The sequence below is a fragment of the Oncorhynchus mykiss genome, chromosome 24, assembly GCF_057628025.1.
Source record: "Oncorhynchus mykiss isolate SJ-2025 chromosome 24, ASM5762802v1, whole genome shotgun sequence".
Taxonomy (NCBI): Eukaryota; Metazoa; Chordata; class Actinopteri; order Salmoniformes; family Salmonidae; genus Oncorhynchus; species Oncorhynchus mykiss.
Window position 1 is genome coordinate 4201913 of NC_143045.1, and position 72089 is coordinate 4274001.

General features: G+C 43.3%; 1 protein-coding gene across 3 annotated transcripts; it reads right to left on the minus strand.

The window, feature by feature from the left end:
• Positions 1-2861: 2861 nt before the first annotated feature.
• Positions 2862-59485, minus strand: LOC110503507 (protein phosphatase 1 regulatory subunit 37). Of its 3 annotated transcripts, XM_021581847.3 has the most exons (14): positions 58701-58884; positions 56828-57669; positions 30086-30183; positions 17835-17880; positions 17649-17749; positions 16766-16885; positions 14813-14963; positions 14541-14696; positions 14145-14257; positions 8285-8426; positions 7918-8084; positions 5478-7677; positions 5238-5336; positions 2862-5112 (listed from the first exon to the last, which is right to left on the minus strand). In XM_021581847.3, exons 2-13 carry the CDS (start codon positions 57540-57542, stop codon positions 5248-5250), a joined length of 4098 nt encoding a protein of 1365 aa, XP_021437522.3. In that variant the 5' UTR covers positions 57543-57669; positions 58701-58884; the 3' UTR covers positions 2862-5112; positions 5238-5247. The 3 variants fall into 3 exon arrangements, with proteins under 3 accessions (XP_021437522.3, XP_021437521.3, XP_021437523.3); XM_021581846.3 differs by having other exon boundaries at positions 56828-59485; XM_021581848.3 differs by having other exon boundaries at positions 5204-5336; positions 56828-59485.
• Between the last annotated feature and the right edge of the window lie 12604 nt (positions 59486-72089).

Sequence of the window (72089 nt, forward strand, 5' to 3'; positions counted from 1 at the left end):
AGTTCAGTGTGTCAAATCGGAGGGCCTGTTGTCCGGACTTCTGGCTGTCTCTGGGGGTGCCACAGGGTTCAATTCTCAGGGCGACTCTCTTCTCTGTATACATCAATGATGTCGCTCTTGCTGCTGGTGATTCTTTGATCCACCTCTACATAGACGGCACCATTCTGTATACTTTTGGCCCTTCTTTGGACACTGTTAACTAACCTCCAAACGAGCTTCAATGCCAAACAACTCTCCTTCTGTGGCCTCCAACTGCTCTGAAATGCAAGTAAAACTAAATGCATGCTCTTCAACCGATCGCTGCCCACACCTGCCCGCCCGTCCAGCATCACTACTCTGGACGGTTCTGACTTAGAATATGTGGACAACTACAAATACCTAGGTGTCTGGTTAGACTGTAAACTCTCCTTCCAGACTCACATTAAACATCTCCAATCCAAAATTAAATCTGGAATTGGCTTCCTATTTCGCAACAAAGCATCCTTCACCGTTGCTGCCAAACATACCCTCGTAAAACTGACCATCCTACCGATCCTAGACTTCTGCGATGTCATTTACAAATAGCCACCAACACTCTACTCAACAAATTGAATGCAGTCTATCACAGTGCCATCTGTTTTGTCACCAAAGCCCCATATACTACCCACCACGGTGACCTGTATGCTCGTTGGCTGGCACTTGCTTCATATTTGTCGCCACACCCACTGGCTCCAGGTCATCTACAAGTCTCTGCTAGGTAAAGCCCCGCCTTATCTCAGCTCACTGGTCACCATAGCAGCACCCACCCGTAGTACGCGCCCCAGCAGATATATCTCACTGGTCACACCCAAAGCCAATTCTTCCTTTGGCCGCCTCTCCTTCCAGTTCTCTGCTGCCAGTGACTGGAACGAACTGCAAAAATCACTAAAGCTGGAGACTCTTACCTCGCTCACCATCTTTAAGTACCAGCTGACAGAGCAGCTCACAGACCACTGCACCTGTACATAGCTCATCTGTAAATAGCCCATCCAATCTACCTCATTCCCATACTGTATTTATTTATTTATCTTGCTCCTTTGCACCCCAGTATCTCTACTTGCACATTCATCTTCTGCACATTCTACCATTCTAGTGTTTAATTGCTATATTGTAATTACTTCGCCACCATGGCCTATTTATTGCCTTACCTCTCTTATCCTACCTCATATGCACATGTTGTATCTAGATTTTTCTACTGTATTATTGATTGTATCTTTGTTTATTCCATGTGTAACTGTTGTTGTACGTGTCAAACTGCTTTGCTTTATCTTGGCCAGGTCGCAGTTGCAAATGAGAACTTTCTCAACTAGCCTACCGGGTTAAATAAAGGTTAGGGGGAAAAAAAGGGCAATGACAACACATTTTCCCCCTCATGAGACTGAAAAGATCCCCAGATCCTCAAAACGTTATACAGCTGCACCAGAGAGCATCCTGACCGGTTGCATCGTCGCCTGGTATGGTAACTGCTCGGCATCTGACCGTAAGGCACTAGAGGGTAGTGCGAACGGCCCAGTATATCACTGGTGCCAAGCTTCCTGACATCCAGGACCTTTATACTAGGTGTGTCAGAGGAAGGCCCCAAAAATGGTCAGACTCCAGTCACCCAAGTCAGACTGTTCTCTCTGCTACTGCATGGCAAGCCGTACCGCAGCGCCAAGTCTAGTACCTAAAGGCTCCTTAACAGCTTCTAGCCCCAAGCAATAAGACTGCTGAACAAATGGCCACCTGTACTATTTACATTGACACCCCCCCCGCCCCGCTCTCTTTTTTTACACTGCTGCAACTGTTTATCCTCTATGCATAGTCACTTTACAAATGACCTCCACTAACCTGTACCCCCGCACATTGACTCAGTACCGGTACCCCCTGTATACAGCTTTGTTATTGTTAAGTAATTTGTGTGTTACTTTCTGATTTTTTTTATTTCTTTTTTACTATAGTTTATTTAGTAAATATTTTCCTAAGTAAGTAAGCATTTCACGGTCAAGTCCACACCTGTTGTATTCTGCGCATGCGACAAATACAATTTGATTTGATTGTGTCCGTGGTTCTAAGTGAAGTGGATTACTACATGTAACCCTCGTACATTAACCGTCTTAATTCCTTCCACACAAAGCACTATCACCTTAACCTCATACAACTCAGAACAGGTTCACATCCCCTACCTCAGAACATAAGACAGCAAAACACTCATTGAGATACACAGTATTCTTATTCTATATCGTCACCAGAGAACATCAAACCAACCTGAAACCAACAAAGGTGATTGTCATTTTGCATAGGCATCTCACTCACTCCATCCTCTCGTCTGGTTCTAATGTCTCAAAGCTCCAGAATTTGTACAATGTAGGTTAGAAACGTCTTGTAACAGGCCTATGAAACACTAACAATGGCCTCCTACAAATACCTATTTTATTAACTTGAGAGTCTCTATAAAACTGTTGTGCTGTGACATTGTCAGATAAAGCCATGCCATTTCCTTCCTCTTATAGAAAACCTTTTTAGGACCATGCCACGTTGACCAATAAATTCCTCTTCTCTACATCGGAATAAATGAAATATGGCCATTGGCTAATTTGCTTAAACATACAAAAAAAAGTATTACTGTAGAGCAATATCATGGAAACACTAGCAGCATTTACTTTGCTTGGTGATTGGATAGTACTTACCAGCGGAATAGCATTGTAGAACAGACTTTCAGACCTACAGTACTTTGTACTAAATATGATGGTCCGTCAAATGAAGTATTTTCAGAAAACTCCCAATCACTTCCATTCAGAATATCCAATAAATCAATGCCGTTCCCAAAGAGTATTTTAAGTGAAACACTCCCAGTCACTTCATTAGTCATTACATGCATTTATTTGAGAGAGGAACAAAAAAAGTTGCCATACATATCTTTGTGATTACCAGCACATTTCAATTAATTTAACAAATAATTAAAAATGACACAAAAAAAAAATGTAAGCATTACAAATAGTGAGGGCAGCACAGCAATGAGGATTTGGGTTGAAAAACAACCTGGTTGACCAGGGGTGAAAGAACAGAGGGATTGAAACAAGGGGCTCTACTCAACCAAAACCTATATCCAGAGGATCCCGCGGTTGAGTCAAACTTGTATTCTTCTTGCACTGTAAGAAAGCAAGTTTTTACCTTACCCTGGAATCTTTTGGATACAAGTTGAATAGGGCCCTTGGTAGCTGGCCCATAGGTTCACAGTGTTGGGCATTCAGGGCTCACATGTCCTCAGTGTTGTTGGGAAGTCCACTCAAACTTTCACCCACCTGTTTGTGTTCAAATCAATGTCCTCCTGGCCTACAAAAGTCTTAAGCAGTAACTGCTGTTGGGTAATACAGTATATCTACATCTAGAAAGGATAAAACCAGCAGCCCCAGCGCCCCCAGGTGGCCATAGCTTAACCTAGCACAGTAGTGTTTAAGATGTGATGTCTCAAAACAGGGAGTCTCTCAGTCAGTGTGTTGTCAGTGATGTCAACCACCACTCACACTGCCCCTCCTTAAGAAAACGTCCTTTTCGTTTATTTTCATAACTACACTCTCCCTCACTATTGCCATAACCGTTGATCCCTCCACCCAGCAGTCTCATTTATCCCCCCCCCCCCTCAAAAAAAACTCAACGTAATAATTTCTCTAATTTGAATCTGAAATATACACCAAAGAGGGGAAATCTTTAAAAGCTAACCCCATGGAAAATAACTAATAAAAAGAGGGAGAGAAGGGGAGAACAATAAATCACACAAAGTAAAAGGCTCATATAAAATAAATACAAACGACTGATTTCTCCAAGCAGCAAAACAAAAGGAGATGAAATTTAAACCTAGCCGAGTCGAAGGCAACATTAATCCTGCGTAGAGCTGGGAAAAGAGATGGCACAGTGTTGTACCAGCAGAAGACTGAAAGAAAGAGGGGAGGACACGAAAGACAAAGTCAGAACTACTTTTTCTTTATACTCCTATCGAGTGTCGCACTACATTTAATCACTCTGGTCGGACAAACATGAACATCTGTCTGGAAAAGAATGTCTGAGATAACTGTCCGGTGGAGGAAAAAAAAGAAGAGAAGACTTACTCTAATGAATGGCATTACTCCATCAAGGCAGACATTTTGTTATCCAACATTTACAGAGGTTTCCAGAAGGCTTTAGATTAGAGTAATTCTGCTATCTGATCCCAAAATAAGTTTTGATTGAGACACTGTGTTTTTGGCAGATGACAGATGGTTTGGATGTTCCAGAGCGTTGCTGGAGAGAGACTGGAGGGGACGATTCCTGAGGGGGACAAAGCCAACGGAAGGAACAGAAAAGAAAGCGGTCACTTTGGCAGAGATCCCTTACGAGGTGGGGTGGGGGAGGGTGGGGGGGGGGCAAATAAAACTAACAAGACAAATACGCACAAAACAAATGCCTTCTCCTGTCACACCTTCCTTGGTTATAAAACCCTCTGTGCCCAACTGTCATTGTCAGAGAATGACACACTAAAAAGCCAGCAGGTCCTCTTGGCTGGGTCCCACACTGTCACACACAGCTGTGCACATTCTCTTTCCTCCAGCAGAGGGCAATAGTAAGGTTGTGTGTCAGTGTGCACGCTCACGACACTATCAAGAACACAGGTCGGGGTGGAGCAGGGGGTGAGCAGTGTGTCCTGTGTCTTGGGGTAGAGCAGTGATTAAGCCCCTCCTTCCCTCTCTACCTCTTTCTCACCCCCCCCCCCCCCCAGCTCCCTGTTACCTGCATGAGTGTGGTTTCCTGATTGACGGAATGTAGTGATAGGCAAAAGGTTAGTGTGACTTTCTTCTTGTTTTTTTATTACTTTCTTTAAAATGTGTGTGTGCGCACTTCGGTTGAAGACGTAGTTAATTCATTACGTGCTGTGATGAAGCTCAATGATTATTGTTGTGTCTTTTTTGATTTTTTTTTAGGTGTATTACTTAGATGACAACTGGTCCTCCGTTGTCATGGCGGTGGTGAGTTGTGGGATTATGACAACGGGAGAAGAAAAAAAAAATTGTAGGAGCAACAAGAGTCACCGAGACACAGACGATACGAGTTCCCGTGTTCCTCTCTCCTACAGAACCACTGCAGAAGAAACAGAAAGGACCAACATTAGAGAACACATTGGCCGACCGACACTATATCAAATAACGACGTCTCATTTTGTGTGCGTTACCGCAAATGTGTCGTTGTAGTTAGTGTAGGTGTACCATGACAGGACTATGGTGCGTCTCTCCCAGTCTCCAGGCTGGCCTCCAGCAACAGCTCCTCCAGATCCTGACCACAGCTCAGCTCTGCCGTCACACTCACTGGAGAATGCACATACACACACTTCGTCAGACTTTGTGTGTGTCCGCAGGTCTATTGTGTGTGTGTACTGTATGCATGTGTCGGTTACAACCCTGTTGTCCCACTACAGACAGGGTGTTCCCTCAGAGCCTGTGACTCACCGTGCTCCATCACACAGCTGCCAGGCCCAGGCTTGGGGCCCTCGGTATCCAGCAGGTGAAGGGCGAACTCTGGCTTCAGGCCGTTGGGCAGGGCCGAGCCCATCATCTCCTCCATGCTCTCCCCCTCGTCTGTGGAGCTCTCGTCTGGGGACTCCTCTGCCTTGGGAGGGGAGCTACGGCCCTCCACCTTCAGAGAAGTGTCTGTCTCGGCTGGAACAGGTGAGGGCTCGGCGGGAAGGGTGGTCTGTGATTGCCCCTCTGGTTGGGGAGGCTGCTGCTGTAGTTGCTCTAGAACAGGACGTTGTTGTTGCTGCTGCTCCACCTGCACAGGAAGTGCCTGTTGTGCTAGTTGCTGCTGCTCCTCCACTGACAGATATAGTTCCTGTTCTGCTTCACTCTCTGTGGCTCCCTGCTCAGAGGGACTCTCTGGCACCACCTGTCGGTGTGCCTGTGGAAGTGTCTCTGCCGGTTCCTGTTCTGGGGGCAGAAGCTCAGAGTCTGGCTGCACTGTTTCAGGCTGTGACTTGAGTGGTGCTGTTAGAAGCAGACCCCCCAGGGGCTTAGTGTTAGTCTGCATCGCTAGCTGAGGCGCTAACGGTTGCTGAACTGTGTCGCTAGCCTGTTCCTGCTGTGGAAGCCGTTCTGACTGCATCTCAACTTCCTCTGTGTTGGTTTGAGACTCTGCCTGTTTACAAATTGTCTCTTCTACTGGGTCCTGACTCGCCTCCTTTTCTACCACCGCCTCCTCTCCTTCCAGCACAGCTTCAGTGGACTGCTGCTCAACAGCAGACTGTTCTAGCCGGGGCTCTGTAGTTGTCTCTACCATCTGCTCTGTCTGTTGGGGTGATGCTAGTGATTGAGTGGCTACATCTTCTGTAGGAAGGGACGGTGTGTGTGACGGCTGGGCTGCTGTTCTTGGTTGCGAACGGTCTAGAACGCCCTCAACTTCCTCCTCTGTGGGTTGGGTTAGGAGGTTGGATGGTAGTTCTAGCGTCTCAGATGGGTCATTAGGAGTCTCTACTACGGCCTCCTCTGAAGAAGGTTCCTCTGGCGCAACAGGACTCTGCTCCGTCTGTTTAGGATCTATTGTCTGTGATTCATCTAAACTCTGGACCAGCTCCTGTGTCGTGGGCATGGTCTGGGGTTGTGTCTGTTCTGTCAGGCTCTGTCTCACCTGTGTCAGTGGCGTGGGCTGGGGTTGTGTCTGTTCTGTCAAGCTCTGTGTCACTTCCTGTGTCAGTGGCGTGGGCGTGGTCTGGGGTTGTGTCTGTTCTGTCAGGCTCTGTCTCACCTGTGTCAGTGGCGTGGGCTGGGGTTGTGTCTGTTCTGTCAAGCTCTGTGTCACTTCCTGTGTCAGTGGCGTGGGCGTGGTCTGGGGTTGTGTCTGTTCTGTCAGGCTCTGTGTCACCTCCTGTGTCAGTGGTGTGGTCTGGGGTTGTGTCTGTTCTGTTCTCACCTCCTCCTGTGAGGGTTGTGAAGGGGGCTGTGGTCGATGTGTGGTTTGCTTCACTAGTGACACCACTGGCTCCTTTGAGGCCTGGGGGTTGGACAGGCCAATCTTCCCCAGAACCTGCTGCTGGTCAGAGGGGCTCTCTACTCTGGTCACCATGAAGATCTTGTGGCCCCTCCCGGGGCTCGACACAGAGATACAGCGGCCCGGCGAAGGGGGTGTACCGGGGGGGCCCGTGGACTCCGTGACGGTGATCCCTGAAATGAAAGCCCCCGTAGCTGGTGGTGTAGAGGGAGCGGTTGGCATCTGTGAGGCACTGAGGGGGTGCTGGTTTGTCGCTGCCCGGAGTGAAGGGCCAGTGTGTTTGGGGACAGGGGAGACGGTGGGCGCTTTAGAGAGAACCACCTCTTCCTCATCATCGTCGTCTGTGTCCGAGTCTGACTCCAACAGCAAAGGCAACACTATTCCCTCAGAGCACACTGCCGATTGGCTGTCAGTCAGGCTCTCAGTGTCTTTTACTCCTTCCTCTCCTCCCTCACACTCACCGTCTTTCCCATCTTTTTCAACATGCTCGCCGGAATCAGCTCCATCCTCCTCTTCGGTTCTGTCCTCGGTTGCTATCTCGGCCATTGAGGCTGAATGCATCTGCTGCTCGGTCTCCTCCTTCTCCTTGGCTAGGATGAAGTTCCGCTTGCAGCCGTTCTGGATCTCAGCCAGCAGGGAACGCTGTGTATCGATGAAGCTCTTCACCTGGGAGACAGAAGGAAAAAACAGAGGGATGAGAACTAGGAGATATCGGGGGTTCATACATTGATGTTCCCCCATCTACGTCAACCTTACTCCCCCCATTCCTGCAAATTAATTTTCCCATTTATTTTCCCTGGACAACACAATTCATCTTGACAATGTATTACAAAAGGGCAATTTGCATACAGTTCCCCCTCCTTTCTGTACTTCTCCCCATCACCTCCCCCTTCCCCCCTCTCTCACAGTCTCTTTCTTGGGCTCTCGGTCCAGGTCGAGGCGTAGGAGGGAGGTGTTGACTTTGAGGGCCAGGGAGAGGGCCATGAGGCCCCCCGTCTTGATCTCATTCTCCCTCAGGTCCAGACGCAGCAGCCGGGGGCTCTCGGCGATGAACTCAGCCACCGCCACGGCACCTGACATACAGTACAGGGGGAGAGGTGGTGGTACAGGGGGAGAGGTGGTGGTACAGGGCTCAGCTCAATGCCTTTTCACACACTAACAGCTCTGTTTACATGCACAATGAGTTGTTTTCAATCAAAATGATTGTAATAGCTGTAAATAGCAAAACAAGGACACACACACACACACCACATGCGTGCACACACACACACACCCTCGCAGGACAGCTTGGTGGACGCCAGGCCCAGCCTGAGCACCGAGCGGTTGGAGATCAGCCCGTCCTTCAGCTTGTGGACCCCCTCGTTCCCCACAGAGTTATGGCCCAGATTTAGGGTCTCCAAACTCTGGGTACAGGGCTAGAGCGAGAGAGAGAGGAACAGGGTTTACACATAGCATAGGACAGTGGGCAGAAAATATACTGTTTTTCAGTGGGTCAGAAGTTCACATACACTAAATTGACTGTGCCTTTAAACAGCTTGGAAAATTCCAGAAAATGATGCCATGGCTTTAGAAGCTTCTGATAGGCTAATTGACATTATTTGAGGCAATTGGAGGTATACCTGTGGATGTATTTCAAGGCCTACCTTCAAACTCAGGGCCTCTTTGCTTGACATCATGGGAAAATCAAAAGAAATCAGCAAAGACCTCAGATTAAAAATTGTAGACCTCCACAAGTCTGGTTCATCCTTGGGAGAAATTTACAAATGCCTGAAGGTACCACGTTTATCTGTACAAACAATAGTACGCAAGTATAAACACCATTGGACCACACATCCGTCATAGCGGTCAATAAGGACACGCGTTCTGTCTCCTAGAGCTTAACGTACTTTGGTGCAAAAAGTGCAAATCAATCCCAGAACAGCAGCAAAGGACCTTGTGAAGATGCTGGAGGAAACGGGTACAAAAGTGTCAATATCTACAGTAAAACAAGTCCTATATCGACATAACCTGAAAGGTCACTCAGCAAGGAAGAAGCCACTGCTCCAAAACCGCCATAAAAAAAGCCAGACTACGGTTTACGACTGCACATGGGGACAAAGATTGTACTTTTTGGAGAAATGTCCTCTGGTCTGATGAAACAAAAATAGAACTGTTTGGCCAAAATGACCATAGTTATGTTTGGAGGAAAAAAGGGGGAGGCTTGCAAGCCGAAGAACACCATCCCAACCGTGAAGCACGGGGGTGGCAGCATTATGTTGTGGGGGTGCTTTGCTGCAGGAGGGCCTGGTGCACTTCACAAAATAGATGACATCATGAGGGAGAAAAATCATGTGGATATATTGAAGCAACATCAGTCAGGAAGTTGAAGCTTGTTTGTAAATCACAAAGCCCTGACCTCAATCCTATAGAACATTTGTGGTCAGAACTGAAAAAGCGTGTACGAGCAAAGGAGGCCTACAAACCTGACTCAGTTACACCAGCTCTGCCAGGAGGAATGGGCCAAAATTCACCCAACTTATTGTGGGAAGCTTGTGGAAGGCTACCCAAAATTTTGACCCAAGTTAAACAATTTAAAAGGGAATGCTACAAAATACTAATTGAGTGTATGTAAACTTCTGACCCACTTTGAATGTGATGAAAGAAATAAAAGCTGAAATAAATCACTACTATTATTCTGACATTTCACATTTTTAAAATAAAGTGGTTATCCTAACTGACGTAATAAGGGCATTTTTACTAGGATTAAATGTCAGGAATTGTGAAAAACTGAATTTAAATGTATTTGGCTAAAGGTGTATGTGTATGTAAACTAGAGTCAGAGTTCAAGTAACAGACATCTCAACATCAACTGTTCAGAAGTGAATCAGGCCTTCATGGCCAAATTGCTGCAAAGAAACCACTACTAAAGGACAACAACAATAAGAGACTTGCTTGGGCCTAGAAACATGAGCAATGGACATTAGACCGGTGAAATTCTGTCCTTGGCCAGATGAGTCCAAATTTGAGATTTTTCATTCCAACCGGTGTGTCTTTGTGAGAAGAGTTGAAGAACGGATGATCTCCGCATGTGTGGTTCCCACCGTGAAGCATGGAAGAGGTGTGATTGTGTGGGGGTGCTTTGCTGGTGACACTGTCAGTGATTTGTTTAGAATTCAAGGCACCCTTCACCAGCATGGCTACCACAGCATTCTGCAGCGATACGTCATCCCATCTGGTTTGCGCTTAGTGGGACTATCATTTGTTTTTCAACAGGACAATGACCCAACACACCTCCAGGCTGTGTAACGGCTATTTGAGCAAGAAGGAGAGTGATGGAGTGCTGCATCAGATGACCAGCCTTGCACAAATCACCCGACCTCAAACAAATTGAGATGGTTTGGGATGAGTTGGACTGCAGGGTGAAAGAAAAGCAGCCAACAAGTGCTCCGCATATGTGGGAACTCATCCAAGACGGTTGGAAAAGCATTCCAGGTGAAGCTGGTTGAGAGAATGCCAATAGTGTGCAAAGCTGTCATCAAGGGGGGCTACTTTGAAGCTAAAATATAAAATATTTTAAACAAATCAACACTTTTTTGGTTACTACATGATTCCATGTGTGTTATTTCATAAATTTGATGTCTTCACTATTATTCTACAATGTAGAAAATAGTAAAATAAAGAAAAACCCTTGAATGAGTAGGTGTTCTAAACCTACATGCACATGTCTCTCTCCCATTATGAGAGTGCAGTGGAGGCAGTCACAGACCTGCCAACTCTGTCCAACTTTTTAGAGTACCACATGCGCGAGCCAAATTGGAGATTCAACTCGCAAATCTAGTGCAAAGGCATTTTAGAAGCATTGCCTCTATAGCTAATAGCGGACACTCATTCATCGGGCAGTCTTCTAAACTCCCGACTTAATGCCAAGATGTTCATATTTATTTTTGATTATACTTTTGTAATGCGGATCATAATTACAGTACAGTCTATCAGGTTGCGTGATCCTCGTAACGTTACGTGGAAAATACAACTAATGAGACGCAGAATTATGTATCATAACCGCACAAATGCGTCAAGTTATTTTTCATATTTGCATTGAATTTCTCTCACTAGCAAATGTGAGTTAACTGCTGGCACTTTAGAGCCCACTGAATGTCCATCTTATGTTCGAAAAGGGATTTGTCCATGTGTTTACGTACAGCTGACAGTCGGCAAACTCAGCATCACAACAAACAGGAGGGGCAGACACGAGGTAGCTACGTCAAATAATGATGTATTAATCTCCATGTCCATTGACACAAACTCCGTACATGTCTGTGTTGCAGCTCAAGAATCGGGATGTTAGATTTACTCAGTGGATTTATTAATTATTAAAATGTTTTAAAAAACTACAAATAAATCAAGCCCTATTAATTTCTGCGTACTTTTAACTTGGATCTCATACCTGCGTACATGGACAGAGAATTGCGTAGTTGCTACGCAAAATGCGTGCATGCTGGCAGGTCTGCAGTCATGGGATTTCTTGCATGAGTGTTAGAGGAATGTCCAGAGCGTGTCTTCTGCACCACTGGACCCAGTCCCTGATGGGAATGCTAGCTGACAGGCCTCTCTGAAGACCCGGAATCTTGTGTCTACGTGCCAACATTCCCAGAAGGCCTCAGTATTCCCAACACTCCCCCACACTCCTCAATCTAAAAAGGACATCATTCTAGTAGCTGCTGCCTTAAATTTCTATATTTTGATATGGTGAGGTAGGAAGTATCAGTCGTACCAAACCTGTCCATCTGGAGGTCCAACTAACCTTCATGCCAACTGGATAATATACAGTATAAACACAAGTACTGATGCACCGATATGACATTTTTGGCCGATACCGATATCCAATATTTTCCTTTTAAGCATTCTAGTACAGTTAAATAGTTAACACACACACGCCACTACAATCCCTGGTTCAAATCCAGGCTATCACATCCGGCCGTGATTGGGAGTCCCATAGGGCGGCGCACAATTGGCCCATAGTCATCTGTAAATGGTAAATAATTTAGTCTTAACGGATTTGCCTAGTTAAATAAATGTTACACACACACACACACACACCGACCAAAAATTTATTTTGTTGGCATTTACCTATGTCCCCATTACCAGTAAAACATAATCAAAACCTATTTCTTTCACTTACTTGCTGTGCTGTTTCGTCATTTCATTCTTAACCAGGATTTCTATGGAACGCCATTTGGGTCTTTGCGTGTCAAATAACACTATTTGACGTGTCAAATAACACAACAATCTGTTTCAGTAACTATATAGCTAGGTGTAATCTAAAATAACCATCATTTATAAGACCGTTCTTATTTGGGGGTCGGACCCATCTATGTGAAGCTAGCCATAATAAGGATTAGCCGCAAGTCGACTTTGCAGTTAGCCTTCAAAATAAAAGTATGGCATAATTATACCATCTGTATTCATTTGCATCACTGTAAATTACATACTTTTATTTTGAAGGCAAAATTGCACTATTGTGCCTAATCCTTATTGTGGCTAGCTTCACAACACATAACCCGGTCTGGTTGAGCCTCACTAGCCAGATGGCTGTTTACAACGTTAGCTTTGGACAACAGGGTTAAGTAGCTGGCTAACTATTTATTTATTTTCATGAACTGCAGTTCAATTTCAATAGGCGAACAACAAGTGGTAACCTATCTAATACTTACTAGGATTCCTAAATCATTGCTAAGAATAATTAAAATGACTGTAGTTTCTACTGGTCATTGTTTTCAGGCTGGTTGTATGTGTGCTAGCAAGGTACCAAGCTAAAGCTAGCTACCCCAGAAGTTGCGGTCGAACAAATTATGCTTCATTACCAACGCGGTATTGTAAACACATCGTTCGTGACCGGTGTTTGCAGACTTTGTGTATAGCCTTGACAGTGCTACTGTATCTTTTTTTGACATGCAAAGACCCAAACGGCGTTCCATAGTATGTATGTCGTGAAGCTAATGGCAGTGACGCTATTACTGTGCAACTCCGGTAGAGCAACATCTGAAAACATAGCGTACTTGGTAGTGTGTACCGGTGCTCGACCAGTCGGCGAAAGCCATCACCCACGACAGAACGGTCAACTGTCAAGGGCAATGAATTCCATTATCTTGGCTTTAATGGATTTCGCCTTTGAGTTGTCTCGCTGAAATGTTCTTACTCTTTGAAATGACTGCTCCAGCCACACAGCAGATATTGTGTGGGCTAGGTCAGGAATGCTGTGTTGCACTTGTAGCGCAACATTTTACGTGGCGTTATTACGTCATGCACCTAGGTTATATAGGTATGCACCGTAGCTTTGACATCGGGATTTAACGTCAGCGTTAAACTCGACACCAGGCCGATACCGATGTTGGCATTTTTAGCTAATGTCGGCCGATATATCGTGTATCCCTAATCACAATATCATCCACCCAGTCTGAAAAACACGCTCCCTCAGGCCTGCTAGTCCTCCACAAGTTCAAAACATGACCTTTCTCTATGATAAAAGGACTGTTGGGAGCAGCACTAGTACGTGCATGAGCCACCATCCCACTGACTGACAGGCCTAGATATAGACATCACTACCATGCCTAATTCAAGGCCCAGCTTTTAAAGCTGAGCCCAGCTTCTCTGTCTTGACAGGACAAGCCAAGAGACAGGCTGGGCGGGGGAGATAGCAGTGGGAGGGAAAGGGCACACCAAAGAGTTACATTGCACTGCTATTGACATCACTGAAAGCAAAACCTGCCTGACTGACCGTCAGTCACATTAGCCATATGGGTGGGATTCTTTACAGTTCATTTAACTGTATAGCTTGCCTCGGCCGTGTTATGAACTTCATGCACAGAATGGTGTCCAATGTAACTGCAAACGCATGTCTATGGTTCTGCAGGGAACCCATAGAGATTCATAGTCTGTTTTATATGGGGGACATGTGAGGCAGGCTCCAGACACACACAGAACTGTTTAATCAGCAGAGTCCAGGGAGCACATGCAAACCACAGTTTCCTCAACCCTAATGACTGTATTACATTTGTATGTGTGTGCACGCACATGAGCAAGATGCTTCGCATTTCACTGTACTTGTGTATGTGACATTAAAACGTCTTATATTTTTGTTGTGTGTGTGTGTTTACCAGTGCAGCTGCGAGGTAGCCCATGCCATTGTGCGTTAGCTGGTTGTTCCAGAGCACCAGAGTGACCAGGCCTTTCCTCTGTTCCTTCAGGCCTTCACAGACATAGGCCAGACCTGTACACCACACAGAGGGAGAGGTAGAGAGAGGTTAGGGCTAGACCTGTAGACCTGACCTTTTGGACTACGAGACGGAAAACTCAACACTGGGTTACAAGGTTGTCATGATGTGGCAGAAAAGGTGTGTGAGAGATCGACAGACAAGAAACAGAGAAAATGAGAGCGAGAGAGAAAGAGTGAGAAATGTTCAGACAGGGTGAGAAAGGGAGCGAGAGAGAGGACTGGACGAGAAACAGAGTGAAGAGGTTGGTGAGATGATAGCAGTGAGCTATATCCCTACCAGAGTCCAGTATGTGGTTGTTGCGGAGGTCCAGTATCTGGATGTTGCAGTTGAACTTGAGCAGGTTGCCCAGCTGTGCAGAGTCCTGCAGGCCGTTCAGCTTGTTATCAGCCAAGTACAGCTCCCGTAGGTTCATGTTCATCTTCAGAGCCGTGGCTGAAGAGAGGGAGGGAGGGAGACACAAATGAGTGAAGGATGAGGAAATGGAGGCAAAAAAACTTCTCAGTTAACACAGTGATGATTTCCTGTCTCCCCTCTTTCCGTCCTGTTACCCAGCAGCATGAGTGGTCGTCCAGAGAGCCCAGCGTTCTCCAGGTGCAGCACAGCAAGACTGCCGCTGATGCGGAGAGCCCGTGCCACAAACGGGGCAGAGTGGTCCAGTAGGGGCGTGTTGCGGGCGTCAAGGTACTGCAGAGAGCTCGTCTGGTGACAGACAAAAACACAAACCAACATTTCAAAAATCATATTTATTTTAGCCCTTTTTACATACGCAGTTGTACAAAGGATACCCATTTTCTAGATATCATACAGACATCCTCATGAGTCACTGACACATTCTTACAATCAGAGGTAAAAACATTTTCTCCTCCGTGTAGATGTAACAGTATAGACTTTACGTCCGTCCCCTCGCCCGACCTGGGCGCGAACCAGGGACGCTCTGCACACGTCAACAGTCACCCTCGAAGCATCGTTACCCATCGCTCCACAAAAGCCGCAGCCACTACTTCAAGGTCTCAGAGCAAGTGACGTCACCGATTGAAACGCCACTAGCGCGCACCACCGCTAACTAGCTAGCCATTTCACATCGGCTACATAGACATGCTAACCCATGACAGCAGACAGTTTTGCTTGTGTCTTCGGTAAGCCGGCGATCTACAGCCCACGTACTGTACGCTGGGGCTAATATGGGCGGCCGGTAGCCTAGCGGTTAGAGCATTGTGTCAGTAACCGAAAAGTCGCTAGGGGAAAAATGTTGATGTGCCCTGAACCACGTGTGCACAAACACGCTCGTATAGAGGACGTCCTTGAAATGTATATTGGATAATCCTCCCAGCATCCCTGGGTGTGGGAACAACGTGCGCAGGCAGGCAGGCAGGCACACACACACCCCTTCGGGTTTTACTGTGACCTGACCTCTCTTCCATAATCCAGCAACCTCCCGTAATCTGTAATCAGAGCTCTGATAGTGATGACTCACGTCACAGTGCCAGTTAAGAGCATTATCCCCTGGCTGGTACTGGAAGCCAATACCATTATTCTCTAACAAATACATACGACTCCCATGCAGCGATGATGACATATTCATAGCCATGTCCAGACACGCACAGCACCTCTGCTAATGTAAAGGACGTCGCTCTGCTTGCTCAGAGTATTTCTTTGCCTGCGATTTGGCTCAGAGGCTCAATCCCAGGACCTCTGCCTTGCAAACACGTGACCTCCCTCCTGAAGCGTCTCTATACATCACGCTATTGAAAGAGGCCTTCAAATTGAGCACGGGGCGGCGCTTCACGCCGAGGAGTGAGTTTCACAGATCCCTGTCTGCTACACTAACACTTACGCCAAAAAAGCGCATGCGTGTATGTGCACTGAACATATGAATAGAAAAAACCTTCGGCATGCCCGAGCATCCGATCGCTGCCCCAGGGGGTGCTTAAGGTGGAGACCGCAGGCAAGTCTCATCATCATACATGCCCAGGGGAGATGTCTTTCTAAACAGACATGGACTAAGTGTTAATGACTCACTGTGTTTCATCAACTCAGGGGATAGGATACGTTGCAAACCCCGTTGGTTTCAATGCATTCAACACATGCTGCTGGATTCTACCCATTGTGTCATTGAAGAGCCCATCACTTGCTTATTATGATTACTAAATACTGCAAGATTTAAAAACACTTGACCCCAATCCCTAAAAGTCAAAACATTGGACTATAAATCGCAACTTCCTGTACTATACTTATGCTACAATGTTTATTCTATTCTACTGAGCCATTTCCTTCATGCCCGTATTCTTATCTTTTCTTATTGGTTGTTGCTTTGTCGAGGATGAACCTGCAAGTAAACATTTCGTTGGACAGTATATACCATGTGTATCCCGTACATAAGACTAATAAAACATTCAGAAAATCATTTAGAAAATCCATAAAAGATAGTTGGTGATAATATCATGCATCACATCCTCTGTTCTACCATTAATTTCACACCCCTCGAGGTCAAGACCTCTCACCTTCCTCATCATGTGGGCTGCGGCCTGCCAGCCGCGGGTGCCGATGTGCTTGTTGAAGGAAATGTTGAGGTGTGTGGCCGACTCATAGTACTCAATCATGTCAAAGAGAGCTGACGCACCCTGGGAGGAAGAGAGGAGAGAGATGTTTAGAGAGGATCAAATGTTATGCCACACTTTACACTGGCCTTATGTCCTAACTACTAAGATAAGATCAGAAAAATATTCCCTAAACATATTCCCTACAAGTGTTGCTGTATGTTATAAAAAAAAAAAAGAAAAATAAACTCATTATTTATATTTTTAAAAAAAGCATTTATACCGTGACGTATCTCTTCAGTACTGTCGGTGCATCTATGCATGCACACATGAATGTATAAAAGTGTAGGTCTACAGTATAGTCTGTGCAAGCATGGACAACACGTGTGTGCATTTACTGTACATGAGCGAGTAGCTCATGGAGCCAAGTCTACAAAAGGAAATAACTGGTCAGACTCAGCTGCGTCGGTTTGTGTCCCTCTGCTCTACAGTAGAGCTGTCTGTCTGTGTCTGACCGTGTGTGTGTGTATGTGTGTGTCTCTCATCTGCTCATCGAGCCAAGCCTACAAATATCAGACTCAATAGAGCTCTGTCTGACCGTCTGTCTCAACCCAACCCCTCTCGAATAGTGTTTACACTCAGAGCTCTAGAGTAATCACACGACCCTGGGAAACACTAGACATCCTGTCAAAGGGAGGGAGGGAGAGGAAAACAGAGGGGGAATGACAGGACAGGGACAAAGGAGGGGAAAAAATAATGAGAAAGAGTTGAAGAGACATGGTAAATGGAAGATGGTAGGGGAAAACCGGGAAGGGAGAAGAGGGGGAAAGAGTGTGGACAAACATACATCTTCATCCAGGCTGGTCTGCTCCAGGTCCACCACTTTAAACTGGACCCTCTTGAACACCTCCTCCAGGGACTCACACGCCTTATAGTCCAGCTTCTCACCTGGAGGGACACACAGTTCCACCTAAAGTAAGACCGGTAGTGTACGTGCGTGTTTTTGTATGCGTGTGTCTTAGTATAGGCTTACCTTTAAGGTCCAGGCATTCGTTTCGATGAGTTAGGTCTTTCAGCTCCTAAGAAACACAGTGGAACAGAACAACCCTCAGTCAAATACACAAACCCAATCATTCAGACAGACGACACAGCAGGAAAATGTCACCACACAGACAGACTTGACTTTGATCACATAAAAAGGTTACACATTTGAACTAGGAGGTCTACCGATTAATCGGAATGGCCGATTTCAAGTTTTCATAACAATCGGAAATCGGTATTTTTGGACACAGATTTATTTTATTTTTTTACACCTTTAATCTTTATTTAACTAGGCAAGTCAGTTAAGAACACATTCTTATTTTCAATGATGACCTAGGAATGGTGGGTTAACTGCCTATTTCAGGGGCAGAATGATAGATTTTCACCTTGACAGCTCGGGGATCCAATCTTGCAACCTTACAGTTAACTAGTCCAACGCAATGACCTGGCTCTCTCTCGTTGCACTCCACAAGGAGACTTGCCTGTTACGCGAATGCAGTAAGCCAAGGTAAGTTGCTAGCTAGCATTAAACTTATCTTATAAAAAACAATCAATCATAACCACTGGTTAACTACACATGGTTGATGATATTACCAGATATTATCTAGTGTGTCCTGCGTTGCATATAATCTGACTGAGCATACAAGCATACAAGAATCTAAGTATCTGACTGAGCGGTGGTAGGCAGAAGCAGGCGCGTAAACATTCATTCAAACAGCATTTTTGTGCGTTTTGCCAGCAGCTCTTCGTTGTGCGTCAAGCATTGCACTGTTTATGACTTCAAGCCTATCAACTCCCGAGATTAGGCTGGTGTAACCGAAGTGAAATGGCTGGCTAGTTAGCGCGCGCTAATAGCGTTTCAAATGTCACTCGCTCTGAGCCTTGGAGTGGTTGTTTCCATTGCTCTGCATGGGTAACGCTGCTTCGAGGGTGGCTGTTGTCGTTGTGTTCCTGGTTCGAGCGAGGAGAGGGACGGAAGCTATACTGTTACACTGGCAATACTAAAGTACCTATAAGTACATCCAATAGTCAAAGGTTAATTGAAATACAAACGGTATAGAGGGAAATAGTCCTTTAATTCCTATAATAACTACAAGCTAAAACTTCTTACCTGAGAATATTGAAGACTCATTAAAAAGGAACGACCAGCTTTCATATGTTCTAATGTTCTGAGCAAGGAACTGAAACGTTAGCTTTCTTACATAGCACATATTGCACTTTTACTTTCTTCTCCAACACTTTGTTTTTGTATTATTTAAACCAAATTGAACATGTCATTATTTATTTGAGGCTAAATTGATTTTATTGATGTATTATATTAAGTTAAAATACGTGTTCATTCAGTAGTTGTAATTGTCATTATTACAAATAAAATCGGCATCTGCTTTTTTGGTCCTCCAATAATCGCTATTGAAAAATCATAATCGGTCAACCTCTAATTTGAACCCATGTAAATGAAAAACTGCTCCTGTGTACATAGACCTAAACCGTTGACACGAAGAACAGATCGGTAAAATACGATTGCTCAATGGGATTAAAGTGCGTGTGTGCACTCTTACATCAGCAGGATACAACATCAAGCCAAGACCTGCCTGAACAGACAGGAAAACGGCAGACAAAGCATTTCTTCTGTTATCTGGACTAGTGTCATATAGTATTATAGAGTGCCAATAATAATATCCAGTGTCTTTATCTGTTACATGTCTCAGATCTTCACATTGGTACAGGGTGATTCTTCCCGTTCACACACTGTGTGTGTGTGTGTGTGTGTGTGTGTGTGTGTGTTGTAACCAATGTTCCCTCATTTTTTCCAGCGCTGAGCAAATTTGTCTGCTGAGCGCAAACTTGAACGTTGTGAAAATTCTGTGCAACTTCCAGCGAGTGTTTACTGTGAACACGGACGCTGTACTTGCCTTAAGTTACAGCTTAAAACAGTGGCAATGTAGGCTATGTAGGTGGCAATGTAGGCGGCAATGTAGGCTACTGCGGCTATTTGATCATAATGTAGGCCTACCATAGTGGCCTCCCATCAAAAACAATGGAAAAAGCTGATATATTATTCAGCCTACGGTAGCAGCCAATGTTTGGTCTTCAACGTAGGCCTTCATTCCATGAGACAAAAAAAATATATATATATATATATATATATATGCAGGGCTTGAAATGAACCTGTTTATCCACTTGTCCTTCAGACAAGGTAATAAACTGACTGATGCAATAAACCACTTAAAATAAAATGCATTATTCACATACCATTATTACAAACTCAAACAAATGCTACATTCTGCCTCTTGGCTACTTAGCTTATTCAAGCCTGTGTCTTGAAATACAACATTGCCCCTTTAAGACAAAAAAAAGAAAGAAGCTCTTTACCTGACTCGCTTTTCAAAGATGTCTAGAAATGTATACGGTTTGTGCTTATTGCTGACTACAAATGATCTATAACTGGGCTAATAACTTACTAACTAGCAAAGGATGTGAACATGTGCACACGTGGCAACATGCGCTTGTTTTTGAGATCAAAGCGAGAGCTGCATCTACTCACGACTGCTCATGCTGTAAACACAGTCCAGTTCAAATGAAATGGTACAGACCCATATGTGATCAGTTTCAGGAAACTAGGTGTATGTCGCGGGTCACTACTTCACAGGAGTGCCGTTTGAATGTAAACTTGATTTTTTTTATCAAAATGCCTTCTTGAACATGTGAACTTTCATGTATGCCATCTGTAAATATGAGTCAAGTTGTTAAAATTACGAGCCTAGTTGGTTTTAACCACAGAAAAAGACCACAAACTTCCTGCTGGCCATGATTGGCTGAGATAATGAGTGGGCTGGACATGCTGACAGATGAGTTTGGATTGGTCTGCCATATACTGTAGCACGCTTCTGTCTAGTTGAGCTAGTCATTGTGTCTAGGTAATCCTGCATAAGTGTTGCTCTCCACTTTCTGGAGGACAGAGTTTTGAAATCAATGGAAATTGAGTATGATAGCTAAGAAGATTGAGAAAACACCTGTCTCCAGATTACATCTTCAAACTAAAAGGGCAACAATGGCATCCGAAAGGAGACGTGTCCATCAATGAATGATGTATATGGGTAAGATAGTCTAGCTAGCTACATTTTCAGATATTGGTTAGCTACCTGCAGATTCATGCAGGGTAATAACATCATGAGTTGTGGTCATGGTTCATTGTTTAGCTAGCTAGCTACATGTCTTAACAAAAAGACAATGCAAGTAACCATTTCGGGTGCGTTCGGGAATTCAGTCTGGCCATCTACTCTGATTTCAGAGCACTCTCGACTGAGTGTGACAGAGCGCAGAATAACTGATGAATTTAAGAACGCTCAACACTCGTTGAATATGGCCGGTGTCAGTAAACGTTGGCAAAAAAAACGTAATTAAAATTGTTGCCAGCAGCAGTTACAGTCACCAACACTCTGGATAACATGAAAAACAGCCTAAACAGCTATGCTAGGGCGAGTAAACTGGTCAGTTTGTGCGGGGGCTAAAGCTTAAGAGGGTGCGACTGATGCTGAAGGGTGTAGACAAAGAAGAGCTCTCCAGTAGGTACCAAAACATTCAAAGGCCATTTTCTCAAAAGTGAGCTTACATGTTTATCAACTTTCAAAGCAAAATTACTTTCCTATTGCTCCTCAAATGCAGTGTATAATATACAATTTTGTAACTCTGTGTCTCTGCTTTTATCCAATGTAAAAGACAAATTAAAATTGTGATATATAAGACCGAGTCAAGGTGGTCGGTCACATATATGTCAATTGTCTATTTTGCATATAGGCTTACTGCAGCTCTGATTGTTTATGCCGCAGCGGTCTGTGTAGAGTACGGGCTGAAAAGCGCGTGTCAATACAATAGAATCCTACTCCGATGCCTACAACAAAATCTCTTCCGTTGTTTTTTCTTCCTTCCGGTATGTTGCATTGAAAGTGGCTACTATTGTGTTGAGTCGATCAAAACTGCCATAGTAGAGGGAAACGTTGACAGTGTTAACAGGGAAAACTCTAGAACAGTGGTCACCAACCTTTTCTGAGTCAAGATCACGGAGTCAAAAAGCAATCCGAGATCTACCACTCATATTATTATTATTTTTGAACATGACTTAAACGTAAGCCTATGCAACATTAAACATGAACTCACTCATAAAAACAGCAAGTCTTTGCTGCATTTGTTGACAGTCTCTAGTCATGGTTTTAAACGTTTTGAAATCTCAAAGTATCAACTTTTGCTGTAGCTTTTTTTGCACCTGCTACATTACTGTAGACACAGTCATCTGATTGGCCAGCGGTAGGCCTGGGAAGGCAGAGTTTAGATCTTCAGACACATGCAATGGTTCAAAAAGGCAACTGTTCCCCTCCCGGGCACAGGGTAACTGCATCGGGTGCTCCTACCGCCAACAGCCCAAGATAAAAAATAAATAAGGAGTTATCGTTTAAAAATATACATTTTTTTACAGAAATGTTTGGCAATCGACAAGGAATGCGATCAACCAGTTGGTGACCACTGCTCTAGAAATTTGAGTGAAGTTCAATCTCGTGCTTCTCTGTGGGCTGATATTTCTGTGCGGCAGTCTCGGAGCTACTGCCCAAACACGCAGTTTTAGAGAGAACATTGGTTGAAACATGCACCTGACTGACGCACGGCAGCCATTTTGTGCCAATAAAATGCACGCGTTCAAAGGACAAGGGAAATATTGCCATCTGAAATGTAGCAGGTCCATGAAACCTGAGCTGGACACATTGTGATTACAGTGTATTATTGAGGCCTTTGGCAGATATTGCCCTCAGTCACTTCTCTATACACCCCACAAGACTGTTTACGTGACGTGTGTGTGTCCTCACTCCACAGCAACCAATTCTATTCTGCACGTTTAGTGTCAATGCTGCTGCATTCAAAGAATTGTATTCCCACTCTAGGGATGAAAACGACACCACCGGGGGGGGGGGTGTATTCCAATCCACCCTCCCCCAGCCCACCGACAAAACCTGCGGCTTCCCTACTAACCCCCCACCCCCCCCAGCAAATCCCACTGCGCTGCACTACACGGCACAGTGAACATGCACTCGATAACCTCACCTCCCCCGCCACCGTTCGCTGGCTGCTCATCAGTTAGCCAACGCTGAGTACATTAGCTAAAACAGACCCGTGTCCTCGTATCAAAAGCAAAGTTCACCGGAGTGCTATTGGACCAGGTCTCTGCTATTGGAACTTTACATTTTTAAAATTTGACCTACACAACCAAGACCAAGATTAGAGCCATCTGCTTGTATGTTAATGTCAATACTTAAAAATGCAGAGAATAAAATAAAACCAAGTCTGTTCAAGTTCGACAGTGATAGATAGCTGAGAATGGATCATGGCCCCAAAGCACTGCTAGGATGCGACTTTGAGTTGAACATAACCCAGCCAGACAGCCATTAGAGTGAGAAACTACAGACAGCAGAAAAACAATGACCTTTCTATTTGCTTCCTGTTTGTTTTGGAAAACAGTCCAAGGCAAACTGTCCTTTTCTCAGCACATATCGAAGCTGCAGGCTAAAGTTAAATCTAGACTAGGTTTCCTCTATCGTAATCGCTCCTCTTTCACCCCAGCTGCCAAACTAACCCTGATTCAGATAACCATCCAACCAATGCTAGATTACGGAGACAATTTATAGATCAGCAGGTAAGGGTGCTCTCAAGCGGCTAGATGTTCTTTACCATTCGGCCATCAGATTTGCCCCCAACGCTCCTTATAGGACACATCACTGCACTCTATACTCCTCTGTAAACTGGTCATCTCTGTATACCCGTCGCAAGACCCACGAGTTGAGGCTAATTTATAAAACCCTCTTAGGCCTCACACCCCCCTATCGGAGTTATCTACTGCAGCCTTCAACCTCCACATACAACACCCGTTCTGCCAGTCACATTCTGTTAAAGGTCCCAAAGCACAAACAACGCTGGGCCGCTCGTCTTTTCAGTTCACTGCAACTAGCGACAGGAACAAGCTGCAACAAACACTCAAACTGGACAGTTTTATCTCAATCTCTTCATTCAAAGACTCAGTCATGGACACTCTTACTGACAGTTGTGGCTGCTTTGCGTGATGTATTGCTGTTGTCTGTGCCCAATAATGTTTGTACCATGTTTTGTGCTGCTACCATGTTGTGTTGCTACCATGTTGTTGTTATGTTGTCTTAGGTCTCTCTTTATGTAGTGTTCTCTCTTGTCGAGATGTGTGGTTTGTCCTATATTTATATAGTATTTTATTTATTTATCCCAGGCCCCAGTCCCTGCAGGCCTTTTGGTAGGCCGTCACTGTAAATAAGAGTTTGTTCTTAACTGACTTGCCTAGTTAAATAAAGGTTATATAAAAACGGCTCTCCTGTAAAGTAGTGACCTGTGACATATGCCTAGTTTCCTGACACGGGTTACATTTTACTGTAAACTAATTGAGAACAGACTTTCAGCACACTTATAGGGAAGGACATTCAACAAGCATGGCACTTACATAAATTACTGATGATTGGCAGAGAAATTTATGATAAAAAGATTGTGTGAGCTGTTTTGTTAGACTTCAGTACGGCTTTTTACATTATCGATCATAGTCTTCTGATGGAAAAACATAGGGAGTTAGTCCCACACCCTTTATTATTTTGAGCAGTGTATATATGTATATATATACACACATACGTGTGTGTGTCTCAGAGGGGTGAGGGAGGAACTATGGAAAGGCAACCCGATACGGCAGTGCACAGGGCATCAACAACAAGAAACAATAGGACTGTGTGGCTGTAGGTATGTCTGTACCTGAATAATGAGTATGTGTGTGTAGGCCTACACACTTTGAGTCATGAGTATGCCAAAGTGAATATCTGTGTCCTTATGAGTGAGTGTACATGTGAGTATAGATCTATAGTTGTGTGTGTACAGTATGGGTGTGTGTGACAGAGGGAGATTCAATGTCCTTGTGCAGAGGGGGAGCAGAAGAGGCAGAAATGTGACACAGGGCTGCCAAGCGTCCAGACCCTGAGGGCTTTGGTTGGGGCTACTGAGGCTCAGGCATTCCACACAGCCACCGAATAGGCTAGAATCCCTTAAACACACAAACTTAATGTAGTTAACCTGTAGGCCCCTGGCCGGACACCACATGCACAGAACGCACTAAATAAAGGGTGCATTTACAGGGGGGGTGGCCCACTAAAAACTCCTCTTTCTGGGAAGCCATTTTGTTTGACGGGTCTGTTTATACAGCCGTTTCCCCCTCCCCCCAAGGATGACTAAGCAGAAAAACTGTGCCATAGTGGATCAGAGCAGACCAGTAGCCAACACACTGACGACAGTGTATTCACTAGCTATTAACCCCACAGTGGAAAGTTACCCAGGCTTTATTTAAGGCCCGAGCAGAAGGCCAGCTAAGCGCAGTGATGAGTCTTTCCACAAGTGTGCGTGAGGTCACCCCCTCTCTCGCCAATGACTAAACACAGCCTGAGTGGGGTGATGGGAGATTCCCTGAACCTCCGTCACACACACACAAACCCACACACAAGCAAGATAGAGCAAAAGAGAGAGAAGGCGGATTGAGCAAGTTGTTTTTGCGAGGAATGAGCGAGGTAGAGAGAGCTGCAGGAGGTATAGACCGGCAACAATACAAGGGTTGAGAGGGAAGTAAAGGGGAGGCAATTCCTCTACCAGGAACATGTGTGTTTGTACAGTGCGTGTCCCCTGTAGGGCTGGGCAATATATCAAATTAATGCAATTCATTTGAATGTATGTTTCGGCACGATATTCCAAATGCCTGTATTTTTATTTTTTTAATGAGCATTTATGTCCGAGTGTTCTCATGTTGTCTTTCTGGTCTCATCCGCTCCTTTCTGTGCAGTGTACACCTTCCCATTTACACCAGAGATCTGTATATAATAAAGAGATGCTCATGTCTCTGCCAGAACAACGGGAGTCGTTGTCCCAAAGGCGGGAAAGCAGGCGAGAAGCTTAGGTTAAAAATAAGCACATAGGGACTATTTTGGACAGATTTTGGCAGGTGTGAAACCTCTCGCTTCACCTCTTTCTCCCAAGCCCCTCCCCCTACCACCCACAACAACAAAAATTTAAGCTCACGCCATCAGCTCTGACAAATGGTTTTAACTCGCTATTTGCATTTGAGGTTTGGTCCAACACAATCGGTCATACGGACACAGAAACACATGGAGACATTATTTTACTGTAATAGAGAAGTTAACCTTTCTAACCATACCCTGTTTATGTTTCAACTCAAATTTCAAGCAGAGCAGATACTACTAAAACAGATGTTCCAATGAACATTGACTCTGAAAAATGAATACTCAGTTTGTTGTGTGAGCATTACGTTTCGCTAGCATCATTTTGGTCAAATAAAGATTGTTATATTAGCTGTTTAGTGTTTGTGCAATAAGCACAAAACTATTATATAAAGGAATTGGCAACTCGTTCTCATTCTGAGAAATAAGATAGGCCACTTGATTTCAACATCTGAACCAAGCGGACAGGCTAGCATGCTGTTCAAACAGTTGGAGACGGACAGACGATTGTGTTCATAACTATTCAAAGGTTTTGCCTTGTTAGCTGAATTCAGAGCTTGTGAAATATTTGTATTTATTTAACTTGATCAAGTCAGTTAAGAACAAATTCTTATTTACAATGATGGCTTACCCCGGCCAAACCGGAACGCCGCTGGGCCAATTGTGTGCCGCACTATGGTACTCCCAATCACGGCCGGTTGTGATACTACCTGGAACCGAACCAGGGTCTGTAGTGTAGCCTCTAGCACGGAGATGGTGTTTTACACCGCTGCGCCACTCGGGATCCCCTAACAAAAAGGTCATTTTTAAAGACATACCTGAAAGCCAGATCAGTGATTTTTGCAAAAAAGCAGGTATAATAATAATAATAATATTTTTATAAAATAATTAAATTATTAGTGGGTCTTAAGGTTGTGGAAGGCATATATTCAGCCTAGGTATAATTTCAGGAGCTCTGAATTCAATAGATTGTTTTAAATGCTGTGGATTTTACTTTTAATTATACAACAAAGCTTATTAGAGAAAACGTCACAAAAATCGAGATACATTGCGAATCGCCCATAAGTTTGAAAAAAGCTTTATGCCCTATCGCCCAGCCCTAGTGTCCTGTGTGTGGGCAGTGGCAGCGCAAACTGCAAACATCCGACAGTTATAACATGTCCCTGCACTCCACATCCTGCTACCAGCCCGCCTGTCACTCACCCTCAGTGACTCGTCCATATGAGCTCATCCTTACCCACTGCAGATTCCTACTGCCATCCCACGTTCACACACCCTGAAGCCCATTGTCTTGCTAAGACAAGACACACAACAGAGAAAGACTAACATGCTGAGGAGGCTTTAGGAAGATACTGTGGGTAATTAAAACCCGCCTATACTTCTGTATGCAAGCAAGGGGGTGTGTATTGACCATCAACAGAAGGCTATTGACCATCAACAGAATGTTGACAGTAGGCTGCTTTAGCTTAAGCGTGTGGGTGTGTGTGTGTGTATGTTTGTACTGTTCAAGGGTGTGTTTGAGAATTGTTGGAATGTCTGTGTGCATGTGTGGCCGTATGCGTGAGTGTGTTAAGGGTGGACGGAGGGATGGGTGGCCAGAGTTCTGGGGTGGGTCTTGAAGAGTAAGCACTTTCGTAAATACTCACTCAAACTTTCTAATGACACGGCACAGCAGACAGAGACATGCTGGAGTGCAGGGGTGGCTGGGCAGGTAACCGTGGCAACTTACAGTAGGAGGGTCACACACTCCCCCTCCCCCTCTTATGCTACTTATGGCTGTGCCACGGTCTTGCTCTTAATTTCAATCCATCAATACATTACTAATTCCATCTGTGATTGCTCTCTTTACAAGCAAATATCATGGTCTCAATGCTGCATTGGTTGACCTCTCACATGAACGGAAAGGAAAAAGACTACTGGACAATATAATTACAGCAATAAGCCAAGTACAAACTGGCAAGGTCCGTGTCATAATCGGTTATCCAATCATGAGCCCTCCCCCTGTTCTGCCCTTCACAGGTTTCCCCATTCATTCCTGTTCTGTCACCAAGACAAAGGGAAGTCTCTGCACACACCGGTGTGTGTGTGTGTGTGTGTGTGTGTATGTGTATGTGTATGTGTGTATGTATGTATGTATGCATGCATACTGCTAAAAAAAAATAAAGGGAACACTAAAATAACACATCCTAGATCTGAATGAATAAAATATTATTATTAAATACTTTTTTCTTTACATAGTTGAATGTGCTGACAACAAAATCACACAAAAATTATCAGTGGAAATCAAATTTATCAACCCATGGAGGTCTGGATTTGGAGTCACACTCAAAATTAAAGTGTAAAACCACACTACAGGCTGATCCAACTTTGATGGAATGTCCTTAAAACAAGTCAAAATGAGGCTCAGTAGTGTGTGTGGCCTCCACGTGCCTGTATGACCTCCCTACAACGCCTGGGCATGCTCCTGATGAGGTGGCGGATGGTCTCCTGAGGGATCTCCTCCCAGACCTGGACAGTCTGTGGTGCAATGTGGCGTTGGTGGATGGAGCGAGACATGATGTCCCAGATGTGCTCAATTGGATTCAGGTCTGGGAAACGGGCGGGCCAGTCCATAGCATCAATGCCTTCCACTTGCAGGAACTGCTGACACACTCCTGCCACATGAGGTCTAGCATTGTCTTGCATTAGGAGGAACCCAGGGCCAACCGCACCAGCATATGGTCTCACAAGGGGTCTGAGGATCTCATCTCGGTACCTAATGGCAGCCAGGCTACCTACCTCTGGCGAGCACATGGAAGGCTGTGCGGCCCCCCAAAGAAATGCCACCCCACACCATGACTGACCCACTGCTAAACCGGTCGTGCTGGAGGATGTTGCAGGCAGCAGAATGTTCTCCACGGCGTCTCCAGACTGTCACATCTGTCACATGTGCTCAGTGTGAACCTGCTTTCATCTGTGAAGAGCACAGGGCGCCAGTGGTGAATTTGCCAATCTTGGTGTTCTCTGGCAAATGCCAAACGTCCTGCACGGTGTTGGACTGTAAGTACAACCCCCACCTGTGGACGTCGGGCCCTCAATACCACCCTCATGGAGTCTGTTTCTGACCGTTTGAGCAGACACATGCACATTTGTGGCCTGCTGGAGGTCATTTTGCAGGGCTCTGGCAGTGCTCCTCCTGGCACAAAGTTGGAGGTAGCGGTCCTGCTGCTGGGTTGTTGCCCTCCTACGGCCTCCTCCACGTCTCCTGATGTACTGGCCTGTCTCCTGGTAGCGCCTCCATGCTCTGGACACTACACTGACAGACACAGCAAACCTTCTTGCCATAGCTCGCATTGATGTGCCATCCTGGGTGAGCTGCACTACCTGAGCCACTTGTGTGGGTTGTGGACTCCGTCTCATGCTACCACTAGAGTGAAAGCACTGCCAGCATTCAAAAGTGACCAAAACATCAGCCAGGAAACATAGGAACTGAGAAGTGCTCTGTGGTCACCACCTGCAGAACCACTCCTTTATTGGGGGGTGTCTTGCTAATTGCCTATAATTTCCACCTGTTGTCTATTCCATTTGCACAACAGCATGTGACATTTATTGTCAGTGTTGCTTCCTAAGTGGACAGTTTGATTTCACAGAAGTGTGAGTGACTTGGAGTTACATTGTGTTGTTTAAGTGTTCCCTTTATTTTTTTAAGCAGTATATATGTATATATATATTATTATTATTTTTTTTTTTTAAACAGTAGAGGCATTCCCTAGCAGATCTCAGGAACTGCTTATTCTTAGGGATTGGAGCACACATGACCTTGCAAACAGAAAAACAAACATCAACAAACAAGACAGACACAGCACATAAACCCCCCTGCTGCTGTCAGCAAAGCCCAGCTAGCAACATGACAATCCCCATGGTGGGTGTGAGTGAGCTGCCCCAGCAGGGTGGTTTGAGATCAGGTGATGTTTGATTGTGTGCCAGGAGTGATGAGGGGTGAGAGGGTTCCACTGGTACCAGATTTCGATGAGGTGGTGATGGAGTTGGGGATTTAAAGTCCAGATGTAGGCCTAATCTAGCTCTACGACAAGACTCTAAAGCCTGAATGATGCCCGGTGTTTCAGTGCTGTTATTAGGCTACTGAAGTAGTGGCATGGAGAATTATTTTTCTATCTATATCTGTGCACGTTTCATTCAGGTTTACCTGCATCTGTTTGAGCACTTTGGGGATGAGTTTACAGTTGAGTTTCACACAGGCCTGTCTGTAGGCAGCGAGAATCTCATCCACCGTCACATTCTGGGCTGAAAAACAAGAGTCAGAGCAACAAGGTGAGACACATGATCACACACACACACACACACACACACGTGGCCTGTTGATGACATTAGTTTGCATCAGACATTATAGCACAGAACGATTGACAACACAATGACATAACACTCCCATTTTCTAGTTATGTTCTCACCTCTTTATAAAACATTTGCAGCAAGTGAGTTAAAACAGTTCAAAAAAATGCAGTGATTTCACACATTGGCTGAGTGAGTCATAAACAAGTGGCATTTTGAGACAGTAAGTATATGGGATTTGCCATCTCCTTAACAAATGGACAAGGAACAAAGCCAATCGGATCCACTCTCTATAAAATGGCTGGTGTCAGTGTTCAGACTGCGTCGGACTCATCAGTGGAGAGAGGGGCAACATGGAGACCCCCGCAGAACGAGGGAGAGCGCGGTGTGTTGTTTTGGAAACTTTTGAAAGTCTATTGAAACGTTTCTTAATAACTAGCTACCTTTTGTTTTTGGATCCCGTGATGTGGTTAGCATCAGTAGGTGGGACTGCTACTATCTGTCCTCGATCCTGCCGACCAAGGCTGGGTCTGAGGAGCTGTTTGGCGTAGCAACTAGCCTAGCTGCTAACTAGCTAGCAGGGTTTTCTTGAGGGCTTGAACGCAGCCCACAATGTGGTTCGCTATTGTGGCTGGGACCGCAGATATTCCTGAGCTTGTGGCTGTCTAGATCCCTGCTGTTTGTTGTTTTTAATCTTCCCTGTGACATGCTCTGTCTGGAACTGCGTAGAGTAACAGCATAAAAGTTTGCTACAACGACAAAAGCTAAAAGCCGGCGGGAGTACCGTTGACGACAGTGGCGTCGCTCTATCACAAAAACAAAAAGAGTTCTACAAGCAGTTGTTACAACAAGAAAATAACTTCAAGTCCTGTGTCCAAATACTGGTGCAGTCAACTTATAAAATAATGCACGACCTGACCAGAGGTCCAAAACCTGAAGTTTGCAGTTCTTCAGGGTCAGCTCGATGAGTATAAACAGGATAACGGCAAGTTGGGACAGCAATCTGTAAGTCATTGAGAGAGGACATCAGTACTGTATGTGAATCCATGATAACAGTAACAGAGGGACAATCAAGGCAGAACATGGTTGTGGACAGAATTGCAGAATCTCCACGAGACCTGGACGGAGTCTGAGGACAAAGTGAGGGAAATTATCTCGGAAGAAACAGATGATGGACCACAGGAAGATTGAAGTGGAGCGCGCAAAGGGAACTGGAAAACACACCACCGGCCCAGGTGACAGGCCCAGGGCGATAGTGGTAAAGTTCCAGAAGTTCAAGGACAAGGTAGCTGTTCTGGAAAGAGCCAAGAACTTGACAGGAACATTTATCTTCCTCAACGAGGTCTATGCGGACACTGTGCGCCAGAAGAGGAAATAACTGGGGACATTGCTTATATCCACTATGACAGGCTCATTGTCCACCCTCCCAAAAGCCAGGAAGGAATGAGAGAGACAAGCCTATTGGTTCATAGCTTCAACCTCACAGCACACGCACACATATATCCCTGTAATGCTCAGAGAATATATTATGTCAAGTGTTATTGGCACATAACACAAGCCCTTTCTTTTGGGGTGTTGCTATAGCCCACCAAGTGCTAACAGTCAGTATCTAAATAATGCTTCTGAAATGCGATGTAAATAGAATATAGAATAAACATGAATATTGCCTGGTTTTCATCAAGCTGTCCGCTCAAGAGGAAGCTTTTCACTGTAACCAGTGCCTGTAGTCTGGATCAGGTTATTAATCAACCTACCAGGGTGTTTACAAACACTACAGGAACAAGATCATCCACATGTATTAATCCCATTTTTACTAATACTGTAGAACTTTAATCCAAAGCTGTATCTGTACCCACTGGATGCAGTGATCACAATATAGTGGCTATATCCAGGAAAGCCGAAGTTCTGAAAACTGGGCCTAAAATAGTGTATGAGAGATCATACAAAACATTTATGTGGATAATGTTGAAAATATTTGTTGATCTGATGTGATTAATAAGGAGCATCCAGATGCTGCACTTGATGAATTTATGAAATTGCTTCTTCCAATTATTTATAAACATGCACCTGTTAAGAAACAGATTTCCTAGCCACAGTGCTTCTACACCTGCATTGCTTGCTGTTTGGGGTTTAAGGCTAGGTTTCTGTTCAGCACTGAGATATCAGCTTATGTAAGAAGGGCTATATAAATACATTTGATTGATTGATTGATTGTAAATGGTAGAAAGACAAATTCAAATCCATCTTTCATCGAATCAGATGGCTTATTCATCACAAAACCATTTGATGTTGCCTATTATTTAAATTGATTCCTTCATTGGCAACTTAGGCAGGAAGTGCAGACAACGAACAGTGAGCCATCATACTCATGCATAAAAAAAAATATTAATGAAAGAAAAGTATTGCAAGTTGGAATTTTGTAAAGTTAGTGTGGGAGAGGTAGAAAAATTATTGTTATCACTCAATAATAACAAACATCCTGGCATTGAAAACTTAGATGGAAAGCTACTGAGGATGGTAGCTGACTCTATAGCCACTCCTATCTGTCATGTCTTTAATCTTGGCTTAGAGGAAAGTCTTTGTCCTCAGGACGGAGGGAACCCAAAGTCATTCCACTACCCAAGAGTGTTAGAACCAGTAGAGGCTGCTTTAACAGCAGACCAATCAGCTTGCTGCCAGCTCTTTTCAAAACAATGTTATTTCTCTGTAAACAAATTAACAGACTTCCAGCATGCTTAAGTCCTCAACATGTACTGCACTGACACAAACTACTGATGATTGGTTGAAATCAATTGATAATAAAAGCCTTTGACATTATTGACGATAACCTGATGTTGTGAAAATGTATGTGTTTTGGCTTTTCAACATCTGCCATATCAGAGCTATCCATCTAATAGAACTCAAAGGGTTTTCCTAAATGGAAGCTTCTTTAATGTCAAACATGCAAAGTGTGGTGTACCTCAGGGCAGCTCTCTATGCCCTCTACTCTTTTCTATTTTTACCATTGACATCAAACAAACCATGTGTTTCCATGTAACTGATGACTCAACTATATATGCATCAGCAACCACAGCTAATGAAGTCACTGAAACCCTTAAAGAGTTGAAGTCTGTTTTGGAATGTCAACTCGTAATAAACTGATCCTGAACATCTAAAACTAAGAGCATTGTATTTGGTACAAATCATTCCCTACGATCTAGACCTCCGCAGAATCTAGTAATGAATGGTGTGGCTGTTGAACAAGTTGAGGACACTAAATGACTTGGTGTTACCTTAGATTGTAAACTGTCATGGTCAAAACATATAGATTCAATGGTAATAAAGAGAAGTTCTGCTTTTATGACACTGCACTTACAAAAGCATGTCATGCAGGCTCTAGTTTGGTCTTATCTCGATTATTGTCCACTCGTGTGGTCGAGTGCTGCAAGGAAAGACCTTCCCCAGAACACAGCGGCACGTCTTGCTCGTCATTGTAATCAGAGGGCTAATATAAATACTATGCATACCAGTCTCACTTGCCTAAGAGTTGAGGAGAGACTGTTTCTTATAAAAAGTAGTGATGCAGTCAATGTGAAATTCTAAATTGCATAGTCAATTTACACACAGCTGACTGACACACACTTACCCCCCAGATAAGCCACCAGAGGCCTTTTCAGTCACCAAATCCAGAACAAATTTTAAAAAAGCGTACAGTATTACATAGAACAATTATTGCATGGAATTTCCATCTCATATTGCTCAAATGAACAATAAAACTGGTAAAAAAAACAACAGATAAAGCAACACCCCACTAGGCTACATGGGGCGGCAGGTAGTCTAGAGTTGGACTAGTAACCGAAAGGTTGCAAGATCAAATTCCCGAGCTGACAAGGTAAAAATATGTTGTTCTGCCCCTGAACAAGGCAGTTAACCCACTGTTCCTAGGCCGTCATTGAAAATAAGAATGTGTTAAGTGACTTGTCTAGTTAAATAAAAGGTAAAAAAATAAGCCACACACCCCTGGACTTTTTCCACATTTCATTAATTAAGACAGCATACATGCACACAAACTAAGTTTCATTTTTAAATTAATGTAGTTCTGTCCTTTATTAATGAATGTTCTGTTTCATGTTTTGTGTGGACCCCAGCAACAGTAAATGCTGCTTTTGCAACTGCTAATGGGGATCCTAATAAAATACCAAATACCCCTCAAGGTGCCTCTGTACTGCAGATTTCTAAAGAGTCCACCGTGTGTGTGTGAGACCGACTGCCACCCAATACCATCTCGCTCAGAGCTAACTCGTCAGATGACTGGGGTGCAGATTTATCCCCATTGTTTCAGCTCAGAGAGACTAATGAGAGAAATGCAGACAACGGGACAGGGGTAGAGGTGGGTGCGCGCGCACACACACACACACACACAGCATAAAAGGTCTGATATTTTGTGCTGCCATCAGTAGTTTGGCAACTTACGCTAAAGTGAGACAAATTGCCTCCTCTCTTCACTTCCTCCCTCTCCTTTCTTCCCTTCCCCTCTCCTTTCTTCCCCACCCTTCATTTGACTTCTGCCTCTTCCTTCTAACCCAGCCCCACTCCTGAGTGACAGGCCAGTCATCCCTAGCCCGGGTGCCAGTCAGTCTCGTGCCAACTCCAAATGGAATTTATGTTTAGCTTGCCAATGAATCACGCAAAAACAGACACGGGATCAGGCTAAGGATTGTCTAAGGCGGTGAACGTTGAAGATAAAAATGCAATGCATACAGACTCTGCGCGGTTTGACTCCATACAGTATGGTTCAACCACAGACATTCAGGCGCTGCATGGGCATTTTCGTAGTGTGGGATCTTAACACATCAAGTTTTTTTTATATGAATTCACAACAAAGATAACACTGTGTCCTAGTGGCTTCTAGGAAACCTGAGGCTTTAGTAATTCTAACCCATTCAAAGTCAAGTGACAATGTAATAATAGCAATGAGTCGCCAGGGAATATCCCACAATTAGGCTTACTGGGTCGACATGTGTGCTTAAGAGAGAGAGAGATCATGTGTGTGAACATGTTACTGTGTGTGTGTGTGTGTGTGTGTGTGTGTGTCCATATGCACAAGGTGTAGGCCTGTGTGTGTGTGGGTGTGTAACAGATGTTAGTCTGTACAGTGCACAGCGCGAGAATGAGAGGGTGTGTGTGTGTGTGTGTGTGTGTGTGTGTGTGTAAGTGATCTGCTAGTGGGAGTCACATACTGTGGCTTTGTCTGTCTGCAGTAGACAACTATTCAGTGTTCCCCAACACACACACACACGACTGTCTGATCTCCTCCGATCACATCCCAAATAACTAATGACCAGAGAGCACCACCAGACAACAACACGGTGTGTGTGACAGAGATAGAAACTCACCTTATAGTTCAGGTGTTAGCTTCCCTCGAAAGCATGTAATCAAAACAGATAGTCCATTTCCAAACACCTATAACCCACAGTCCTCTTCCTGTGCCAATTCTAATGACCTGCAACTGCAGGCAGATAGAAGCAGGCCATGGCAGCAGAACTAAAGCTCTCCTGCAGGCCAGACAGGCCCAGCCAGGGATCAGTACCATGAGGCTCTGCCAGCCTTCAGACCCAGAATGAAAGAACAGCCTGGCAGGCTGCTCTAAAGAGCCCTGGAAAGCACATAAACAGAACTGCGCTGCCTATGCAACACACCTACCGCTCAATCACACACACTGAGCAAAAGGTTCAGGGCATCAGGTGTTAGGCTTAGGACTGATGAGGATACGGCAGAGCGGACAACAGAGGGACAAGGCTTTAAAAAGCGGTCAAAAACAAAATGTGTCTGAAGAGAGGGCGAGTGAGTGCATTGTGTGTGTGACAGAGCGAGAAAGAAAGAGTGTAGGCTATGTGCGTGTGCACCCAGACCTGTTGATCCAGGAGAGGCTGGATTGTATTAGAACCACCTGGCTGGACATCCAGGGCAGGCAGCAACTCAATAATCACCCGTCTCTAAATACAACACAAAAGTCTCTTGTGAGATCTCCTCAAACTAACAGAGCTCGAGCATCTTCCCTTCCAACCAAATCTCTAGAAGCAGATTGTGAAATGACTGTCACGATCCCTCCCCCTCAAATTAAGACCATTCTTTTGCCATCAACGTCACACCCAAAAACACATTCAACCTCAACATAGAACATATCGCTTCCATTCTAGAAAGTGAAGCCTAAGTGAGACTCAAACTGAGGTACATGTCAGCTCATGTCAACACTCTCTGTGGGTGTGTGTCCTTGGATAAGAATTTGGTCTAGCTTGCAGTGTTGTTGTAGAGCAAGAGTGAGCGTAAACACTTTCCGGAGGGGGGGATAGAGAGACGTGAGGCGCAGGAAGAGAGCATCATTCCCACAGCCCAGAGGTGGAGAAACTCCGCTGGTTCTCACAGCATGCACACACATACAACATTCTGGAATATTCATGATCACCTTGTTACCTACTCTCAGTACAGTAGAGCGCTAGGACTCAGCAAGTAAGGAACTAGAGTTGGAGTGGGAGAGTGTTCTGTTGAGAGGCCAGGGGCCACACTGTGTACCATATAGATAGATGCCTGGCCAGGTACAGCTCAAGGTCAACAGAAGCAGGGAAAGACTTGCAATACAAGCTACAGGGCCATAAAGTCTGGGCTGCTCCCCTCCCCCAGTAATCTGTGGGTTTTACTGCAACAGCACTGAGCACTAATTCACCTTTAAGCACCACAAACTCTACTGTATGGAGAGGGGGGGTGGTGGGGGGGCTGTATCACACAATCCCTGGGTCTAAACTAGACTCCTAAAACCAACATACAGTTTGAAAGGGAGATTCTGTCTGTCTGAGCTCTCAGGACAAGCCAAACGCACCATTTTATCTCTCCTTAAATGACAAAAATTTGCAGGCAGCAGGCACAAACCAACACATACTGTCACTAGGATTATCTATTGCCGACATCAATAACTTGTTTGTACGGCACCTGGCTGCACAAAAACCTGTGGGGTTCGTTCACACTGTTGTGAAATAACAAAAGAAATTGGATGACAATCGATTGTCTTTCGCATTCCTTTTCTTTGTTTGGCAGATTTGGGTTTATTTAAATATATCCCATCAGGAACAATGTAGCCTAAACCCTTCGCCACAAATGCAGGTATTTGAGCCATTGAACCATATTTTATGAGTTCAAGCAAATGTTCAACAGACGGTCCCTGATTGGGCGACACGTTATAAACAATGACAGAATTCACCTCAGTGGTGAGCTGGAGGCCAGGCGAGGCGTGTACAAAAAAATATGAGAGAACCTGTACAGTCTGGGGCTGCTATGCGATTACAACACTACTGCAGGTATTGGCCAGCCTTCATTAAGCCGCCATGGAATGCACAAGTTCTCAAGTGCTGCTGCAGAGCCTCCGCTCCCAGCTCCTGAGCTTAGCTTGCTGATTCGTAATCAAATCGGGCCGACAACACGAAAAATTAACACTAGAAAAGCCTGGCCTTGAGGGACCCCACGAGCTATTGACAAATATTTTGGACGTCAACACGAACAGTCTTTTAAAAAAAAATATACATCTCATATATGCTATTGTAAAAATAATCATTTGGTTGTGTTTACTAAGCTCTTAGGTAACAGAATATGAAAGAAAAACGAATAAATGCTATTAGAAATCAGTTATGTACAGTGCCTTCAGAAAGTTCTCACACCCCTTGACTTTTTCCACATTTCATTGTTATGAATGGAATGACAATGGATTATTTTTGTAATTTTTTTGAAAGGTTCATGAAAAATAAAACACTAATATATTTTAATTAGATAAGTAAACAACCTCCCCGTGTCAATACATCACAATCACATTTGGCAGCAATTACAGCTGTGAGTCTTTCTGGGGAAAGTCTAAGAGCTTTGCACACCTGGGGCCTCATTTATCAATCATGCGTTGGCACGAATCTGTGCGTATACCATGCTTGTAATCATTTCCACTCGAGGTGTGAGATTTATCAATATGAACACATTTGCTTGAGAGTGAGCGTAACTTTATGCACAGCTATGACCATGAGTACGCAGTGCCAAGTGGTGGAATAAGGGAACTTGCTTGTCAAGGTGTGGAATGGGGAAAATATGTTGAACATTTGTGAAATTGAGAGTAATAAATAATTTTTTCGATTTAACAAGAAGTTTTTCATTTGCTGTATTGGACTTGTTAATGGATGAAAGTTACTTATTTCTAAAAACTAGTTTTGAATTTTACGCGCGCTTGCCTTTTCAGCGGAATGTTGTCGAGGGGTTCCTCTAGCGTTCCGCTAGCCTGCCCTAGAAAGGTTAATTGTGAATTCATGGAACATATATCATATAATTGGACCACATCAGTGCATATAAAGTACAGTAATTTGTTGAATTAGTCACGTGTGAAAGTGAAACTACTCTTGAAATACTATAAAAATCGAATGAGATGGCTGATCTTGCTCTGTTGGATGATTTGGCACATTGTGCATTTAGCAGAGAGCGTGTTTCTAGAGAGAGGTGGAACTTTTTTGCAGAAAGCACAGATCGGTTTTGGGAAACGATATCTGATGAGCTAACCTTAAGATTTTTGCGAGGATGAAAGACCTACTTCAGAAAGGCAAACATGCCATTCCGGTGCTCTCCACCCTTGGGTGTTTGGCAACATGCAGTTCTCAGCTGGAATCTCTCAGCCCCCAATGAGCCAATGTTTTGGAGGCAATCAAAAGCAAAAAAGAACAGTAACATAAAAAAAAATTATACACCATCGCAAGAGGGCTTTCTTTGCCATCAATGGGTTCACAAATACAAACGGACCAATAGACTGCACCCACATCGCCATAAAAGCACCAACCCAAAATTAGTTACCATGTGAACAGAACAGGCTTCCACAATGTGAAAGTGACAGGTTATGTGATGCGCAAAAGATGCTGCTGAATGTGCTGGCAAGGTGGCCCGGTGGAACGCACGACTCGTTCATTCTGCAGAACAGCAATGTTGGCCTTTACGCCTCCAGGAGGGAGCTGTTGAGGATGGATGGTTTATGGTCCTCAATAAAAAATGTTTTACTGGTCAAGCCACAACTGAGCGAGTCAAAGAAAACATTTTGGCTGTACTCGTCTCATCCTCTGACAATAGCACCTCTATTTCAGTCGCTGAAAAGTGATTTTTTTCTAAACTTTTTTGTTTGCGCCGTTGTCTCTCTCACGGTAGGGCGTTTTATATTCCCCATGAGTTTTAAAGGGATCATTTTGAAATGCAAATAGCCATGGTCGTGCACGATCACCGAGGCTGAGGACCATTGGTATTTATCGATGGTTCTCTCCTACCAGTGTACGTATGACTCTCGTGGGATTGTTTGATAAATCACGCTTTTTCTGTGCGTACGAACATACTAGATCGCACGTAGTATTTTACAGTAGTTTATATACACAATATAGATCCTGCGCCAAATGTCACAGTGGTTGCAAGACACTGTCTTGTAAGCCTCTCCAGGTCTCGCAAATTGAAATGTGTTTGAGGATCGGTGATGATCTGGGGGTGCTTCATCAAGGCTGGAATCAGGCAGATTTGTCTTTGTGAAAGACCTGTGAATCAAGCCACGTACAATGTTGCCCTGGAAGAAAACTTGCTTCCGTCTGCTCTGACAATGTTCCCCAACTCTGAGGATTGGTTTTTCCAGCAGGACAGTGCTGCATGCCTCACAGCCAGGTCAATCAAGGTGTGGATGGAGGACCACCAGATCAATCTAATGAATAACTTCACCATGCTCAAAGGGATATTCAATGTTAGCTTTTTTATTTTTACCCATCTACCAATAGGTACCCATCATTGGTAGGCATTGGAAAACCTCCCTGGTCTTTGTAGAAGAATCTGTGTTTGAAATTCACTGTTCAACTGAGGCACCTTACAGATAATTGTATGTGTTGGGTACAGGGATGAGGTAGTCATTTAAAAAGTATGTTAAAACACTTATTGCACACAGTGAGTCCATGCAACTTAAATGAGTTAAGCACATTTTTACTCCTGAACTTATTTAGGCTTGCCATAACAAAAGGGGTTGAATACTGATTGACTCAAGATATTTTAATTGTCATTTTTAATTCATTTGTAACATTTTCTAAAAACATAATTCCATTTTGACAGTATGGGGTATTGTGTGTAGGCCAGTGACAAAACAAATCACAATTGAATCCACTTAAAATTCAGGCTATAACACAACAAAATGTGGAAAAAGTCAAGGGGTGTGAATACTTCCTGAAGGCACTGTACACCATCAGAGACATTGCACCATCACTACACTGTCCCTCCGGCAACACACTGTAGGCCTATATGGCAGTGTACAGAGGTGAATGAGAGAAACATTATTAGGGGAACAAGGGAGGATGGGAGTAATGAAAAACGGTATTGGCCACTGCATCATGGAGAGGACAGGACTGAACGAGAGTCAGTGAGGCAGGTAAGGTAGAAAGAGATGATAGGGAAGGAAGGAACGAAGGACGGGAGTAAAGAAAAATACTTGGATGGAGACCGAGGAGCTCTGCTAAACCCTGCTGACAGCACAGAACTCATCGGAGCGAGCCAAAAGGTGGAAGGAGAACAAAGAGGGTAAGCAGATATGTGTAAGTGAGACAGAGGTGAAGAATGGAGGGAATACAAGCAGGCCACTGAGAAAGAGGGTAGAAGGCAGGCAGTTCTACTGAGGGTGCGGCATAGAATTAGCCCAGGTTGGTAGAACTAGAACAAAAGCACAAGCCAAAAGGGAGTACAGTCTCCTAAGAGTCTTCAACAACTGCGGGACAATTTGGCTTGGCATATGAAGAGGACTCAAACAATTAGAAGCCATTAAAAAGTGAGCCCTGGTGAAACAGGCAGAACCTGCTCGCTTCTCCTGGGGCCTGAACGGAGAGGAGCAATCCCTATTGAGTTACTAGTCTGGGTAGGGCAGCAGGGAAGGGGCCAGTCTAAATACAATGCTCTGGGCCAGTCTTGGTGGGCATTTTATATTGTGCAGTAGTTATTTACTCAGAAACCTACACCGCCTTCAGAAAGAATTCATACCCCTTGACTTATTCCACATTTTTTCTGTTACAGCCCAAATTCAAAATGGAATAAACTGATTCTCTTACTCACCCATCTGCACACAATGCCTCATGATGACAAAGTGAAAACATGTATACATATTTTAAGTATTCACAACCCTGAGTCAATGCGTTAGAAACACCTTCGGCAGCGACTACAGCTGTGAGTCTTTCTGGGTAAGTCTCTAAGAGCTTTGCACACCTGAATTGTACAATATTTGTACATTATTCTTTAAACTCTGTTAATCTGGTTGTTGATCATTGCTAGACAGCCTTAGATTTAAGTCAAAACTCGGTCACTCAGGAACATTCACTGTCTTCTTGGTAAGCAACTCCAGTGTATATTTGGCTTTGTGTTTTAGGTTACGGTCCTACTGAAAGGTTCATTTGTCCCCCAGTGTCTATTGGAAAGCAGACAAAGAGGATTTCCTCTAGGATTTTGCCTGTGCTTAGCTCCATTTAATTTTTTCGGAGGAAAAAAACTCCTTAGTCCATGCAAATGATAAGCATACCCATAACATGACGCAGCCACCACCATGTTTGACAATATGAAGAGTGGTACTCAGTGTTGAGTTTGCCCCAAACCCAACGCTTAGTATTCAGGACAAAAAGATAAATTGCTTTGACACATTTTTAGCAGTTTTACTTTAGTTCCTTCTTCCAAACAGGGATGCATGTTTTGGAATATTTGTATTCTGTACAGGCGTCCTTCACACGCTGTCATTTAGGTTAGTGTAGTAACTATGTTATTGATCCATCCTCAGTTTTCTCCAATCACAGCCTGGGACGGCAGGTAGTCTAGTGGTTAGAGCGTTGGACTAGTAACCGAAAGGTTGCAAGATTGAATCCCCGAGCTGACAAGGTAAAAATCTGTTGTTCTGCCCCTGAACAAGGCAGTTAACCCACTGTTCCTAGGTCGTCATTGAAAATAAGAATTTGTTCTTAACTGACTAAAGAAATTTAACCATTGGCCTCATTGGTGAAATCCCTCAGCGGTTTCCTTTCTCTCTGGCAACGGAATTAGGAAAGACACCTGTATCTTTGTAGTGACTGGGTGTATTGATACACCATCCACAGTGTAATTAATAACTTCACCATTCTCAAAGGGATATTCAATGTCTGCTTTGTTTTATTTTTACCCAGCTAACAAAAAAAGGTGCCCATCTTTGCGTGGCATCGGAAAACCTCCTTGGTCTTTGTGGTTGAATCTGTGCTTGAAATTCACTGCTCAACTGAGAGACCTTACAGAGAATTGTTTGTGTGAGGTACAGAGATGAGGTAGTCAATCAAAAATCTTGAGTGAATCCATGCAACTTTTTATGTGACTTGTTAAGCTACTTTTACTGCTGAACATATTTAGGCTTGCAAAGGGGTTGAATACTTATCAACTTAAGACAGCTTTAATTTTTAAAATTAATTTTAAAAAATGTCAAAAAACATAATTCCACTTTGACATCATGGGTTATTGTGTGTAGACCAGTGACAATCTCAATTTAATCCATTTTAAATTCAGGCTGTAACAAAATGTCAAGGGGTGTGCATACTTTTTGAAGGCACTGTAACGGTCATTTAAATCAGTCTAAACAAATCTGACCTTTAAGCTGACAGGAATGCCTCCTTTTACCTCTAGATACAGTCTACATTGTGCCACTAGAGATACTGGTTAGAGTTCAGGCTCTGTCGCAGCTGGCCGCGACTGGGAGACCCATGGGGTAGCGCACAATTGGCCCAGGGTCGTCCGGCTTAGGGGAGGGTTTGGCCGGCAGGGATGTCCTTGCCTCATCGTGCACTAAAAGTTATTTTTTTAAATCCATGGCGGGCCAGGCGCAGTGCACGCTGCCACAGTCGTCAGGTGCACGGTGTTTCCTCCGACACATTGGTGCGGCTGGCTTCCGGGGTTAAGGGGGCATTGTGTCAAGAAGCAGCGTGGCTTGGTTGGGTTGTGTTTCGGAGGATGCACGGCTCTCGACCTTCGCCTCTCCCGACTCCGTACGTGAGTTGCAGCGATGATACAAGACAAACTACCAATTGAATACCACGAAATTGGGGAGAAAAGGGGGTAAAAACATATATTTTTTTTAAATACATCCTACAGTTCCCTATTGAAAATTATAAGTAGTATTAGGAGTATGTTTACGCTACTACTGCTTTGGAGGGGTTTACTACAGCAAATGCAAAACAAGCTAAATTAATCCAAGTGCAGTCTGACAACTTCTCCCTGCATCTCCCTCTTTTCCTCCTCTCTCGGTCTCTTGTTGACAAGGAACAAAGTGCAAACACACACTCGCCATCGGTGCAGTGCATTTTCCCTTCACCACATTGGCTGGGAGGAGCATAGAGCAGAGTGTGGAGACACTTATCAGTGCTGAGGGGGACTGTCTGGGTTAGAGAGGGAAAGCAGTTGGTGCCATAGAATTTGATTGAGTAGATTAAAAGAAAATGTTCTGTGGTAGGGTGGACCGGCTGTGTCCATGTTTAAACGTTTGTTTATCAACACCTGTAAGAATTCTGTGCCTAGTCTCAGTTTGACATGTGGAGCAATGCTTTTCTATTGCGTGGACAATGACATCTCCTGTAGATTTTTAGAACCATGTCCATTCTACTCATTCTATGCTGGGCACGGTGTATGTGAAGGTACTGGGACCAGGTGTCTGCACTAGCTAGAGCATCCAAGTCATCTGCGGACCGCATGTGGGACTGAGACTTCAGAGGATAGGGTTGTCTTCACTTAAAACGTGAGGGAGAAGAAAGGAGGAGAGAGTGGGGGCACGACTGAATGCTGCTTTGAAGATAACAGCATATTACTTCTGATGTTCTATGGTAAATAATCTCTTCTGAAACATAACTATGATCTCGGCTGTCAATTAATATTACCGTTCTGCAATGACCGACAAATTAGCATGGAAGAGAAAGCATGAATGTTTGACTAACTTATAGTCAGGGCACAATGGAAAGTGAAAGTCACCTGAGCTAATCAATTGTGGCTGAAGGGTGAACACTGATTGTGACTCAGGGTGTGGATGACATGGTGAGATTGAGACTTGCTGGGCCATGCCAATAGACAAGGTGGTCTAACGATCAGGGTTGACAAAGGATGAAAAGGAGACGAGAAAAAGAGTAGAGCTAGGCACACCTGATGAGGAACTGCACTTGTCACTGAGAAAATCCATGCAACACTACGGCATGCAACATCACAGGTTCTTTAATAGACACTCCATTTCATTCTGTGACCTGTATCGATCGGCCCCCACATTCAGGGGACTAGGAGGAATAGAAATGGCAAAGCAGCCATTTTGTAAAGTTGAGAGGTCACCAGGACTGGGCGTAGGGTTCAGATGGAAGACAGGAGGAATGGTCAGTCAGTCAGCCAGCCAGCAGTCGCCCTCTGGACGAGCCTCCAGGAGGGAGGGGGGCCGGGACTGGAACTGACACCTACTTAACAACTGAGTGTTAAGAGAGTCTAAAATAGCACACCCCCTCTCCCCGGGCCTCATCCCTGCCATTTCACACCACCATGCTGCACAGGGTGGCAGCAGCGTCAGTCACACATGACAGCTGACGCTGGTCACAGGGGGAGAAGAACGCATGGTCCCTGCCAGAGAACAGCCTATGCTACAGATCGAGCCATACTGACAGTGCCCTGGATGGATGCCTGCTAGGTGGGGCTGTCCACAACAAAATAAAATCTTGGTCGACCTAGTCGTCTGATCTTTCAACCATTTTCCCCTCCTACATAGACACACCCTGTGTTTCTCCCAAAAAAATTAACTATGTAGGTTACTGAGCTTGTTTGATGCTTTAAGAACACTGTGATTAATGAATGAAGACAAATTATTCAAGAGGGAGCCAGAGATAAAAATAATAAAAAATAAAAAAAGTTCATGACCCTCTGCTGCTGCTGCTGGCCTTCGCAGATAAGCTAAACCAAGGGTCGGCAACCTTTCCCATTTGGAGTACCAATTTATTTTACCATTTCTACCGACCTGCATGCCAGTTAGGATTTTCATATGAACATAGACAATATCCTGATAAATAAATATCCTCTAAATCACATGGCTACACACTTGGCCTGTCTGCAAGGAACTTGAAACATTGTATCAACTATTAACTTGGGTCTGGGCTGAAGTGGCCGGGAGTGATTATTGAAAGAGAGCTGGAAAGATTTTTCAAATAGGCTATGTTGAGGAACTATTGACATTCTCAATGGATGTAAAAACTTGCTGTTAGAATCTCCACAGTGGTGGTGAGTTACAACAAATCAGAAATACTATCAGATTCCCAAATGGGCACATTTATAGGCCTACATTTGCGGAGGGCAAGTAGCCTAGGCCTACTTTAAGCATAATCAGGTGCGCATCCTCACTCAAGATTGACAGGAGCGCTAACAAACAAAAGACAATTAATAAATTTACAATTCGTAAGTGAAAAAAATAATTAAAACTTGTTCCTCACAAAGTGTAACATACGTTATGAGGTCCTCAAACAACATGTCCACTCCAACAATGAGAACAGTAAAATAATAATAATATTGAAAGCATTAACAAAAATTACGGGAATTAACGGTAAATGTACTACTGATACTGGTGAGCGATCACAATGGATTAGTCCACTGAGACATGCGTGAGACACCTATCTCGTGTGACATAAAATAATTAAATATATACATTTGCGACTGCTTGACTAAAAAAGACCAACAGTCTATCGACCAGTCGATCAAATGGGGTCAGCACTACTGCTGGGGGGAGGGTCAGGATGGAAAAACAACATCTCACAAAGAAGGGAGCCCCCTACAGCTTTACATGGGAGGAAATATAGGTGGATGGATAACTGAATCCATCTGAAACACATGCGGAAGTAGTTGTTAATCTATTTCACATAGTAGGAACTAGGGTTGAGTTTATACAGATATTCATATCTCCATACCATCCTCTCATTACGGGATTTACGGGATTACCGGCTTAGTACACAGCAGGGCGCCAAAAAACCCAGCAAAAAAGCCCATTGGGCGTCTAACCAAAATGCTAACAAAATGAGCACAAGTAAGAGCGAACAAGCGAATGTGAACAAGAGATATTGTGCTAATGAACAAAGTTGACGCATGCTTGTATGACGGAAGAACACCGCGTGTACACACGGGGTCTGTGTGCAGTCTGGAATCACTAGGGCAACAGGCCTGCCTGCTCGAAGAATATTGGGGAGGAGCAGACAGGCCGAGAACAAAGAGAAGAAAATAAAACAAGGAAATCAATATACAGAATACTCATCCAAAGGGCTTTGACTTCTCAAACACAGCAGGTGCTAACACAATATGACACCCCGTCACCTTATTAATTCAGCCACTTACTTAGATAGCTAACGATTTAAACGTTAACGCAGAATTCTGTGTTCTGTGCTTCAGTCGCACTTCTCCATTCGGATGAGAATTCAAACAGCATTCCATCAGCAGACAACATCTTTGGTACTTTCTCGGTGTAGCTAGCATAAATTTCTCCAGTAAAATGCAATATTAACTTTTAGCCAAACAATAGGAAATGTACACTGAACAAAAATATAAAATGCCACAACTTCTGGTGTGACCACCATTTGCTTCATGGAGTACGTCACCACTCCTCATAGAGTTGATCAGGCTGTTGATTGTGGCCTGTGGAATGTTGTCCCACTCCTATTCAATGGCTGTGCGAAGTTCCTGGATGGTGGCGGGAATGGGAACATCCAGAGCATCCCAGTAAGCAGGCCATAGAGGAACTGGGACATTTTCAGCTTCCAGGAATTGTGTACACATGGGTCTGTGCATTATTATGCTGAAACAGGAGGTGATGGCGTGGGATGAATGGCACAGAAATGGGCCTCAGGATCTTGTCACGGTATCTCTGTGCAGATGAGCTTTCCTGAGACGGTTTCTGACAGTGTGGGCAGAAATTCTTCGGTTGTGCAAACCCACAGTGTCATCAGCTGTCTAGGTGGCTGGTCTCAGACGATCCCGCAGGTGAAGAAGCCGGATGTGGAGGTCCTGGGCTGGTGTGGTTAGATGAGGTCTGCGGTTGTTAGGCCGGTTGTAGTATTGCCAAATTGCCTAAAACAAATGGAGGTGGCTTATGGTAGAGAAATGAATAGGGATGCACAATATATGGGTAAGCATATCGGAATCGGACGATACTAGCTAAAAGTGCTCACATTGGCATGTCTAGTTTAACACAAAACCAATGTCAAAGCTGACATGCATACCTATATAACGTAGATAGATGACGTAATGACGGCACAAAAAGAGTACAGCGTTACACGTGCAACACAGCAGTCCTAACCTAGCACACAATGTCTGCTGTGTGGATATATTTTTACATTTCAAAAGGAACAAAAAGGCCATACGCAATGTTTGTGCTGCTATGATTTCCAATTGACATTTTTCAATACCACAAACCTAATTACTCATTTGAAAGTGCATCAGACGTTGAGCGACTACTTAGAACAAAAGGGGAACTAAGGGCACTCTTCCAACAACTAAACAAGTTTACTTCTTATGGCTTGGGGGCAGTATTTCGACATCTAGATAAGAAGCGTGTCCAAAGTAAACTGCCTGTTACTCAGGCCCAGAAGATAGGAAATGCATATAATTGGTAGATTTGGATAGAAAACACTAAAGTTTTCAAACTGTTAAAATGTCTGAGTATAAAAGAACCACTAAATGTCAGTCTGTAGACTGTTTCAGGCTTGTTTTCTAAAAAATGAAGAAGAATGAGACCTCTCTCTCAGTGGACTGTAGAATCATGCAATACTGGTTTTGCACGTGACCGAGTGAGCGCCCTTTGTTGTTTTTCCTTTCTATTGAAATCGCTATTGTCCGGTTGAAATATTATCGATTATTTAGACAATTGACAACCTGAGGATTAATTATAAACATCGTTTGACATGTTTCGATGAACTTTACCGGTACTATTAGGATGTATTCGTCTGTATACATTTTGACTGCCTTTGAGCCAGTGGATTACTGAACAAAACACACCAACAAAACAGAGTTTTTGGGATATAAAGAGGGACTTTATCGAACAAAAATAACATTTGTGTAGCTGGGACTCTTGTGACTGCAACCATATGAAGATCTTCAAAATATAAATGATTAATTTTAATCGCCATCTGACTTTTGCAATTCCTTTACTTGGTTGTAAAATGTTTATATGCTTTTGTAAGGGGGGGTGCTGTCCTCAGATAATCGCATGGTATGCTTTCGCCATAAAGCCTTTTTGAAATCTGACAAAGCGGCTGGATTCACAAGAAGTTAGTCCTTAAGCCGATGTATAACAATGTATTTTTTATGAATGTTTATTATGACTATTTCTGTATTTTGAATTTGGCGCTCTGCAATTTCACCGGATTGTTCGAGGTGGGTTGCTAGCAGAACGCCTGCACCAGAAAGGTTAAAGTCGAGCAGTCATTTGAAAGAGTAAGAACATTTCAGCGAGACAACTCAAAGGCGAAATCCATTAAAGCCAAGATAATGGAATTCTTGCCCTTGATAATCAACCGTTCTCTGTCGTGGATGGATGTTGGCTTTCGTCGACTGGTCGAGCACCTGTACACACTACCAAGTAGGCTCCATTTTTCAGATGTTGCCCTACCGGTGTTAGACAGTATTGTTGAAACTCACATCCATGGGCTACTTGCTATGGGCGTCACTGCTATTAGCTTCACGACTGACATTTGGACCAGCAACGTCAGTCCCATGAGCATGCAGAGTCTAAAAGCACAGCGGGTCGACGAGGATTTCGTACTGAGGAAAGCCATGTTGCATGCACAAAAATGTTCCTGGTTCTCATTCCGCTGCTGCCATTTCAATGGCATTTGAGAAAATGAATACACTCCTTGCTCCATTCGAACTACTGACTCAAGAAATAAGCTCATCAACTGAGTCTGCAGCAGACGTGATACCCTCTGCCATGGCATTGAAATGCCTGCCAACAAACCTGCCTACACAGACCGTGGGGTTAAAACTGGCAAAAGTACTCTACTAGAGGCTGTGAACAAATGATTCAGGGGCATTCTCTCTGAGCCTCTTTACTGTGTCGCCACCATGCTCGATGCTAGGTACAAGGACCGCTACTTTGATGCAGACAAGAAACAGGGTTTACGTAAAATGTTACAGACACAGCTGGACAAGATGGAAACAGACACAGTGACAGTGTGCACCGAGGAAGAGGACACACGACAGAGCTGAAACTTCACTGTTTGACACGTATGATGAAATCCTGTCTGAGAATGAAACGACTGAACAAATGAACAACGAAACAGCCCAGTAAGAAAGTGAAATAAATAGGTTGATGTTTTACTGGTAATGGGGACGTACATAAATGCCAACAAAATTACTTTTTGGTCAGTGTGTGGGTTTCAACTATTTAACTGTACTAGAATGCTTAAAAGACCGCTCAAATTTTTAATATTGGTTATCGGGTTTGTTGGAAAGGAAAACATTGGATATCGGCCAAAAATGTCATATCGGTGCATCCCCATAAGTTACCATTAAATTCTCTGGCAACAGCTCTGGTGGACATTCCTGAAGTCTGCATGCAAATTGCATACTACCTAAACTTCAGACATCTGTGGCATTGTGTTGTGACAAAACTGCACAATTTAGAGTGGCCGTTTATTGTCCCCAGAACAAGGTGCACCTGTGTAATGATCATGCTCTTTAATCAGCTTCTGGATATGCCATACCCGTCAGGTGGATTAATTATCTTGGCAAAGAAGAAATACTCACTAACAGGGATGTAAACAAATGTGAGAAATAAAAAGGTTTTCGTGCATATGCAACATTTCTGGAATATTTTATTTCAGCTCATGAAACATGGGACCAACACTTCACATGTTGCGATTATATATATTTGGTCAGTGCAGCTGGCTACATTCTTGCTATGATAAACATTAGAAATATGATGGCCATGCATCGTTTTTGCAAAAAATACCTTGCTTTCTGTTGCATGCTCATTTACTTATTGCACTTCTGTTGTAATCTGATGAAAATGAAGCTCTTCTGCCGAATGTGTTGCACTAATGTTTTTTCTGTGAAGAAAAACTATAGTTGCACGTCCCTGATCACTTGATTGAAGCAAAAAAAAAAAAAAGAAAGAAAGTTGGCCTTCAATATAAAATGCCACCCGTCAATAAGCAGCTGGACTCACATGCTCCCGCTTTCTCCCATGTGCTATTTTACAAACAATCGCGTGACTGGGCTCAACTGTTCTGGAGAACTATGGTAAGCTTTATAATGTAAAAATGTGACAGATGAAATTAACGTGATCTGCTTTATCTTCTAACGTATTGCACAAGTTAAATGCAGGTATTTACTTAAAAAGTAGCTGCAAATATTTAAAAAAAAAAAAAAAACAGTATTGAGGGTATTGAAAAATCATCCTGTGGCTATAGCCAGGTATATCACCCAAGCCTAGGAGGAACCCACCTACCTTATATTAATCCAAGCTTGATAATAAGGAAGATCAGTTTCTAAAATCCCCCCCACCACCACCACCCCACCTGAGCAACTGGACTGACATCCCTGGGCTGATCCAAGGCCAACAGCTGACTGACCATCTCAGACTGAGTGCTGCTTTTCCCCCTGGACCACATCTGGCCCCACTCACTCAGGGACACACATGACTATGAGAAACAAGCAAACAATGTCCAGGCCTGGCTGTCTAGAAGAAACCAACACAACCACAGTGGCACCTCTGTACCTCCTCCAACTTTCTCCCTCCTGAAAAGTCGGCATGTCTGGATTTGGTAACGATGTCGATCCAGCAACAGCAGGGAATCAAGCGCCCAGAACCACATGAAACGTGATTATGAAACAATGCTAATTTAGAGCTAGCCTGCTTGTCAATAATTAACAGAGGGCACTTAGCCTCTCCGGTAACACAGGGGAAATTTCTGTTTCTCTCACTGCCCAAGTGGAGCGATTTCACCTTTAGATGCAGGCAGTGTTGCATTATACACCAATTTAATTTGTTAACATCTGTTATAAGTGAATTAACGTGTCATCATAACAGGTCATAAGGGTCATCTACTCCTGAGGAAGCAAGATAAATATTTTCTTCCACCTTAGTGACGTGTTAATCTGTAATTAATTGTGGCGGCAGGTAGTAACCGCAAGGTTGCTAGATCGAATCACCGTGCTGACAAGGTAAAAATCAGTCGTTCTGCCCGTGAATGCAGTTCACCCACTGTTCCTAGGCCATCATTGTAGATAAGAATATGTTATTATCTGCCATGTTAAATAAAAGGTTAATTTTTTTTTAAAAACACTTCGATTTCAAGACAGCTTCACTGTAACTGTGATGCCACTGAACAGCAACACAGTAGCTGAGGCATTGTCAGGCAAAGAAGGATTGTAATATCATGGGCTAAAAACAGTATGACTGAACTGGCTCTCCACCGGGCCTGTCTATTTATAAGTGAGCAGGCATTTTGTGATGAGCGTCGGCCAGCCCTGTTTAAAACAGATAAGAGGGGTGATAGGTGTTTTATGTGGGAAGCTAGCCATCCCTCAGGCAAAAATTGTGCTTCAATAGCCTAGTTTCCAAAAGAGAAAAATAATGAAGGACGGAGGTGGCTGAAGAACAGTTTTTAGTACAAAAACAAGGTTGTCATCCTAAACACCACAAACTCCTAGAGGCATGTTGTTTTCATAAGTGAAGTGGAGCAGAGCAGCTCCCCCCTGTAAACACACTGGTCAAAATGGTGGCCTCTGACTGCACTGGCTGCAGTCCCAAGGTCCATGACTGAAGTTCAGACAGACACACAGTTAAAAGGGCAGGGTTCATGTCATGACCCCAAACTACAGGGGCAGAGAAGGACAGACACAGCACACTACAAACTGCAGCCAAGAAAAGGTGTTGGCCTAGGCTAAACAACCAAGAGTTAAGCCTCTAAGGTCCAAAGGTACATCATTACTGGTGCCAATTTCCAAGTGGGCCTTTGTGTTGACATGAGATCACATGTAGGCTATGCAGCTTTCTACATATTATCTTATTAATGGGAAAATGCTTTCACTTATATTCATAACCAAATGCAGTGTAGCTTAGATAAGAAATTGACAAAAATAAAATTGGAGATAACTCTTACTTGTTTACAAAACCCAAATATTTACAGTTGTCAACTAATCTAATTTGGGTATGTAATATATGTCAATAGAAAACCAACGACAGCCCACATGCTTCTTGCATAATGTAAGGCAGTGGTTCCCAACCAGGGTTACTAGGACCCCTGGGGGTACTTGGCATATCCACAGGGTGTAGTTAAGAATATTAATGAGCCCGTAGGCTTACTGGTCAAATGCACATGAGGGGGTACTTCCGGGGTACTCCGGGCAGAGAAAAATTCAGTTGACGGTACAGTAACTGAAAAAAGGTTGGGAACCACTGACGTAAGAAGGAGAAAGGTTGGATGAGAGGGTGAAAGGGGAAGAATGAAAGAGGGAAGGAGAGGGGGAATAATGAGGGAGGAGAGGAAGCAAAGCGGCTAAGAGTCATGCTGGGAAGCTCAGGAATCCGAGGAAATGATGCAACATGTGCCCAGCCAGGACTGAAGGGAAGGGACAAGTTCTACAAAACAAAGAGGCTAGGATTCCATGTACAATCTCACTGCAGGGCGACAAACAAACACCATGTAGGGAGCAGAGTCATCGATCAATTTGTTCAGACTAAAATTCACCTTTAATGTTATCAAGGCTCTACAATGCTGAGTGGATCTGTACTTCAGTGGCAAACTGCATAGTGATCTATCGACATCGTCAATGCTGTGAACTAGCGACGCGCCGCAGAAACTTAACAGACAATCGTGAGTGTTACCCTAATGGCCATGTAAACTGTGACCATTCTGAAAATGTCAGCGTGTAAGACAACAAGGAAAGGCTACATAATTGCATGACTTGTAGCTACGATCACAACTAGGCCTACACCATTATGGAAATAACAGCCTACAGTTTAGTCTAATACTGAGTAGCATCCCGTTGCTGGGTCTGGTGGAGAGAGCAGCACCAAGCACCTGTTTGAGGCCAGTTTTGTTCCTCTTGATGGCTAAGATGAGGTTTGGGCTGTGAAGAGCTGATCCTAGGCCAGCGAGTCAAGGAAGTATCCAGGCCGGATCCATTGTGGCGATGATGAGTTCAAGTGAACCATGAAGAGGATTGGGGGCGGGGATGGAGATACATTTCATTTACTGGGCCTCAGTTCAGTCACTGCCTATCACACCCGCTTAGTTAGACACACTTCTTCTCCATGAGTGAACATCACCCTGGGAAAGACTGCTAAAATCAGGACAACGAGAGAGAGAGAGAGATCCGGGCTAGGCCTACTCCTTCATGAAATAGCAGTGAAAAGGACGGAAAGACAAAGACAGACAAGGGTACCGGGTGGGGATTGAGCACAATGCCGGCTTGTTACGAATACTAGGCCTATGGCTCAAACTTCCTAGGATGTCTAGATCTGGATGTTTCAGATGGTGAAAAAGGAAATAATGAACGTGTCGAGGGAGTAAAACAGCAGTATACAACATCACTCATTCTTCTGCAGAACCCTTCAACAGCACGACTGATTCATTTAACAATAAATGGGTTATCATCATGATTAAAGCCATTTAACATTGGCCTGAATTTTATCTACCATTTAGGGCTGGGCGGTATACCGTATTTGACTATATACTGGTATTGATGCATGGACTGGTTTGAGATTTTACTTTATCTCAAACTGCATTTCAAAATTTGTTGTTAAAGGTGATATGAAACTCTGGTGTATTCAATGTCAGTTTTTATAGTTTACTCTATTTGCTACTTAAGTCATCTCCTCCTTTCCCGCATGCCGCTAACCCCACCAAGCCTTGCCCCGTCACTCAAGGAGAGAGCAGTTGCTCGACCACAGAGTCACGGGCACGTTCTTGTCGTTCACTTTGCATGGTCAGATGGATGCAGCAATGTTGGTGACATGCTGCTTTCTACAAGCGTTCTATACACAAACTAATAGTGTATCTTACTCTCTGTAAACTATCTGCTAGTTTGTCTTTTCTTAGCAAGGTGTTGCTGAAATAATTTGTGTTAGCCGCTAATGCTAATCACTAGTTAGTTGGCTAGCTAGCTTGCTAAAGGAACCAAGGGTCAGAGCAAACACAGCTAACTAATACCGCCTGGTACCAGTGCTGGTATCGGCCTAGATAAGCATGTTTGTGCAATGCTATCTTATCATTACAGAGTAATAGGCGAAACATTAATATGTTGGCTAGCTAGCTACATGAAGAAAGAAAACATGTAATGTAACATCTAATTAGGTTCACTTGGAAACACTGACAAACACTTTGGTTCCTGTCAATAATTCCTCCCTGGTTTATTAATTCATTGTCATGTCAAACAATAATGTATTCAAGGAGCTGACCACTCTACTCCAACTATAGAATTAGAATAATCATTATATTTCCATGATTCCAACAGTTCACCAATTAACTGGGCCTTACATTTCATGTTGTGTGGCAGTGTGGAAATGATACTAAAACTGCAGGAAACACAGAAATTGATGAAAATGCTGACAACGTTTTTTGTTTCGTGTTAGATTGAACAGTATAAAAATGGAGAAAGACCCATTGAAATCACTTAGAATGTATGTGCTGCCACCCTAGAGTCATGAACTACTCAAAGCATATTTAGAACTTATATTATAAAAAAAACGTCAAATACCATCATAAATGTCAACGATATTGTGATATGATCTTTTGTCCTTATCCCCCAGCCCTACTACCATTTAGTCATTTTTACAGTCGGCAGAGTAACTGACATGACTGATAGTATTGTATTGATAGAAATATAGGAATGCACTCACTGATCAAGATAAGTCATATCGCTACCCTAGATGGCAGAACGTTATCTTGAATCATGTGATATCCCTGACACCCTCCCTCTCCGGCCACTGGACCTTTGAAACTTAAATAAACTGATAACTTCTTGTCGACCATGGCTGTAAACTCAGGAACCCCATGATGTAACGGGGAGAGACGTCGCCTGCAACCTGATTAAGTTTCATTTTCACTTGCCCATTTGGACGTTTGCATTCGCCGTGAATGTTACCCATGAATGAACTCACCGAACGAATTCCTGTTTAGATGTGAAATCAAATTGCACAAATTAGGGTATTTCTAGTCATGTTCTCCTATCTTTTCTCCTATCTAGGAACTAACGTAAAACAAATTGAACTGTGTTGAGTTAGTGACATGGTAAATGTCATCCACTTGACACTCATTGGACATGACTGTCTGAGTAGGTTTGTTTTGGTGTTATAGTACTATGACGTTATCCATACAATTTCAATTCAATTGAATATGCATGTCAACCTTGCTGATTTTTTGCAATACCTGAAACATCCCCACCCGACCCTCCTACGTTAAATAAACCTAGTCTGCAAGTGCTTGGGGTGCCTACAGGGAATGTTCAATAAAGAGAAACTGCAGAATCTTTGACAGAATAAACACACAGGCATACAAATACTTGACTTGGAGTCCTACATGATTTGTTCTGTATGCAAAACGGAAACAAAACTGAAAAACAAATTGTCCATTCAGAATGAATACACCTCTACCCCCATAGCAGATGTAAGGAATATCACTATAAGCCACATACAAAAACATAGGCTAATACTGAGATGTTTTCACGAAATAAACACTGCCCACTACTAAAACGGCATACCTTTCAGGAGTGCCTGGTCTGGTTGACGACTAAGACGCCTAAGGGAACTTTCTCCACCAGCTCAAAATTAAATAACTCATGTGGAACCATTATCAATGGTATAAGAAAGAAAAAAGGGATGACGCCAACTAGTGGGCTTTTTAGTCCTGACGACATCAGTGACAACAAAAAATGACCTGGGTGTTGAACTAGCTTTGGTCCCCACCTTGTATTCTGATGATTCAATTCTTCATTTTTACAAGGGGGTCTGACAAATTTATATAGGGCCTAGGTATTGCCTTGGGATGAAATCGATATGAAATGTATAATGGTGTGATCACATGGGCCCAATGGTCACCATGGAAGGCAGAGAAGCAAGAACGAATGAAACAATCCAATAGGATTCACTATCAATATAGCGATACTACGAGACCAGATATTTCATGGCAAAAAAGATTAGACTAAACTCTATGGCCCTATAAAAGCCTACTTTGTCAAATTGTGGGTGCTATAGCTTGCAAAAAAAAATGTTCTGGACTCTAGGTAACAACATAATGCTGTTTGTTTCTAACATTACAAGTGGTTTCATCAATAAGTAAAATTTGCAACTACCCTACAATCCAACAGTAAAAGCGCAAATCTGGTGAGTGCAACAACCCTCTATTAGGGCCGGGACAACAGAAAGGTACTCCGTGACAGTGTCCCTCTGCCAGTCAGTGTAGAGCGCCAGTCTACACTGTGTGGCATCCCCAGCAAGGCTAAGGACACCATATAAACAAGGCCTAAAAATATATGAAAGGGTCACATCAGCAAATATTGCTTAGAAAATTGAGTGAGAAATTACCATGTCTCCAAGGGTCCTTGGGCTCCACTGCTCCAGAGACAATATCCTCATCTGAAGGAAAAGTCACCCTCTTGCCATTTTTGTGTTTATCATCCCCCTCATCCAGGGCTGGAGAGAGGGCCTCTCCTGTGGCAATGACAGGTGGCGAGTCCTCCTGTTCTGAGGGTTTATCAGGTTCCTTGTCCGTGACAACATCTGGGGTAGATGAATCTGGATTGGTACCGCTTGAGAATGTCTCCTCTGCTAGGGATGGTCCCTGGTCCGTAGGTTCTGACTCCAACATGCCACTTTCATCCAGGCTCAAATCCACACTAATGTCCATATCCCCACCATCATCCCCTTCCTCAATAGCAAACATGAGGGCCGATGGTGTTGTATCCTTGATACTCTCCTCTTGGTCGTCATTAGAAATGGCAAAGTCAGAACTGACAATTGCAGGGGTATTTGGGACGCTGTTGTTCTTATTCCCGTTCACTTCGTCGATTTCCAGTGTCTCTTTTGACCAGTGGTTGTCCTCCCCCCGCGGGTTGTCAGTGAGCCTGGCTAGAGAGGACGTGTCAGCGACCTCGGTGCCAATGCCTTGTTTGCACAAGTCTCCATCCATCAGTTCCGAAATCCGGGGTATGATCTCTTCCGAGTTATTGGTAGTATTGTCATCGACATTACTCTTCATTTTGACATTGCACAAATCTAGAGCTTGCTCCTCGATATTCATATTTTCATTTCCAGGAAGGTAGTGTTGGCAATTGATCTAGCAATTTGACGGGATTCGAGAACTCTGCACTTGACACAAGGTTGATTTCAGTCTAGCCTTTGAATGCTGGTCTTCGTTCCTAAAATAGCTAACAATTTGTAAAATAAGTACTTTCATCGAAAATGTTTACAACTTTGTTTTGACAACAACGACAATATGAAGTGCATTCTGAGTGTTAAAAGTAATTGGTTGACAAAACAGCTATTTGTGCTCACATGCACAACTATTTCAAGATATAATTTCTTGACTGGTTTGATACGTGATGCGTTCCTGCAGTTCGGAATATTTATAGCCTGAAATTGTAATTCAGAAAACCTTTGATAAATCGACCATATCCCATGTCCAGCAACTGTAAATAGTTGTCAAATTATCAAGATCTAAAGGCAACACACCGTGTGTCAAACGACTGTGACAAACAAATCCTAACCGAGAAATAACATATTATCCTTCGACAGTAGCTAGTCTCAATCTAGTTTATACTTCTTTAGCTAGCTAATTTAATGCTAGGTAACCACGATAGATAATGAAGTGCATAGATAGCCGTTTTTAGTTAAAGTATTCTGTATTTTGTTCGTCAGCGCGCTCTAAAAGTGGATGTGGAAGCTAGCTAACGTTCTAACTATATATTGGGTGACCAGCTAACGTTACCTGGCTAACTAGCTAAAACTGTACAATTCGCTCACGGTGCCTCCATTACGTTAGCAAAATACTATGCATTGTGCATTAAGCAAACTAGCTACCTAGCTAAAGTAGTTACCCAACAATGACATCTAGAACAGTTTAGTTTCATGCACCTTTCGGTAGACCCAAATGCTTTGTTTTCGAGTTTATCATTCTATTAAAAAAAACAAAATTAAAAATGATTTCCTAATGTCGCTCGCGGTCTCACCGGAGCACCTCGCATCGCAATCCCCGAATAGGCAAGGAAAAAACAAGCGTCATAGTCCGGAGCATGTTTTAGTTCGTGCCCAAAATGACTTAACTGTAGAGCAATACTCTCTTTTTCGATTGTTACTGTAAAACAAAGACGTGCCGCTTATTGACGTTCTCCCGAGAAGTGCTTGAATGCAAATATGCTGTTTTATCTCCTCGTCCGTGTGCTAACTAGCATTAGCTTACTCAAGTCGAACAACTGTTTGTTGTCTCTACGTCATCGCAAATCCGTGGGCATGGGGAGGTTCACTAGTTACCACAGCCACAAAGTAAATATTGGTCTTAATTTAATATGGTTAGGTATAAAGCATGCCAATCAGACTTGAAGAAGAGAAATTGTAGAAATGGGCGTGGTTTATTGCTTTGTGGCAACTAGTGACGCCCAGGGGCATGTTCAGTGGACGCAACGTAGCAACAAGCGCCAATAGAAATGCAATACGCTGCCAACATCGAACGGTCGTAGGTATGCTAATATGTTTGACGTAGAACACTTCTAATTCATATCATCTATTTCTATTTGCAGCGTTTTATAATGTTGCTGAGAATGATTACGATGCTAAGTGATCATTTGGTGTAAGCGCTTTCACCTAAAACATACAGTCAGTTGAAACAAAAATAATTATTGTCGCAATAGGTGTTACAAATATGTGCTATGTCTGACAAGAAAGTGTGATGCACATTCGCAAATTCTCGCCCCTTGGCCCTTGTAGTCAAACTTATCGAATTGTAACATGTGGACACAACTGGGTTTCCACTAGATAACACAGCCACAAAGTTAAAATGGTCTATATCGTAGAAAAGAATAGAGCAATTGTAGAAATAGGCAGGGTTTATGACTTTGTGGCAATAGTGACCACCACACAACTGTACAGAATGATGACGACAATACTGTAATTACGATAACTAACTTTGAAAATATCCTAATCTTTGCATCATGCATCACCAAGGGTGACAACACAGTGATACTTGAACTGATTTGATTTGAGAAACAATTTTGTTTACAGTTCCATCGCCTACGAATCCCAATTAATCTCATTGCATACAGACTCAGATGGCAGTGTTGGTGAACTCTGAATAGACCTACCAGTGATTGAATCAATAGAACACTGGGATGGGCTGAACAATGGGTCAATTGTTGATCTCCCCCTAAGGAAGGACAGTCCATAGATATCCTATTAAATTACTAGTCTAATTCCTAATTCTCTGGGACAATAATTAATTGATTAGATTGTTGGGTCACACTTACAGTGTCCTTATGACAGTATTATGTGAACAGAATGAAATGACAGACTTGGAAAAAAATACAACTAATGCCAAATCGCCTTCCAGGTGTTCTTTGTGTGATCAGTTCTTTATGCACTTAATCAGAATACTGAATCAAACATTCTTTTTCATGTCTGTAGTGTTTACTAAAAATATACACTGAGTATACAAAACATTAAGGACACCTGCAAGGGAAGGGGAGGAGATGGGTTAAAGAAGGATTTTAAGCCTTGAGACAATTGAGACATGGATTGTGTATGTGTACCATTCAGTCTGTGAATGGGCATGACAAAACATGTAAGTGCCTTTGAAGGGGGTATGGTAGTAGGTGCCAGGCACAGTGGTTTGTGTCAAGAACTGCAACACTCCTGGGTTTTTCACGCTCAACAGTGTATCAAGAATGGAGCTGTGTATCAACAATGGAGCAACAACGGTTCAGCCGCGAAGTGGTAGACCACACAAGCTCACAGAACAGAACAGCAGTGTGCTGAAGCAGGTAGCACGTAAAAATCAGCTGTCAGTTGCAACACTCACTAACACGTTCCAAACTGCCTCTGGAAGCAACGTCAGCACAATACCTGTTTGTTAGGAGCTTCATGAAATGGGTTTCCATGGCCGAGCAGCAGCACACAAGCCTAAGATCAACATGCACAATGCCAAGCGTTGGCTGGAGTGGTGTAAAGCTCGCCGCCATTGAACTCTGGAGCAGTAGAAACAGCATCTGTCAGTCTGACGGACGAGTCTTGGTTTGGCGGAGGCTAAGAGAACGCTACCTGCCCCCAATGCATAGTGCCAACTGTAAAGTGTGGCGGAAGAGGAATAATGGTCTGGGCTGTTTTTCATGGTTCGGGCTAGGCCCCTTAATACCCGTGAAGGGAAATCTTAATGCTACAGCGTACAATTACATTCTAGACGATTCTGTGTCTCCAACGTTGTGGCAACAGTTTGGGGAAGGCCCTTTCCTCTTTCAGCATGACAATGCCCCCGTGCACAAAGCGAGGTCCATGCAGAAATGTTTTGTCAGGATCGGTGTGGAAGAACTTGACTGGCATGCACAGAGCCCTGGCCTCAACCCCATCAAACACCTTTGGGATGAATTTGAATGCCGACTGCGAGCCAGGCCTAATTGCCGAACAGTGCCCAACCTCACTAATTCTCTTGTGGCTGAATGGAAGCAAGTTCCTGAAGCAATGTTCCAACATCTAGTTGAATGCCTTCACAGAAGAGTGGAGGCTGTTATTACAGTAAAGGGGGTACAAACCCCATAATTATGCCCATGATTTTGTAATGAGATGTTCGACGAGCAGATGTCCACATACTTTTGGTCACAAGGTGTCACAATGCTTATGTTTCTAACTCCAACAGTGCAGTAATAGCTCCAACAGTGCAGTAATACATAATAATACAAAACAATACACACAAATCCCAAAAGCAAAAATTAAGAAATATCAGAACGAGCAATGTCAGAGTCCGAGAATATAAATATACACCGAACAAAAATATAAACACAACTTGTAAAGTGTTGATCCCATATTTCATGAGCTGAAATAAAATATCACGGAAATGTTTAATATGCACAAAAAGCTTATTTCTCTCAAATTCTGTGCACAAATTTGATTACATCGCTGTTAGTGAGCATTTCTCATTTGATAAAATAATCCATCCACCTGACAGGTGTGGCATATCAAGAAGTTGATTAAACAGCACGATCATTACACAGGTGCACCTTGTGCTGGGGACAATAATAGGCCACTCTAAAATGTCAGTTTTGTCACACAACACAATGCCACAGATGTCTCAAGTTTTGAGGGAATGTGCAATTAGCATGCTGACTGCAGGAATGTCCACCAGAGCTGTTGCCAGAGAATGTTAATTTCTCTACCGTAAGCCGCCTAGATTATCGTTTTAGAGAATTTGCCAGTACTTCTAGCCGGCCTCACAACCGCAGACAATGTGTGGCCAAGCGGTTTGCTAATATCAGCGTTGTGAACTGAGTGCCCCATGGTGGTATTGTGTCTAGATGGGTAAGAAAAAAATACAAATTAATACATTTTGAATTCAGGCAGTAATACAACAAAATGTGGAATAAGTCGAGGGGTAAGAATACTCATAAGACAATGTATATGATGCTGTGTATGGACAGTAGTTATATAGGATGCAGGAAATACAGTACCTCAAAAGTTTAGACACCTTCTCATTCAAGGGTTTTTCTTTATTTTTATTATTTTCTACATTGTAGAAGAATAGTGAAGACACCAACTATGAAATAAAACATATGGAATCATGTAGTAACCAAAAAAGTGTTAAACAAATCCAAATATATTTGAGATTCTTCAAAGTAGGCTCCCTTTGCCTTGATGACAGCTTTGCACACTCTTGGAATTCTCTCAACCTGCTTTACCTGGAATGCTTTTCCAACAGTCTTGAAGGAGTTCCCACATATGCTGAGCACTTGTTGCCTGCTTTTCCTTGACTCTGCGGTCCAACTCATCACAAACCATCTCAATTGGGTTGAGGTTGGGTGATTGTGGAGGCCAGGTCATCTGATGTAGCACTTCATGACTCTCCTTGGTCAAATAGCCCTTACACAGCCTGGAGGTTTGATATGGGTCATTGTCTTGTTGAAAAACAAATGATAGTCCCACTAAGCGCAAACCAGATGGGGTGGCATATCGCTGCAGAATGCAATGGTAGCCATGCTGGTTAAGTGTGCCTTGAATTTTAAATAAATCACTGACAGTGTCACCAGCAAAGCACCCCCACACCATCACACCTCTTCCATGCTTCACGGTGGGAACCACACATGCGGAGATCATCCGTTCACCTACTCTGCGTCTCATAAAGACACCGTGGATGGAACCAGAAATCTCACATTTGGCATCATCAGACCAAAGGACAGATTTCCACCAGTCTAATGTCCATTGCTCATGTTTCTGATTCACACAGTCTCCTCTGAACAGTGAATGTTGAGATTGTTACCTGAATTCTGTGATGCATGTGTTTGGGCTGAAATTTTAGGTGCAGTTAACTCTAATGAACGTATCCTCTACGGCAGAGGTAACTCCTTTAACTCCTTCCTTTCCTGTGGCGGTCCTCATGAGCCAGTTTCATCATGGTGCTTGATGGTTTTTGCGATTGCACTTGAAGAAACTTTCAAAATTCTTAATGTTCCGGATTGACTGACCTTCATGTCTTAAAGTAATGATGGACTGTCATTTGTCTTTGCTTTTTTGAGCTGTTCTTGCCATAATATGTAATTGATATTTTGCTAAATAGGGCTATCTTCTGTATACCACCTTACCTTGTCAAAACACAACTGATTGGCTCAAACGCATTAAGGAATGAAATTCCACAAATGAACTTTTAACAAGGCACACCTGTTAATTGAAATGCATTCCAGGTGACTACCCTGTGAAGCTGGTTGAGAGAATGCCAAGAGTGTGCAAAGCTGTCATCATGGCAAAGGGTGGCTACTTTGAAGAATCTCAAATATAAACATATTTTGATTTGTTTAACACTTTTTTGGTTACAACATGATTCCATGTGTTATTTTTTAGTTTTGATGTCTTCACTATTATTCTACAATGTAGAAAATAGTAAAAATAGAGAAAAACTGTCACCTTCGTCTTATGAATGAGACCAAGGCGCAGCGTGCGTAGAGTTCCACATATTTTAATAAACTGAAACTCACGAAACAAAACAATAAAGAACAAACGAAACGTGAAGCTATACAAAATAGTGCTGACAGGCAACTACACATAGTCAAGATCCCACACCAGAAAGTGGAAAAGAAGGGCTACCTAAATATGATCCCCAATCAGAGACAACGATAAACATCTGTCTCTGATTGGGAACTATATCAGGCCAACATAGACATACAAAAATCCCTAGACCTACAAAAACCCCTAGACATACAAAAAACCCTCGACATACAAAAAACTAGAGTACCCACCCTAGTCACACCCTGACCTAACCAAAATATATAGAAAACAGAGATATCTAAGGTCAGAGCGTGACAAAAACCCTCACGAGGTTGAATGTCTCTCAGCGGAGAAAGCATCTGAGTGAGTGAAACAGTGCCCCTCTGTATGTTAAGGCCATATGACTATGACATTTTTGCCGCCTGTAGCATTTAATGCAAGATAAGCCAGCATATGATCTCCCTTGATAAAAAAAGAGTATAAAATAATGGCCAATTGGCATTGAACTAAACTGAGTGAGCTCAACTGTGAATGGCCCTGGCGCACAAAAAAAGTATCAAGGGAAACCAGTTTGGATTTTTATTCACTCCAATCACATCGAGGGCATACGCCATTGACAGAAACAATCTGAATTGGTGCATCTTGTTGTGTTGTCCTCCGTTGGCTAGCTAGCTAGCCATTTATCATTTATGGAGATAGGGAATTGGACTTGTGATTTTACTTAATTCTCCGTACTGGCCATTGATTATAACGGCAATTCTGATTCAACCATAAATTCAGACATTGTGCCCCTGGCCTGAGAGGATGGAAGTTCAATACGTAGAAGACTAATTATAACTAGTTAACATTGTCCATGAAAGGAAAATAGGCTAGCGTAACCTAGGACATCAAAACATAAAAGCGTGTACTATATGAGAGTCATAGACCGTTTCGTGAAAGAGGATAGCTTTATCGTTTCTCTACAAGTAGGGTGCGTCAACATGTTGTTTCTATATGCATGAACGCACGCATACACACACACACACACAAAATCATAACCATAGACAGCCGTATCATATTTTGCTTACGTTGATTGGACTAAATAGATTTTGGCATCTTTTACTTGTCACTGTATTAGACTAAGCATAGGCGATTTGATGATGTTGAAATGGTGCTGGAATAGTGGAGGCAGCTCCTGTTTTCTTTGTGACTTGCGGTAATTCTCCGTTGTTGTAAATCAATAGTTATTTAGTGGTCCGAAAATGTCAGAAACAGGAACTTCCTTGACCATGCTGTAGGTCATGTAACTGTTTGTTGCATGCAATATGCTTTGTGGACTTGACAGATGACAGAGGTTGCTCTCAGGTTTTGTGATGAAACAAAAGTGTGTTTGAATTGATTCTGCCACTGTCTACTTATTGTCTCCGCCTTAGGTCTATTTAGCGTGGTGTCAAGGTACAGCAGGTGAACTAACAGGTTATAGAGCAAACTCAATTATCAAAACACATAGGTTGTAATATGGCTTTTTTTTCTCCAGTGATTTTACCGACGCGCCACTACTACGGGTCAGGTCTCGGGTATTCGGGCAAAGGTGGACCCGTGAAGACCTCTTAGCCCACTGGGCACAATCTGTTTGAATCAATGTTGTTTTAATGTAATTTGTCAATGTATTGTGAATGTGGAGTCTACGTGGAAAATACGTTGGTTTGCAAACATCAAATCAAATCAAATTGTATTTGTCACATACACATGGTTAGCAGATGTTAATGTGAGTGTAGCAAAATGCTTGTGCTTCTAGTTCCGACAATTTAGTAATAACCAACGAGTAATCTAACCTAACAATTCCACAACTACTACCTTATACACACACGTGTAAAGGGATAAAGAATATGTACATAGCAGTACAAACATGGTAACCACATTTCACCATAGACAAACCTTGCATAAATATGTTGAATTTGTACCTTTTTAAACAAATAATGTAACTTTAAACCTTAAAATGAGTAACACGTCCATGCCACATTTTGAGGTTACTGTAACTAAAAAAACATTTTCTTATGTAATCATAGAAAGCGTGCAAGTTCAAGATAGCATGGCATGCATAGGTCGTTGCACAGGTCGTTGCATAGGTCGTTGCAGGTTTTTGGAGATCTTGGCATTGATCACTTTGCACCATGTCTTTTTAATGTAATATTTTTTACTGCAATCCAGGTCATTTGGTTCTGCTAGCTGAAGCACAGTGATAACACATCTGTTGTATAAATAAAGAAAATATCTGACATGTGTATTCCCATTTGAACGTTGTTGTGCTTTTAAATGGTTGAAAGCATAGTGATAACACGTTGGAAATTGCACTAACTTTGAGCTCTTTTTTTGAGTGGGGTGAATATAGGTATAAATGTTATTGATCAACGTCTCAACCAAAGAGTACCCAGTTATCCACATTGAAATGACGTGGTGTGCCCAGTGGGAAGTGTAGGGTCCTTCATAAAGCAGAACAACTACATTATGACACCTTTCTGTTTTCTCAATGACATTCATTGAAAAAAAGACTCAAGTTTAAGTTTGTTCCACCTGAGTGAGTCTGACCCACAACTGCACTATGATGACACACCAAATGCATTTGATGGATCCTTTTTGTCGTCTTCTAATGCCTCTTAAGGGAAAAGTAACAGTAACAGAAAGCAATCAGATTATGTTACTGAGTTTGGGTAATCCTAAAGTGACTTTACTGATTACAATTTTGGACAGGTAAGTAGTAACTAATGGATGACATTTGTAGTAGAAAGTAGCTTACCCAACCCTGATTGGCAGGTGTGCATATTCTTCATCTTAAGATATTGACGCAGTATCAAGGTACACAAACAACTGTATGTGAAACATTTCCTGCATTTTGTGAGAACTTTTCTCATTAATCCTGAAATACAATACATTATACCAGTAGCGGGATTTCGACCAACCTGACAGCAGAATGATTGTCTGATAACCAATCATAACACTAGAGGGCAGTAAGTCCCAGGGTGGTTTTATTTAAAGAAAAGAAAGAAACATTTATTGATGGTGAAAGTGGATTTATGTAGCCTAATTCAATACGTTCGGACACTATAAACACATACGACTCATGGCTTTATTTACCCTTCTCATGTCCTGTGTAATCACAAATCACATGCCGCTTTCTTTGTTTGATTAAAACCAGTTCAATGTAAATCAAAATGTAATCTATGTGATCCCCAGAAGTAATTATTTATCATGAGGGCCATAAACAATAAACACTAATGCTGAACACTCATACAGGTTAAAATCTCATCTTTCTGGTAAAAATGTATGTAAATGGCTGAGGTGTACTCACTTTTGAGGACATAAGCACAAGTAAACAGTACAAATATGATACAAATATGAAATTGTATACTTCCTATTCAACATAACTATTTGAATAATGTTTGAAATGACTTGTATGCTTTTTAAATATAGTATAATCAAATTAGAAAACGACTTAACTATAAGATTTCACCTTTCTTATAATTGTAAAATGCATACAGTATTTGTATGTTTAGTGTTAGAGAAAATGTGCATATTTTGTTAAGGTCTCTCTTGATCAAAGCGTCTGCCCCCATCGCTGTGAGCGTCTCACAGAGCTCTAGCTTGGCTTCCTGAACTCGCTAGGAACTCGCCTTTCATCTCATATTAGTCCATCTATGATAAACAGAAAGTGTTTTTTGTTTCAAATCAATGAATTATTTTTGATTAATGGCTGTAAATCGATCTCTGACTGTGCTACAGTGATGAAACCATTCTCATCTCCTGTGCGACGATGTAAGGGTTGCAGGCATGTGCTTTGTTAGTGCCTTTGAGGTAGGCTCAGCCAGAAGTTGATGGATAGTCGGAAGAGTGAATGAAACGGTAGGAGGAACATCCCAGCTTCAAGTGGTTTCAGATTGCACATCTTATGTCACACAGGCTCAAAAAAATATACTACTGTGTCCGTGGGAACCAGGGCTATCGCTCAATGCGAGCCATTTCGATCGATTTATAAGTGAAAAACAGGGGACTACATCGATGAGTTATTAATAATGGAATGCATTTTCCCAAGCGCCCCCCTTGACATATTGATTAACATAATCTGGACCATTACCATTGTGAAGCGCTAAACACAACATAGGCAACTGTAATGGAGAGGTGCAGAGAAATATTGCCTGTTTGTCTGTTACTACGCAGGATAAAGAGGATTGAACATAACATCCCCCTGTCTTTGTGATGGATGTATGCCTCATTATGAAGGAATAGGTCTATTTACATGAATGAGTCTAACACAGAGTTCCAGAGCGATGTTAATATCATCATGGCCTCCCCACATGGTCAGGCTGGTGTATTACCCTACAGTTCCCTGGGTTTGTCTCCCGATACATCAACACCATCTGACATGTCGTGCGTGACCCCCTGCAAAAGAATGAGGACTGAAAACAGTTACCAGGCCGCTCTAATGTGTCTGGGATCCCAGATTAATGCAACGAACAAGGATTTAGTTGAAAGCTGGCGCGCAGAGACAGAGCAGGACGGGAAACGGAGACCTCCCACGGGTGGACAAAAGTAAATATTTTAACATCAAATTGGAAGCACTCTATTTCCTCAGCAATCATTAATGGCTTGCTTTGTCACTGCCAATCTCCTGGTTGCCCAGTTTGAGGAAAACCAACTGTGTCCGCTGTGCGTTTCCCTTTCCCTAAATTCTAAAAGCGAAAAGGTGGAGGAGAGAGAGAGAGGGGTGGGGGGGTTGAGTAAAAGTTCAGATTCACTTTAAACATGGCATTGGGCCAACGGCTGCACCACGGGAAGACAAATTAAGCTGGGACCTTCCCAGAGGTTGTCCTTGGACAGATTTGATCTGATTCTAAAGTGGGAGATAGGGGAGGACTCACTAGCTGTCATAGACAGGCTGCTAGCTACAGATCCGCCTGGTCTTCCTGTTCGGTGAGTGAGTGTGTGTAAAGTGAAGCCAGCCATCACACTGTGCGGAGATCCCAACACAATTTGTTTTCATTCTGCCGAAAATGGATCAACGTATGTGACCGTCTAGGTTTTCATCATGTGGGATGTCATCGTTGGCACCAGCTATTTGTTTTGTCTGTATCTTGTGAGAGTCGTGCTCAGGACAAGGGCGGAAGGCTCTCTGTATTTATTAGTGACAGGATCTGGCCTATTTATTAGTGACACTAGCTGGTCACAGTGGCCTGTGTGATGATGAGTGAGGAGAGAAGATGGAAGAGAGACTAGAGAAAAGCAGTGAAAGTGTCGGAACTCACATTTGGAAAGTTCAGAAGGTCAGGGGTAACAAGATTACTCATGCAAACCATATTGGAGTAGTCATGAATTTTCCTCCAAGCAGGCCAAATCAGTACTCTCTGGATGACTCAGCCATGACTGAGTTGGTCATGGCAGAAATCAAACCCTCTCCAACACCTAATACTCCTATTCACCCTATAAGATTATTGGTTTATTCGGATCCCCGTTAGCTTTTGCCAAAGGAGCAGCTATTCTTCCGGAGGTTCACACAAAAACACAAAACAAGACGAGTCAAAACCACTGATTTACTGATAGACAAGAACAGTCTCACAACTTTAAAATACAACGATATACAAACAATACAGCTAATGAATAATGTGCCGTGTAGATTGTGTGTTAGAGTGTGATAGTGTGCCTGTGTGTGTGTCATTTCACAGTCCCTATTGTGCCATGAGATGTTGTTTTATCCATTTAGATAATTTTGCTGTTTGCTTGAGTAATTGGAGATGGAAGGGAGTTCCATGCGATCATGGCGATGTATAATAAATACTGTGTGTTGCCGTGAATTCGTTTTGGACTTAGGGACTGTGAAGAGACCCCTGGTGGCATGTCTTGTGGGGTATGCATGGGTGTCTGAGCTGAATGTTATTTGATCATGCAGACAATCTGGAATTTATCACAATAATATGTACCATAAAAACTAGAAGAGAAGCAGTTGATCTCTCGTCAACCCTCAACCAGGAAAGACAGGCATGAATGTTGTTGATTTTAGTTCTGCATGTGCAGTCCAGGGCAAGGCGTGCTGCTCTGTTTTGAGCAGATTTGCTAAGTCTTTCTTTGCTGTACTTGACCATATTACCGGACAGTAATTAAGATGGGACAAGACCAGAGCCTGACCAACTAGTACAGTTAGTTTTTGTGTAAAAAAAAAAAACATGACCATCCATTGTTATACCTAGGAGTTTACCTAGGAGTTTACCTAGGAGTTTAGCTAGCAGTTTACCTAGGAGTTTACTTAGGAGTTTAGCTTCCTCAACTTGCTCAATGGTCACACCCTTCATGTACAACTCCAGTTGCGTTCTTACAGATTGTTTTGAACAAAATACAATGTTTTGTTTTAGATGTATTCAAGACCAGTTTATTATTATTATTCACCCTTTCTGATACTGACTAACTCCTTATTTACAATTTCAGTCAACTAACTGGATTTGGGAGATGACATGAAGACTGTGGAAACTTCCGCATACATAGTCATTCGAGTTTTGCGTAAGAGCAGTTGTAAGTCATTTGGAAATATAGAGAAGAGTAACGGCCCAAGGCAACTGCCCTGAGGGACACAGCACAGTACATACACTATACATACAAAAGTATGTGGACTCCCCTTCAAATTAGTGGGTTTGGCTAATTCAAGTCAGTCAAATTTCTGCCCTGCTAGAGCTGCCCCGGTCAACTGTAAGTTCTGTTATTGTGAAGAAGAAATGTCTAGGAGCAACAACGTCTCAGCCGCAAAGTGGTAGACCACACAAGCTCACAGATTGGGACCGCCGAGTGCTGAAGCTTGTATGCTTTAAAATTGTCCGTCCTCGGTTGCAACACCCACTATTGAGTTCTAAACTACCCCTGGAAGCAACGTCAGAACGAGGACTGTTCATCGGGAGCTTCATGAAATGGGTTTCCATGGCCGAGCAGCCGCACACAAGCCTAAGATCACCATGACCAATGCCAAGTGTCTGCTGGAGTGGTGTAAAGCTCATTGCCATTGGACTCTGGAGCAGTAGAAAAGCATTCTCTGGAGTGATTAATCAAGCTTCACCATCTGGCCGTCCAACGGACAAATCTTGGTTTGGCGGATGCCAGGAGAACGCTACCTGCCCCAATGCATAGTGCCAGCAATAAAGTTTAGTGGAGGAGGAATAATGGACTGGGGCTGTTTTTCATGGTTCGGCTCGGCCCCTTAGTTCCAGTGAAGGGAAATCTTAACGCAATGACATTCTAGATAATTCTGTGCTTCCTGTCACGCCCTGACCATAGAGAGCCCTTGGTTCTCTGTGGTGTAGTAGGTTAGGGCATGACTAGGGGGTGTTCTAGTTCAATATTTCTATGTTGGTGTTTTGTATGGTTCCTAATTAGAGGCAGCTGGTAATTGTTGCCTCTAATTGGGGATCATATTTAGGTAGCCATTTTTCCCACCTGTGGTTGTGGAATATTTTTTGTGTGAGTGTTTTTGTGCACCACGACCTTCACGTTTCGTTGTTTGTTTCGTTGAAGTTTCACGTTTAATAAAGATGTGGAACTATACGCACGCTGCGCCTTGGTCCGTCTCTCATAACGATCGTGACACTTCCAACTTTGTGGCAACAGTTTGGGGAAGGCCCTTTCCTGTTTCAGCATGACAATGCCCCCGTGCACAAAGCGAGGTCCATACAGAAATGGTTTGTTGAGATCAGTCTGTACAGAGCCCTGACCTAAACCCCATTGAACACCTTTGGGATGAATTGGAACGCTGACTGCAAGCCAGGCCTAATCGCACAACATCTGTACCCGACCTCAGTTTTGCTCTTGTGGCTGAATGGAAGCAAGTTCCTGCAGCAATGTTCCAACATCTAGTGGAAAGCCTTCACAGAAGAGTGGAGGCTGTTATAACAGCCAAGGAGGGACCAACTTCATATTAATGCCCATGATTTTGGAATGAGATGTTCGACGAGCAGGTGTCCACATACTTTTGGTCATGTAGTGTATCCTATGCTAGAGAAGCTTCCATTGACGATCACTCTGGGTTCTATTGGATAAATAACCTCTCCTACCATATGGTGAGATAAAATCTCAATCAAATGACATTTTATTGGTCGCGTACACATATTTTGTAGATTGCAGGTGCAGCGATATGCTTATGTTTCTAGCTCCAACAGTGCAGTAATATAAAACAATACAAAACAGTACACACAAATCCCCAAAATAAAAATAAAATAAGAAATATCAGAACAAGCATTCCCTGATACACACAGGAAACGGTTGAGCATGAAAAACCCAGCAGCGTTGCAGTTCTTGACACAAACTGGTGCACCCGGCATCTACTACTATATCCCGTTCAAAGGCACTTCATTCAATAGTTTGTCTTAACCATTCACCTTTTGAATGGCACACATCCCTTTCATCTACACTGATTGAAGTGGATTGTACAAGTGACATCAATAAGGGATCATAGTTTTCACCTAGGTCAGCCTGTGTCATGGAAAGAGCATGTGTTGCTAATGTTTTGTACACTCAGTGTACATACAGTGCCTTCGGGAAGTATTCAGACCCCTTGATTCTTTTCCACATTTTGTTACATTACAGCTTTATTCTAAAATTG

What these genes read in the sequence shown, in the direction of transcription:
- LOC110503507 (XM_021581846.3), bottom strand. Translation starts at nt 57,542, where the DNA reads ATGAATATCGAGGAGCAAGCTCTAGATTTGTGCAATGTCAAAATGAAG. An exon ending in AAGTGCTCAAACAGATGCAG is followed by an intron (nt 17,881 to 30,085) that starts GTAAACCTGAAT and finishes TGTGTTTCTTAG; the next exon opens with GAGCTGAAAGACCTAACTCA. An exon ending in CAACCACATACTGGACTCTG is followed by an intron (nt 14,258 to 14,540) that starts GTAGGGATATAG and finishes TGTGGTGTACAG; the next exon opens with GTCTGGCCTATGTCTGTGAA.